Source organism: Phoca vitulina, unplaced genomic scaffold (assembly GCF_004348235.1).
Source record: "Phoca vitulina isolate PV1807 unplaced genomic scaffold, GSC_HSeal_1.0 scaffold13, whole genome shotgun sequence".
Classification (NCBI taxonomy): domain Eukaryota; kingdom Metazoa; phylum Chordata; class Mammalia; order Carnivora; family Phocidae; genus Phoca; species Phoca vitulina.
Genome location: NW_022589716.1, coordinates 34540973 through 34606557, shown reverse-complemented (window position 1 = coordinate 34606557; position 65585 = coordinate 34540973). Strand labels below are relative to the sequence as shown.

At 38.9% G+C, this 65585-nt stretch overlaps 1 long non-coding RNA gene across 1 annotated transcript; it reads left to right on the top strand.

The window, feature by feature from the left end:
- Nucleotides 1-5988: 5988 nt before the first annotated feature.
- LOC116636746 lies at nt 5989-37232 on the top strand. The gene is made up of 3 exons (XR_004300387.1): nt 5989-6064; nt 30461-30631; nt 37099-37232. It is a non-coding gene; the product is annotated as an uncharacterized LOC116636746 (long non-coding RNA).
- The last annotated feature ends 28353 nt before the right edge of the window (nt 37233-65585 follow it).

The following is a 65585-nucleotide window of genomic DNA, read 5'->3' as shown; positions in this document are numbered from 1 at the left end:
AAAAAAAAAAAAGAAAAAAAAGAAAAAGATAAAGATAAAAACAAACAAAAACAGAACAAAACAAAACAAAAAAACCAGAATATGATCAAATATGATCAGGCTGGTATATAGATCAGTGCCACACACTAGATTTTGGGTGTATTTTGGTCTGTTAGAAGAAAGTGCCTCCCAAAATTTTAAAGAAAGAAAAACTTATATATGTACAAAAATAAGGGTTGATATGATGAAGGGATGGAATATGACTGTAAGGATGGAAATTATAAAAAAATTTATAAAAGGAATTGATAAGAAGTTGTTTGAAAAAACAAAGAAGAGGATTTTTAAAAAAAAAGAAAAAGGAGAGAATGTGATCAGGCAGGGGAGTAGAAAAAAACCGTATACTAGAGATTTAGGGTATATTTTGATCTGTTAGAAGAAACTATCTCAAAATTTTAAAGAGAGAACAACTTATATATATATGCCCAAAATACGGGTAACTACTATGAAGGGATAGAATACGACTCTAAAAATGAAAAATAAAAATGTTTTTTGAAAAAGGGATTGATAAGATGTTGTTTGAAAAAGGGAAAAAGAAAAATTAAAAAAAAAAAGACAGTTAAAAAAAAAAAACTTTGAAAGACTAAAGAATCATGGTAAAAAAGCCATGGATTCTATGTGCAGTATTCCCCTAGCACCGGAGTTCTGCTGTTCTCAGTGATCGGTAAACTTGGTCTTGGCTGGCTGTTCTCGCTGATCTTCTGGGGGAGGGGCCTGTTGCCGTGGTTCCCAAATGTCTTTGCCAGAGGTGGAATTGCCCCACCCTTGCAGGGTCTGGGCTAAGTAATCTGCTCGGGTTTGCTCTCGGGAGCTTTTGTTCCCTGCAAGCTTTCCGTACAGCTTTGGAGGCCGAGAGTGAAAATGGCGGCCTCCCAATCTCTGCCTCGGAGGAGGCGAGAACTCGGGGTCCTGCTCCTCAGTGCGCCCCCAGAGAAAAGCAATCAATCACTCCCATCTCCCCGGTCTCCAGCCGCACTCTGTGCTCACCCAGCCTGTGACCGCGCGTTTCTATCTCTGGCACCCGACCCCGTGTGGAGTCTCCAAACCCCGCAGATCCCTGCGGTGCGCTCCCGTGCCGCTCCTCCTAGGGGAGGAAGGGGAGTCTCCCCAGATCTGCCGCTTGTCGGGTCCCTTCTGGAAGAGCAGTGGCCCTCCTGTTCCACAGATCACTGTTTATCACAACCCCGAGCTGAGAGCCCACTTCTCGGCTCCGTCTTTGCAGCTGGCTTCCCCGCTCTGATACCTGGGAGCTCTGCCACACTCAGGCACCCCTGGTCTTTCTGTGACCCCGGGGGTCCTGAGGCCACACTGTCCCAGCGAGGGTTCCATCCCCTGCCTAGCCACTGGAGCAACGTCCCTCAGCGGAGCCGACTTCTAAAAGTTCCAATTTTGTGCTCCACTTTCTATCACTTGCCAGAAGTGGCCGACGGAGGCCCCCTCCCTCCCGCCGTCTATCCTCCCGAATATCGCCTTGGATTCACTTCTCCGCACGTCCTACCTTCCAGAAAGTGGTCGCTTTTCTGTTCAGAGAGTTGTTGCTATTCTTTTCTTCGATCTTCTGTTGAGTTTGTAGGTGTTCAGAATGGTTTGATCCCTATCCAGCTGAATTCCTGAGACCAGACGAAATCCAGGTCTCCTACTCCTCTGCCATCTTGCTCCGTCCCCTGAGTTACATAGGTTTTGGAGCGCTTAGAATCTCTGGCATATTGTTAATGACCATTCATTATTCTTCCTTTGTTCTGTGTTTCAGTTTTTTATCCAATGATTGATTGATTGATTTCTAAAACCCTGGAGTTCAGGTATATAAGGGTTCTGCATTCCAGAGGCATTGGGGAATAGACAAAGAATAAAAGCTCACATTTTAGAGAGTAAGGTAGACTCAAGAACAATGTCCTGTATTTTTCTGTACGATCCAAGTGTTTTCCAGGTAGTTATTACATATTATTTTGATAGACCAAGTAGCTTTCCTTATCTGTGAAGTGACATTCTTCATCCTGTCTTCTAGACAAGCAGTTTTACAAAACGAACTAGACATTCTGAAATATTGCCAATGGGCATGATTTATGGCATAAGTAATTGATTACTAATCACAGTGAAAGTATTAAATTTTAGGAAAAATTACCTTTAATAGAAGATTTAAGGTTACCCCCATGGGAATACCATGTTCAATCTCTTGAATTCCTCAATCCCAGTGCTTTCTTGAGTAGGAACAAAAGGATGGAATTTCAGGAATCAAGGGAGAACTGCACATAGTCTCTTGTTCGTTTTATTAGTGCCAGAGTTTTTAATATCAAGCATGGCTGTGGAACTGTCTGACAGATATGAATGTCATCTGTCACGTGTTAGTGGTTTAGAGTCATTGGTGGACCATGAGCTCCTTGAGAGCATAGTCTGTGACTTAATTATTTCTTTTTCTCTTCACAGAGAAAAAATGCTACAGCCATTTGTTCATTCACTCACTCAACAAGTGTGTTGTGTGGTTTTTCTCTCCTATATATCTGGTTAGCATTAATGTGCTTGTGAGTGTGAAAGCAGGTGAGGAATCTGACTAGGGAGTTTGGAGACTTGGGCTTGTCAAACTCTCTTCAGTAAGGAAAGAGCTATGTGCAGTAAAGACAGAAATAGAGTTCTGTATATCAGCCTCCATCCTAGGTGCTGGGGAATTAACTGTGAGGGAAGCATACAAAACAATACCTGTCTTCATGGAACCTACATTTTTGTTGGGGAGATAGAAAGTAAATAAGATAAATAAATGAAATTTTAAATGTGCTAGGGATAAACATTATAGAGAAAATAAAGGAAGAAGAGAGGAGAGGGATGTAACAGCCACGTGGTAATGGTGGTGATGCTTACAATTTTATATGGATGGCCACTGACAGCCTCACTGAGGTGATATTTACATTAAGACTTGAAGGAAACAAAGGCACATAATTATTGTTTACAAAGCATTTGTTGAGTGAATAAAAATTGTTTCAGTGAGTTGAGTGAATAAAGATTGTTTACCTGGTGGACCAAACAGGGAAAGGCGTTCAGAATATTATTTTTGCTTATTCCCTGAAGTCAAGTGTCAGTCATGGCAGGCTGGCCCTACCTGAACATGGGGAGTAAAAGGAACAGGGTGAAGGAAGGAATGGCCTGGCTGGGGCTTGAGGAAGGAAATGGTGGAAGTAAATCACAGATGTTCAGACAGAATGCTCACCCAATACTAGTTCTGAGGCTACCTGGCACTTCATCTTCTCGTAGGAACCTAACTATGTCTCCCTGCCTTATCAGTCCTATACCTGTCATCATTTTTCTCCCTTAGATTATGCTTCTGTTTAGGAGGGTTTGTATTAGACCTTCTTAGAATCAAATAGGCATGTGCATTTTTTTTCTAATCAATCTCTCTATCATTAATTTCCCTTCAAAAACTTTTTCAGGCTGTTAACAAAAATAAATTATCAGTAATTGCTAGTAACGGCTGATTTGTCTGGGATTATCACTGAAGTATAAAATGCAATTTAGAATCTCATTATGATTATTATTCCATTTCATTCACTAAATATGGTGACCTTCTAATTTAGAAATTTAAGATGCTTATTAGATAAATGTTAAAATGGTACTGGTATAATTGTGATGATCTTTTTCTAGTTTCTTTTCCATTTGCTTTTATAATATTTTGTTTTTTGCCATTGGGGAATGGGGTTGGGAGGTAATGGCCATTTCTTTACTGTCTTCTCTGAAGCCAGACATTAAAGAGACTTGCAAACTGTAAAACACTGCCAATCTTCTCATTATCTTAGTTTTTGGAAAAATAAGAGTTTTCACAAAATAGTTTGTTTATATTTTATTTATGTTAACATGTAATGGGTTTATGATTCTTATTTTTAAATGAGTTCATAAAGTTTAAAATTGTTCTTAATTTTAATTTCTAATATAGTAAATATCAATAGATGTAACTCTGAACAAAAGCTCTTTGGGGCCCTCAATAATTTTTAAGAGTTGGAGAGCTGTTGGTTTAAGGTCAAGAGTGTGGACATTGAAATCAGATGGATCACCTGTTACCAAGCACTAGGTGACCATAAGCATTATATACCCACACAGTGCCAGTTACTTCACCTGTAAAATGAGAAGGATCATACTACCTATATCATAGGACTATTTTGAGGTGTAACTGACAAAAGGTATGGGAAAAGCAGTGCATGGCAAGTATTAAGCATTCAGTAAATGTTAGGTATTATAATTTGCCCAGCTCTGTGTCCTGGAGATCCAGAAGCTAAGGGAGATCAGTCAGATTAAGTGCCTTGTTCAAGGTCCCACAGAGTCTGTATTGGGACCTGTCTTCTGATTCTCACTATCCTATCTTGTATCTTCAATAACTTCATCAGCCATTGGCTCCAAAGTTGCTCAGAGCAATAGAATCATCACATTTTGTTTTCCCTTTTGAAATTAAGAAAAAAAACCACTTTTCTGTTAAATGATTTGGAAGTTAAAATGATCATAATCCTTCTACTTCATTATAATTGTATGACATTTGCAGTTCTCTAACTACTTTCAACCAATTATCTTCAGCTGCATAAGGTAGTCAGAGCAGGTGATTTTTTGTCTCCATTTAATAGATGAGGAATTTTGGGGATCAGGGAAGGTTAAATGACTTGCCTAACTTTTAATGACAGATCAGGCATTGAATAGCAGGCTTTCTAACTTCCCGGTGTTATATTATGCAGCCGTTCAGCATTGTAAATATCATCTAACCTAACTGCTTAATTTTACAGAGGAAAATGAGTCCCAGAGAGGTGAAATGACTTTCCAAGGGAACAAAGTTCCCAAATAAAGTGGAGAAGAAACTAAAATACTAAATGTGGTTTTGGGATTCTGTATTTCTTGTTTTGGGTTTGAGTTTACTAGAACTTAATGATGATAATTCCATTTTCTTCTGATTCTGGGTTATATAAATACTATGGGGCTGTTGTCTTAGTATTTTAAATATTACAGTTTGGGTAATGAATATTTGCCTCATCAGCTAGGTTGTTTAATGGCCCCTGTTCCTGTGTTCTCTGTGTTTAAAATCTCAGATTCATTGTATTGTGGATCTCTTTGGAGGTAATTGGCATTAACTTGCACCAAGGGATACATCCATTGCTTCCCAGGACTGAGCTTTACTTCAGACATTGGCAAATTTCAATTTTGTATACTTTTTTTTTGTGTTTTGGTGGTCTGTGTAGTTGTTGGTTTTCTGGAAGGAGGAGGAGGAAAGGAATTATTGATTCTAATATAAAACCAGACATTTGCAGATTTCAATTTTTATACTTTTTTGTGTTTGGGTGGTCTGTGTATTTGTTGGTTTTCTGGAAGAAGGAGGAAGAAAGGAATTATTGATTCTAATATCAAATCATTGGGGCATTATCTATTTTTGTAGAAAGATGTACAATGTAATAGAAAAAAATAACATATCTGTTCCTTTTGGGCTTTGTATCAAAACAGCTGCATGTCTCATATTTGTAGTTCTTTAGTTAAAAAGAAATTTCAAAGACAAGGGGGAACAAAGAACACTAAGTATCCTTAGCATTATTGTTTTTTCCATATGTTGCCGTGTGATATCAGTCTTGTCTAGGGTGTTTTGGGTAAGTATAAGGAACATGGAAATGATTGAAAGACTAAGAATGAACTTTGTTCATTTAGAGGTGAGTTTGAGCAGTGTATGGGTGGAGAAAGATGAGTACTGGTAGCAGCCTTCAACCTCATCTCTATTTTCTAAGCTGCCTCCCAAATTTATATTTTCCACTCAGCAAAACCAAAGTCCTGAGTTTCTCATATCCACCCTCTTTAGGAGGCAATCATTTTGAGTGTACCTTTGTAGAGTCTCACAGAGCATCCAAAGCAGTCTACTTTATCACCTTGCCTTGTTTCTGGAAAAGCTTTAGTTCTTACCACTCAAGCAATTTAAGCATATATTGTTCTAGGTTTCTGCATCTGGAAGATTTTTGCTGTGCAGCAGAGGTGAATTATTTCCTCTGAGAAGATGTCATTCCATTGGCTGCTATGACCAGTAAGTGGATGATTGCTCACAGGCGTATCAGGACCATCAGTTGGTCCTTGTTAACTGAGGTTTTCTCTTTGGCAAATTACATTTCATGAAAATACCTGCTTCTATGTAGCCTCCTCTATAGTGATTTCTGTTGGACCTGGTGGTTTGGAAAGAGCCTTGCCTTTTATGCCACTTGCATTTTCCTGGACTTCACTGGCAAAGTAATTAGGAGCAAGTAGTAGGGAGTCGTGAATTTGCTGAGGCTCATGGAGGAGGTGCCTCTCTTCCTTTGATTTCTGATTTCCAAAGAAGATAGAGTGGGGAATGGTTACCCAACAAATTCACTATTATTCTCCTAAATTACAGCCATTTAAAAAGTTCCATTTCCTCCATGAAGGCCTTCTCTTTTTGAAATAGCAATATTGTTTTTGTAAAAACTACTCATGCTTTCTATAAAATTTGAAACAAAGTATAAAGTACTAAGAAAATGAAAATCAACTCAAATCCCACCACTCAGAGAAAACAAGTTAACATTATGGTGGACACCCCACAAAGTCCATCCCTAACCTCTTTGTTTTTGGAATGCCTGTGTGCCAAAGATGATGTCATACTTGTTTCTGGTTTGTATGTTTTATCTCTCCTAGATTATATACTCTCTTTTAATAGAAAGATAAAGATGATGTCTCATATATCTTTGTATAGTAACTAACAAAGCATTGTGTATTTGGTAGGCTTTCAAAGAATACTTTGTAAAATATAGAAGTCAGAATTTAAGTTCTACTTTAAGACCCTAATTTTGGATGGTCTGTGCTCTCCTTGGAACAGATTGCAAATGGAAGATAGTGATAGTAGAAGACTGGGGAAAACAGATGAAATCACAAAGCATGTAGATTTTTCTTTGGGTTTTTTTTCGGTGTTTCACTGTCATGCTGGGGTACAGCCTCCAGGTGCCCTGGTGATGAGCTCTGGTCTGCTAATGCATTCTCATAAAGCCTAAATGAAACTCCTTGCTGTGGGTACTGAGCAGTGGCAATCAGCATTTGGGGTTTGATTACTGAACTTTTGGTGCTTTTAGATTCCAGTGATTTTTAGTAATGTGTGTCTTGGCAAAAGGACAGCGTATTAGCTCAAATGTCATGTTTAAAGGGTAGGCGGCCTGTCTGAGGTTCCAGTTGTGTAGCCGCCAAGAAAGTTTGAATTACAATTTTAATAATAAGGCAGCTTGCAATCTCTTAATCAAAGGTGAGGTGTTAGAACAAAGCCGAGTCCCAGCAGATAGCCCAGGATTTCAGCCTTTTCAGTCTGGGTACATTTATCCACAGGGTGCACTTTGATCCAGCAGAAAGGCCTAGACCCAGGAAACTTCTAGGTATTTTCTAAATAATCTTCTTAGCACTCGGCCTCCAAGAGGAACTTTTAAATATATGGACTCCTGCCAGGCAGTGAGCCAGTCTGGTCATTTATCCGCTGGACATTTATTACATAGAAAAAGAGTTTAAATAGACAAAGATTTTATCATCTAAAATAGACTGACTTAGCCTGTTTCATTTGTCAAAAAGGCCCTCCTTTTCCATCTTTCATTTTTCTGTAGTGAAATCATACCCATTCTCCCTCTATTCTACCCAAGCATAATGTAATCTCTCTCTTTCTCCTTTGAAGATGGGGTGCCTGGGTGGCTCAGTCGTTAAGCGTCTGCCTTCAGCTCAGGTCATGATCCCAGGGTCCTGGGATCAAGCCCTGCATCAGGCTCCCTGCTCAGCGGGAAGCCTGCTTCTCCCTCTCCCTCTCCCCCTGCTTGTGTTCCCTCTCTCACTGGCTCTCTCTCTCTGTCAAATAAAGAAATAAAACCTTTAAAAAAAAGTTTATAAAGATAATATTGCACAATTAAAATAGGAGCAATTGAGTTGGTTATTAAATAGTATTAGTAATTTTAAAATAGGCATTTTATAGTTTTCTCTCACTTCATATCAGCAATCCTTATGTCAGACCTTCAGATTCTGACAGAGTAAATCTGTTGGAAATTTTAAAATTTAATTTAAATTAATTCTATTAATTTTCATTATTTAAAATTTTTACCTTTTTATTTTAAAATAATTCCAGACATAAAAAATTGCAAAAATAGTGCAAAGAATTCCCATATATCCTTTACCAGGTTCTCTAAATGTTAATATTTTCCCACATTTGCTTTATTATTATCTACCTATATACAGTTTTTCTACTTAGTTGTTCAAACATTGCAGGCACGATCCCTTTGAGGAGAATTGTAGACAAAGACAAAAATGTATTTTTATAGTCATGTGTTGAAAGCTTTTTCTACATGTTCAATAAATAATAATAAAATAACAAAACATTACTAACACTATTAGCACTTAAAATTGATGGAGTAAGTGCTGTATGCCAGGTATGTGCTTATGTATCAGTCAGAGTCCCACTAGAAAAACAGAGCCAGTAGGATATTTATATATGCCATGTATAAATATATGCGTGTGTGTACGCATACAAGGAATTGTCTTATGTGACTATGGGTCCAAAATCTGTAGGTCAAGCCATTAGGAAGGTTGGAAACTCTCAAGTGGAAAATGACACTGTAGTTCACAGGTGGGATTTCTTCTTCCTCAGGGAACCCTCAGTTCTGCTTTTCCTCCTTTCAAATAACTGGATCAGGTCCACTCATATTATAACAATCTCTTTTACTTAAAGTCAACTGACTATAAATGTGAACCACCTCTACCAAATACCTTTGCAGCAACATCTAGATTAGTATTTGATTAATTAATTGGGTGTTAGAGGCTAGCCAAGTAGACACAAAAAAACTGACCTTCACATATTATCCAATTTATTACTCAAAGCTCTGTGACAGAGGCATTATTATCTCCATTTTATAACTGAAGAAACTGAGGGTAAGTAATTTGCCCACAGTTACATTAAATAGTAAGTAGCAGAAGTATAATTTGAGCGCATACATTCTGGCTTCAGAACCCTTTCTCTTGACTACTACAGTATACTCTCTCCCTAAGAACTAAATAACTGGCCATCAGCTTCTTTGCAACATCTAAAAAGAACTCAGGTGTATAAAGCAAAGAACCAACAAATTTAATTCAACAATGGACATTAATTAATTTTACTATGTGCTGGGAACTATGCCAGGCAAAAAAAATACAATGACACAAACTTCCTCTCAAGAAGCCCATCTAACTAGAACCAGGTGGTGAAGCATTATTGCCGCAAATGAAGCAGAAAGAACACTGATCTGGGGAAAGCAGTCGTCTGAAGTTTAGGAAAATTGGATTCTGGTCCTTGCTGCTACAAAGTAGCTTCCTACCCTGGCCTGATCAATGAAGGCTACTTAAGGCAAGTAACGTAACTCTTTTTTTTTTTTTTTTTTAAGATTTTATTTATTTATTTGACAGAGAGAGACAGTGAGCGAGGGAACACAAGCAGGGGGAGTATGAGAGGGAGAAGCAGGCTTCCCGCGGAGCAGGGAGCCCGATGCGGGGCTCGATCCCAGGACACTGGGATCATGACCTGAGCCGAAGGCAGATGCTTAATGACTGAGCCACCCAGGCGCCCCAACATAACTCTTTTTTGAACTTCAATTTCTTTATGTGCAAAATAAGAGGAAACAAAGAAGTTGATAACTGAGGCATCATTCCAACAGGCTTCAATTCACCATTATCAAAATATGTGCAGTCTTTAGACTAAGCACTTGATGTGTATTACCTCACTGAATCCTCACAACTCTTATGAGGTAGTCATCATCATTCCCATTTTACAGATGAGCCAACTGAGGTAAGACAATTTAATAACTTGCTAAAGGTCGCCAGCTAGAAAGTGGAGGAATCTGGATTTGAACCTAGATAATATGGCTTTGAGTTCAAATTCTTAACATCTGTGTTATACTTCTCTGAAATACACTGGGAAGGTCTTAGCAAAATTTGAATATGTGACCCCTGTTTTACAAAGCCACTGCTTTAATAATCCTTGAGGATAGACAGCTTTTAAAATATGTATACAAAATCATCAAGTACAAACGTGTGTTTTATGATATTTGTGTTTATTCCTATTATAAATATAATGTATATTATGTATGTGTGTGCTTAGTCTTAAATTTATATTTTTTCCTTTTCACACAATTGTTTGGGTGCTTAATTAGAATTTAATGCCTATCGGAAAATTAATAAAAATCTGGACTTTGTCCAGTGTTTTAGATTCTACCTTGAGATTTTTTTTTTTTAAAAGGTTTTATTTATTTATTTGATAGAGAGAGACACAGCGAGAGAGGGAACACAAGCAGGGGGAGTGGGAGAAGGAGAAGCAGGCTTCCTGTGGAGCAGGGAGCCGGATGCGGGGCTTGATCCCAGGACCCTGGGATCATGACCTGAGCCGAAGGCAGACGCTTAATGACTGAGCCACCCAGGCGCCCCTGCCTTGAGATTTTGAAGCAGAGCTTCCACTTGTGCTGGACTCAATTAAAAAAAAAAAAAAAAGTTGGTTAAAGTATTATCACAGCTCCATTTATTTGTCAATTACATCTCAATAAAAAATGTTTTTAAAAGTATAATCATAGGTCTAGGAAGTCTGAATTTGGAGAAAGATAAGCTGGAAAATGCACCTCAACACTGCCTTGGCCAAGACTCAAGAGGAAGTGAAAAGCTGCTGATGTGACCATTGTGGGTCATAGCCTAATAGACTCTTTGAGGTCTGCTGAAAAAATAATTGTGTGATCTTTTGGTGTCCAGCTGTGGCATTCAGTACTAAAATTTTGAATTTTGAGAATAAAGCAGATGGAACATGTATTTTGTGAAAGGAACACCTCAGTGGTTAGTTTACACTGAACCTGTCAAAACTGGAAGGAAAGAGGGGTGCCTGGGTGGCTCAGTCAGTTAAACGTCTACCTTTGGCTCAGGTCATGGTCCTGGGGTCCCAGGATTCCCCCGCATCTGGCTCCCTGCTCAGCAGGGAGTCTGCTTCTCCCTCTCCTTCTGCCCCTCTCCCTTGCTCATGCTTTCTCCCTCTCTCTCTCAAATAAATAAATAAAAATCTTAAAAAAAAAAAAAAAACCTGGAAGGAAAGAATTGCTGTTTGTGACATCCACTGAAGTGTGGGTAAAAGTGGTTCTCACCCCCTGGAAACACGGGACTCTCTGGGAGTGACTGCTCTGTGGAGATCAACTGGATTCTAATTCCTTTATTTTATGAATGAGGAAGCTGAAATCTAGAGAGCAGTGACACAGAGGTTTGCATGCAGGTCATGAGCAGAGTCAGGGCCACAATAGGGTGTTCCTTGAGGGCCTTCCTTCAATTTTGAGGGAGACAATAAATGTGATTTAGGGAATGTCCCCAAATTTCCACAGCTTCAGTTTCTCCATCTGTATGTTTAAAGAGATGGGACTAGGTCAGAAATGTTGTATGCATAAACTACTGGGACTTCATCAAGATAAAAACCTTCTGCATAGAGAAGGAAACAGTCAACAAAATTAAAAGGCAACCTATGGAATGGCAGAAGATATTTGCAAATGACATATCTGATAAAGGGTTAATATCTAAAATATATGAAGAACTTAATCAAACTCAACACCCAAAAAACAAATAATCCAGTTAAAAAATGGGCAGAAGACATGAATAGACATTTTTCCAAAGAAGACATCCAGATGGCTAAAAGACACATGAAAAGATGCTCCACATCACTCATTATCAGGGAAATACAAATCAAAACTACAATGAGATATCACCTCACACCTGTCAGAATGGTTAAAATTAACAACATGGGAAATAACAGGTGTTGGTGGGTGGGAATGCAAACTGGTGCAGCCACACTGGAAAATCCTATTGAGGTTCTTCGAAAAGTCAAAAATAGAACTACCCTAAACCCAGCAATTGCACTACTAGGTATTTATCCAAAAGATACAAAAATACTAATTCAAAAGGATACATGCACCCCAATGTTTATAGCAGCATTATCAACAATAACCAAATTATGGAAAGAGCCTAAATGCCCATAGACTGATGAATGGATAAAGAAGATGTGATATATATAGAGATACATACACACACACAATGGAATATTACTCAGCTGTCAAAAACAATGAAATCTTGCCATTCACAATGCCATGATGGAGCTAGAGTGTATTATGCTAAGCAAAATAAGTCAGTCAGAGAAAGACAAATACCATATGATTTCACTCATATGTGGAATTTAAGAAACAAAACAGATGAACATAGTGGGGAAAAAAAGAGAGAGGCAAACCAGAAAACAGACTCTCAACTATAGAGAACAAACTGAGGGTTAATTGGAGGGGAGAAGGGTGGTGGGATGGGTTAAATGGGTGATTATTAAGGAGGGCACTTGTGTGATAAGCACTGGGTGTTCTATGTAAGTGATGAATCACTAAATTCTACACCTGAACTAATATTACTCAGTAATGTTAACTAACTGGAATTTAAATAAAAACTTGAAAAAAAAAAAAAAGAGAAAGAATTGCTAAATGCATGGCACTATTTCTGTCTCTGTCTCCTTCAGGACTCATACCAGGCACCACGAATAGCTTATGGCCAGTACATAATAATATGCCAAGTACTTAGGGTATGCTAGATGTTCCAGTGAATACATTACATATATTATTCCATTAAACTCTCACACCTTACCTATGAGATAGTTTTATTATCCTCATTTTATAAATTAGAGAACTGATGGTTAGAGAGATTTAGTAACTTGGTCAACGTTGCACCATCAGGGAACAGTGAAGCAAGACTTCAATCCTTGGAAATCTAACCCCAGAGCCCGCATTCTTGAGTACTACATCATATTGCCAGAATAGCATGTCGGTTTCTGCTTCTTCCTCCCTTTACCTATTACTAATTAGACACATACTCTGTCCTAGTGTCCTCAAAATCCTTCTCATCTGATTGCTCCATGCATCAACCACCATTTGATCAGATCAGAGTGGGCATTTAAGATAAACTTTTTTTATTATCCCTGAATTAGACAATCTCTAAGGACTCTTGGTTTTAGATTCCCATAAGTAATTTTAAGGATTGAAGGAAGGCATTATATAATAATATTTACCCAAACTGGAATATAGGGTATTTTGGCTGGCTGAGCTGGTGTCCCAGATGTTTATGTTTTTTGGGCTGAGATTGAACTGCTGTGGTTAGAGTGGGAAGGACTGAAAAGGGTGAAATTGCTCATCAGACACTTTTTGAGGTAGCTCAAGTAGAACTGCTCTAGAGTCCAGATGACAAAGAATGTCACCTGGGAGGAGGCCATTCCCTTTCTGACTGTAAGAAATCCATGCCACCAAGGGCATCCACATGCAATGTCTTTGGCGAAACATTGCCATGTTTGTGATAGACACCTGCAGAGACTCCTTTAGGAAACTGTAGTAGTACAAACTCTAGATCCACACTGCCTGGGTTAAACTGCTGGCTCTGCTATTGATTAGCTGATGGCTGGGGGCTAGTTATTTAATTCTTCTGTGGACTTGTTTCCTCACATATAAAAATGGGATAAGCACAATACCTAAGTCATGGGTTGTTGTGTGGATTGAGTTGATATACACAAATCACTTAAGACAGTGTCTGGGGTACACAATAATCACCAAAAAAGTATTTATCAGTTTATTGTGTTATACATATTTTAAAGGTTTCAAAAAGCTCTAAATTGTGGATCATTTCTGTAACTAATGAAACAAGAACCTCATTACCTCATTCATCAAGCTGACTTTTGTTATGTTGTTTAACACTTGGAGATGGAGTGGTAGGTTAACAGGGAGTTGATAGTTTACAGATAGGTTAGTAAGCTTGACCTATTCATTGCCCTGGTATACACTACCCAGTGTTTTCTTTGCCTGGAATGCCACCCACCTTCTATCTGTGTGGTTTGGTTTTGGGGGAATGTCCATAAATTTAACTTATGTGCCTGCTTAGATTGCCCCTTGGATCACCACTTTGAGAAGGATTCTGGTGTCATATTTGGGCTCAGTGGGAAACAGTGCTATATGCAGTCCGTAATGTCTGCCATAAGTGTAGGAAAGGGGGAAGCTGCATGCTTGCCATCAGGATTGGCTACATAATTTGTGAGAACCAGTGCAAAATGAAAATGTAGGCACCCTTGTCCAAAAGCAGGAAAAAAGGATCATTACATATATGAAAATATAAAGCTTTTTCCTTTCCTCCATGGTCTCTATGTCTTGATTTGTCATGGTATTTTTATTTACTATTTAACATTGTTCTAAATTTTGAAATAAAAATTTGAATTAGTTGCATTAATTTTACCATTCATCTTATATTGTTCAATGCCAGTTTTAAATACAAATATAAAGGCATTTAACTTGTATGCAAAATCACCAAAATTACTCAATTTGTTTTTCATAGCTTGTACATATATATTCTTATCAGAGCAGTGAAAATGTTTCACAGAACTAATTCCACTATTATTGTTTCACTTCTTGGTATGCAAACGTTCTATCAAATCTCTCTACCTTAGGCTACTGATGTAAGAAAGGACTGAAAGAAAAGAAACTATGGTTAACCCTATCTTTCCCTTTTCTTCTGTGTCCTCATTTTCAGCATGAATGGTTGGCTAATACAGGGAAGTAACTAAATAAGGAAGGCTATGATAGGGTTCATTGGTCGTTCATGTTTCTTAGGACACTCCTCTTCTCTTTCTGTGTTCAAAGCAAGTTCTGGTTCAAATGAAAATTGTGGCCTCTTGGGGCTGTTCACTTACTGTAGTCATATCATACTTACCTTGTACTCACTTTGAGTCTTACTGAACTCCCACACGTTGTGGCTCTACTGGAATTCTGTACTCATAGGGTATTGTGTGCATAATATGAAAATGGAGTGGCAAGAAATGGAGGTAGACACTTATATTTCATATTACGTCTATTTCTTCTACTCATGTACATTCTCCATTGTCCCGGCACATTCCACATAAAAAACACAAGTTCAAAGATAAAATTACTAAGGATTTCAAGTCAGCATTAAAGCAAGTATGGGGCCCTTCTGATCACAGGACTCTGTGTGACTGCACAGGTCCCATGTCTATAAAACTGACCCTGCTTGCATTTGTGGTCAGATACTATCTTTTCCTTACAGGATCCTAAGACCCAGCTCCTTCTTGGAAGACTTTCTTGGTTATGATAGCGCAAATTGATCACTGCTGCTGGATCACTACCCTGGATTTCTGTAGATCTCACCTTTATTTGCCTGTTACATGCTATAAACTGCCTTTTGTGCACTCGCATGTGAGTAGGGAATGGGCAGAGGGAGAGAATCTTCAAGCAGGCTTCCCACCGAATGCAGAGCCCGACTCAATCTCATGATCCGTGAGATCACGACCTGAGTTGAAACCAAGAGTTGGATGCTTAACTGGCTGAGCCACCCAGGCATCACTTGTCTTGATTTTACTTATATTTTGTTATAAGAATTAAATGCTATAAGTTTTCTAAGAGTATGGAATGCCTGTCACATGACAAATTTTAGTTATTCTTATTACTATTATTGTTATTATCCATTTTATTCCCAAGAGTGCCATTCTGCTCATTTTCAAGATGAGGAATGTGAGGGACATTGAGAAGACACAGTCAGCCAGTTGAAGACCTTTTTATCTTTAGAATGGTATAATCCAATATGGATTAACGACGTGCAGCTATTGAATACTTGAAATGTGGCTGGTCTGAACTGAGATGTGCTATCAGTATGAAATGCACACTAGATTTTGAAGACTTGGTTTCAAATAAAGAGTATAAAAATCCCATGAATATTTTTATATTGATTACATGTTGAAATAACCTTTTGGACATATTGGGTTAAATAAAGTACATTATTAAAATTAATTTCATCTGTGTTCTTTTTGCTTTTTAATATATGACTATTAGAAAGTTTAAAATTACTAATGTTGCTCCATTATATTCCTATAATATAGGAACTGTGGGGACTGACAATTGGAGGTGAAGCCATCTTTAAGTACATATTCCACTGAGTGAGCTAATAAAGCTCTTTAAATTCCTTGCTCATCATGATCTTTCAGATTTAATTTTAATGACCACAGGAGGGAATTTTAGATTTTACTTATCAATGTAAAAAAAATTTAAAGCTGGTAATTGGTTTGCTTCTCAGACGAACCTAATTCTCCTTGACAGGAATCTGAGAGGCTTTCTGTTCCTCCATGTGGTGTTAATGGCCTAAAGCAGAGTACAAGCTTTAGAATGGAAGATTTGAATATCAGCTTCCTTGTTTAGCTGTGTGACTTCAGGCAAACTGTTTAGCCTTTTGTGTCTCAGTTTCTTTATCTAAAAAAAGGGACAATAATATCTACCGAGTGGGATATATGCCTTCTGGATATAGTCTTTATCATTTTCTAGCTTGTTCTGTATTCTGGGAGGATGACCTATGAACTGTGTCAATCGCCATCCTTGCCCACTGATTTCAGGTTCAGTTTGGACAGTGGGGGTGGGTACTCTATGGGCATCAGAATTCTGGGAGAGAAGTATGTGGATAAACTTCTCTGGAGTGAACACAGATATTTGTATTCCATGTTAAGGCAGAGAGCATCCTCTGTGAATGAGGCTCTAGGTAACCAGGTGGGCAAGATACCCATTCTGTGGATGCCCTAGTACTCGCTCAATGGGATCTTGTACAAATGGCTAAAGGGCAAGGAGAGATTATTATCCATGAGCTCAACAACATAGGCTTCCTCTCAAAAAAACTTGGTGTCCAACCTGCCCACAACAGAGGCTAATGCTAAACTCCTAACTACATGTGACCACTTTTTAAAGGGAACAGATGGCCACTTGGTGACAGATTCATTACATTGGACCTCTTACTTCATGGAGGGGACTTTGATTTCTCTTCAAAGGATAAAGACATATTTCATGTGTATATATGCGTTCCCTGCTCTCTGCTCTTCTGCCATCACAGTAGTATCCCAATATCACTTCTGACCCAGGGTCACATTTCCAACAAAAAATGTGCCATAGTCAGCTCACGTCTATGGAATTCATTGATTTTATCATGTTCCACATCACCTAGAAGCAGCTACTTAACAGAATAGTGGACTGACTTGGTGAAGGCTTAGCTATGAAGCTAGTAGGAAAATGATACTCTGCAAATTTTGGAGTGCTACATTTCATGATATAGTATATATGCCTTAAAACCAATGGATACAGTGTCATCCTTTGTAGCTTGAATGCTGAGGTCTGGAAACTAAGAAAAAAATTATGATTCTTTCTAAAGATGGTAAAGAATACTTTATTTAAGAGAGAATACTACAGGGTGCCTGGGTGGCTCAGTTGGTTAAGCGCCTGACTTCGGCTCAGGTCATGATCCCAGGGCCCTGGGACTGATCCCAGCATCAGGCTCCCTGCTCCGAGGGGAACCTGCTTCTCCGTCTCCTTCTGCCACTCCTCTTGCTTGGGCATTCTCTCTCTCTCTCTCTCAAATAAATAAATATAATCTTTAAAAAGAGAGAAAGAGACTACTACAATGGGGTTTTGTAGTAGGAGAGAGAAATTAGAATACAATAAGGAAAAGTGGGAATTTATAGCCAAGGAGCAGGGTGAGGCGCAGTGGATAGAAAATTACTAAGAGGAAACATCAGGGGAAAGGGGATTCTGGCTAACCCAACCTAAGAAAATACTTAAGGCAGGCTAGGGACATTAGACATCACATGGGGGATGGTTATGAAGATGAGGATCCTGATCAGATATTGAGGATGGGGGATTATGGCTAAACTGATTTAGCAGGGTTCTTGCTAAAATTGGACAGTGCAGAGAGCAACATGAAAGCTCAAATGTCAGGGCCTTGTTGAGAAGAGCACCCAAATGAGCGTGAGTAAAGTTTGGTCAGGGAGACACTCTTGGTCAGAACCAAGGATGAAGGTGGGAGTGGCCTGTTTTACAAATACACCCAATTCAAATACACCCAATAACCCATGGGGAGAACGAAGAGCTTTTCCTCCTCCTCCTATTTAGAGAGAGAGTGGGGGGGGGGCAGAAGGAGAGAGAGTCCTAAGCAGACTCCGTGCTGAGTGCAGAGCAGGACGTGGGGCTTGATCTCACAACCCTGAGATCACAACCTGAGCTGAAACCAAGAGTCGGATGCTCAACCGACTGTGCTACCCAGGCGTCCCCATGGGAAGAACTTCTGCTTCATGTCCCAGAGATCCTAATGCTCAAAGAAAGGATGCATCCAAATGGGATACAGTCATGGTTCCAGTGAATTGGAAGCTGAAACTGCTCCTGGACATTATGTGCTTCTCATGTTGCTGGACCATAAGATAGAAGAGTTCACCATACTCGGTATGGTGAGTGATCCTGATTACCAGGGGAAATGGGTTAGTGCTACACAATTGAGTGAGGAGGACTGTGTCTGGGACTTTAGGGATCCCCTGTGGTACCTCTTGCCCAACAGTCTTGGTCAGTGTGATGATGGCAGGCTAGGTCCGGGGACCCAGAAGGGGTCCTGCAGGACCAGCCAGGAGGCTCCTTGGCTTCGTGAATGATGGAAATCAAAAATGAGCCAGCAGGAAGTGAGAGCAGAGTTTATTGAAGAAATAAAAAAGCAGATACAGAGTGTCTGGGAGAATTGGAAAGGAAAGAAGCATGAGTCTTATCTTCATTTGGGGTCTGAGGGTTTTTATTGAGGACAGTGGTCTCATGTACATGTCCCCTCAGGCATCTAGGAACCAGTTAGAACAAAGATGAGGGCCCAGGTGTTATTCCTTGGAGCTAGAAAGCGGTGTTGAGATGTCTGGCACCAGTGGTCTGGAACATGCATGTGATAACTTCCTCTGGTCATTCTCACCTGGTTCTTCCTTAGATGTTATCTATTCTAAAGAAATCATTAATTCCTTGTCCTTTACAAGGAGGACATCATGAGGCATGTGTAGAGTGGGGAGGGGGTGCAGGTCCTAGCAAGAATAGAAGCAGGAAAAGGAACAAAGGCAGATTTTTATGGAGTCCTTCAGTTTCCCTGTCTCAAGTGGACAACTGCAGCAACCCAATAAAGATAACTCTCCAAGAATTCAGATCCTTCAGGGATAAATGTTTGGGCACTGTATCAGTGAAGAAGATCATCTGGTTGGGTTACAGACTGTGGGTAGGGGGAGCATGTGTAATAGTGGTGGAGGAACGCTTGCTGCTGTGCTTACCAACTTAGGCTTTATGCTCAAATACAGAAGCTACAGGAAGTGGAACAGTTACATTTAATGTTATCTCCCCTCCTTCTTTACTCTGACATCTCTTATGAAGAGCACTGATGGCTCCTCATGTTTTCAATGACTACACTGACATCATCCCATCCTGATTTGCCATCTTTTCAATTGGGTTCAATTTAGAGTGGGTGATGAGGGGGTGAAAAGGGAGTGGATTGTACTGGATAACTTCTGTCCCCCCACCTAGATCTACCTTTTACCCTTTTCTAGCCTCTTCTGTGCTGGGCACTCACATGGGTTCCTCCAGTGGGATCCTTTGCCCTCTGGTTCCAATTGTGTTCATTCAGTGGGGATGGAGGTGTGGAAGGTACTAGCAGGTGTGGATAGTGAGTTTAGAGTTTCTATCCCCTTGGCTATTTCCCTACTGCATCACAAAGGTTGACTGCTTAACTTCCAGGAGAGCCAAGTCTTCTGTTGCCATTTGCAGCCTCTCAGAGTTCCCAAAAGCTGTTGATAGCCTCAGGTTACTGCAGCATTCCTCCTTAGATGACTTGAAATTCTTCTGGGACCCTGACTTGATGTGCCTGCCTTGCTGGGTTGTTTTAAGGATTGGAGATAGTGAATACAAATCATTCAGTACAATGACTAGTGCTTGGTAGGCACTCAAAATGATAATCCAATCCCCCCCATCCTTTTAAATTCTAAATTCAAATGATTGCTTAAAGAATTAGCACTGTTTTAGGAAATAAATGAGATAATGTATGTGAAAGTTCTTTGTAAAGTGTAAATTGCGATATAAGCAAGATATACTTATATTAGACTTCCAGAGTTTTAAAATTATTATTGAAAAAAAAATACAGCCATACCTGTCTTGCCTTAATCAGATGCAATTAGATTTTTCTCAGAAATGGAGTAGGATAGAAACTTTAACTGCAGATTTCCATGCAAATCTCATTGAGTTAAAAACTTTGTTCATTTTCTTCTGGCTCTAGGTCTTTGGTTTTAGATTTCCCATTCCCATTTCCTCTTCTTTCTAGCCCAGTGAAGCATGAGTATCAAGATGAGCAGACGGAGTGGTAATTGCTTTTCTGTTTCATTGTAGAAAAAAGGAGAAAAAGCAATGGAAAAAAGCATTTTGAAATATGGAAGAACCTATTAAGTCTGCACTGTGGTTTTCCACAGTACCTTCTGACACAGGAAGGGAAATGGTGCAGCAAGACATACAGATGTCGATTTTCCTTCTGCTCTAGAACTTTACATACCATAAGTCAGAGTTATTAGGAGGACCTTGAAGGAGAGGGCAGAGAACTGCATCTTGGCCCAAGCCTTACTTTTTCATTTTCGTGTGGCAAGTGACCATTAGGGTATTTATTTCTTTCTCTAAGCTTACATTTGCTATCCTGGTTTAATGAAACCCTTTTGTTGTGTCCCATGCTGTTTTATTGTCCTTCCAGATGAAATAGTTTGTAGAAATGATGTGAGCAAAGAAGTTAGCATTTGTTCATTAAAAATTGTGTGGTGGCACACTCCTTCCCAGGACAGCAGAGATTGTGTAGAGATAAGTGGTGAAGAGCATGCACCCAGAGACACTTAGTCCTGGGTTTGATTCCCGAGTTCCTTCCTTATCAGGCTGTTAGCTCAGCCTCAGTTTCCTTCTCTGTCACATGGGGCTAATAATTGTATCTTGTTGGGGCAATCAAGTGCAACAGTGACTGAACAAGCCCTTATAAAATGTCAAGTGCTGAACTGACTTAAGGGGTTATTATTTCTAAGCTAACAATCTCTCATAAATGCTTTTGACTTTCATCAAACTGTATTCTCCTTGAAATAAAGACCAAGAAACGCTTAGTAACTGAATAAGGCATGTGATGATACTGTCCACAAAAGAAAGTCTTCTGATTAAATAACACATGTACAAGTCTCTAGAATAGTGCCTGGCATATGATAAGCCCTCAATAAATGTTTGTTTCCTTCTTTAGTAAAACATTGAAAATGCAGATTTTAACTTTTCGGAGGAGACTATCCATTACTAGGACATCTTTCCCATGCAGAAAGTACTTTAGTTGTAAGGTAACGGATGGTATTACCAATATGCTATATCCTGTAAGGTAGCTTTTACCTGGATCACCTTGTTTGACCCTCATAGCACCTGTATGAAGAAAGTAGAACAGGTTCTATTCTAATTATCCTAATATTGCACAAAAGAGAACCAAGGTTTGAGCAGTTAAATTTCTGACTCTTCCAAAGTCGTATGGCTAGACTCCTTGATGCTAATTTTGACCCTTTCCCAAATACACTTGAGGGAAGCAGAGTGGGGATAGTTGTTAGCTTCCCTTTTCTAGGCAAGGATTGTGCTTGGCTGAGGAGTTATTTCTTTCTGGTGCTTGATGATTTATATTGATGATTATGGAGCTTAGGTTCATGACTGAACCTGTGGTAATGGTAGTACTATGAGGGTGGGGCAGGGCTGGCTGTCCAGGATGAGAGCTTAGAGGGTGGGGGTGAGATAGTATTGAAGAGATAAATACAAAATGAGGTCTGAGCATAACTGAACTGCCATGGGGAATAGAAGAAGTGGGAGGGCAGGGTATTAAATTGCTATAGCATCATCTGTATCTGGTCAGGAGTGGATTTGGGGTCTACCCCTGCCTTTTCCATAAAGCATTCAAAACAGACATTCCTCAAGACATTTTTGGAGTCTTATGGAACTTGAAAACTAGAAGGACCTCAGAGGTCATCCTTAGTGCTCCTTGTATTTTATGGATAGGAATTCCTAAATTCATGTAGCTAGTATACTGGAGCTTTATTTAATAAATAAATGCCTTTATAGCATTTATTATGTGTTAGGCACTGTGCCAGGTGCTTACAAATAATAATTCATTTATTCCTCACAGTGACTCTAGCAGAAAGTTACTACAGGTCCACAGTCCCTTATTTGCAATTCCGAATTTCAAAAAAAATTTGGAAAAACATAAAAGTTTTTGGAACATTGGTACAAACTCATTGGTGGCAAAACCTGATCTGGACTGATACAAATCTGGCTAATTGTCTTTGTACCATGTAGTTAAATAATCATACATTTTGCTTCAAAACATGTCAGTGGTTTGGTTATGAGGTATTGCCCAAGACTTTGTTGCAAGTGTTAAACAATACTTAGTAAAACCCCATACCTTTCCAAAATCCAAAAAGTTGTGAATTTCAGAAAACATCTGACTCTGAAGATTTTGGGTAAGAGATTGTGGAATCTGTATTATTATTCTCTCACCTACCGAGGCAAATAGATTGCATAACTTGTAAGGGTAAACAGTGGCATTTATGGGAGTCTATGCTAGGAAGTCTGGCTTGAAAGTCTGTTCTTATAGCCAACATAGATGCTCTCTGATCCTCACCACATAGTCTTCTTATGACAAGGCCAACCATATATATTTAGAGACTGCCATTTATTGCTTTGCCCAGGTAGTCTGTATGCATATCATGTGAGTTCAGAAACCCCTTAATTTCATTCCCTATTGTCACCACTTTAGTTCTGCCCTTATTTATTGTCTCCGCCCATTTGTTTACCACAGATCAGTCAGGGTGATCTTTCAAAATGCAAATCTGATTTCTATTATACCTACTCTATCAACCTCTGTTTCCATGTTTTCCCATTGTGTTTATAAGAACCCAAATCTTCCACTTAGCATGGTTTAACTCTGCCTGTCTCTCCAGTCTCAACCCATGCCAGAGCCCCCAGGCATTTTGTGCTACAGACACCCCTACCTTCTTTCAGTTCCTTGACTACATTGTGGTCCCGCTTGGTACAGGGCCTTTTCAGGTGCTGTCTCCTCTTCCAGGAAGACTCTCCTTATCTAGCTCTCCCACCTCTGCCATGCCCTAGTGACCTCCACCTTACTTTTCAGGCCCCAGCTCAAAGTTACTTTTATAGGGATGTTTTTAAGTCATAACAGTTTCCATTTTACACTTACTTGTGTAATTATTTCATGAACGTCTATCTTCACTTATGTAGTGAACCATGAAGGCAAGAATTATTTCCATTTTTGTTCACTATTATGACTTTATCCTCAGTGTCAGTCATCTGGTAAGAGATGAATACAAATTTGTTAAATAAAATGAAAGAATGATGTTTGGGCAGAATGTGAGGTTTATTTTTTTATTTTGTTGAGATAGGTGTAGGGGTTTCAGAGATTTGTGTATTTGTTCATGGACAAAACTATCCCCACCATCTTCTTGGGTGTCATAAGAGTTGGAATTTCAGATGTTCTTTAAAAGTTAATGTCTGGCCTGGAGGACTTAAGCTTTCACTTCCAGAACTGCAATTTCTAAGGGCCTTCCTTTCTTGCTCCTATTGACATAGAAGGGACATTTGAAATGAGAAGCAGAAGAGAGAAAATACACTGTTTTCCTGAAAGTTCAGATAACAAACCAAGTTGTATTAGTTGCTCAGCTGGCTGCAGCCCTCATATTAAGTATTATTAGAGCAGCAAGGGCATTTAGCTGTTATCTACAAGTCTTATGCTGAAGCTGGGGTTGTCTGCAGAGAGTAGTGCTGCCTTTTGATTATTTTAATGTATATATATTTGGGGCACCTGATTGGCTCAGTCGGTTAAGTGTCTGACTTGGTTTTGGTTCAGGTCATGATTGCAGGGTCATGAGATCAACACCTGAGTTGGGCTCCAAGCTCAGTGGAGAGTCTGCTTGAGATTCTCTCCCTCTGCCCCTCCCCCCACTCACACACACATGATCTTTCTTTAAAATAAATAAATAAATCTTTAAAAAATTTTAAGTATATTTGTGGAATTACTATAAAGGTCTCTAGAAATCTGTCACATGAAAATTTAGTAAATATTCGAGTGATCAGTTTTTCTAATATGTTGTCCCAAATTCCCTCTTTTCTCTATAATTCATTCCCTCTAATGAAAAGAAACACATTTTTTATTTACAGATTTGTTGAATGCAGTAATCCATTATTTGGGGGTAATTGCTAGAGTATCTCACCTTGTTGGTTTCCAACAAAGCTTCCCAGATTGACATCTCACAATTTGAAAATTAAATGCAATATGAAAGCTATTAACTAAACCTGATTGGTAAAGGGGCATTGGATTAACAGTTGTTATTGAGTGGTTTTTTTGCTTGTATTTTCTTAAATACGTCTTGAAAACTTTTCTCAGAATGTATTCAAGGAACTATATTGTCTTAGTTTATTTCTAATAATGCTATTTTTTTTTCTTCAGCTTTGATTTTTTTTTTTTGGCATAATTAGAAATACTAGTCAACATATTATCCTGAGGAACTTATCACCTATGTGGCCACCAATTGGCTTCCCTAGCCCCACATTTCTCTTACCTGATTTCCCTCTTACCTTTCCAGACTTCTTTCAACAGAATTTCCTCTCCATCCTAGGAGGATCCAGCCAATTCCCTGGTCCATTAACCTGGGCACCTTCTTGACCATGTCTCCCCTAGGTTTGCCATATCCAGTTGCCCAGAATGTCTGCTGCTTCTTCCTCATTCCTAATCATGACCCTAAACAGTACTGCATTCCAAGGCCTTTTCTAAACTTAATAAATACATAAAGAGCATTTGTTATGTACATGACCCTTTATAATGGGTGTAGGAGTGTGGACAGTGCTTAAGAAGATGGTGGGGTAGTCTGGTAGAATATATGTGCACACCTGCTTGGCAGCAGTGTATCCTGGTCATTACGGATGCAGATTCTGGTGCCATACTACCTGGATTCAAATCTTGGCTTGTACATTTACTATCTGTATAGTCTTATGTGGCATTTAACCTCTTGATTCCTCAATTTCTTCATTTATAAAAATACAAAATGCTTATAACAGTGTCCAGCACAGATAAAACACTCAATTATAATTATTGATTCATATATCCAGGCTTCTGATCCCTGCTCTGTCACTCTCTCAAATCCTTGAATCTCTGGTTTCATAAGACAATGTGAACAGAGAAAAGGGCACAGAGTTTGGAGCTAGAGGGTTGAAACTCCACCATTTATTGCAGATGAGTTAATTAAATTCTTGAAGCTTTGGTTGATCTCTTCAAAAATCATCTATTCTCTGAAGCTACTCAAACATCAGCCTACCTTCCAACTACCTGCAACTTCTACCTTCTCCTGGCTCCTCAGCTACTGTTTTGCTGATAAGTTCCTTCTTGATGAGTTTTTATAGTTTGCAAAGTACTTTTCACAAAAACCATGTAATTAAGTGTGAAACACGTGGGGCATTATTCTCATTTCTATTTTATAGATATGGAAACTCAGGGCCATGGGGATGATAAAACCATCCCAAGTTGGTGTAGCTATAAATCTTGGAAATCAGACTTGAACTTGCTTCTCTGTGGTCTTTCAATTCCACACAAGCCAATGAGTTCAGTTTTTTATTTACCCATATCATTCACTTTTCTTAAACCCCCCCTGTGGTTTTCATCAACTCTGAGCTCCTCATTATGAGTCAACTGCCCTCCTGGGAATCATACTTAATGCAGTGAGTGATGATGAGGAGGCAAGGATGTATAGTAAGTGGCCTCTAGGCCTTGTATATATTCCCTCAACTCCTTTTTTTGCACTATATGAATCTCTTTGGCTTCTGAGTTTTGTTTGATAACAGAAGTTCCAACAGAGAAAATACAGACATTACTTGGTGTAATGGCTTGTGATGGATATGAATCTTTGGGGGTCAAAAGGCCAACCCTGGTAGAGAGAATAATAACTCCCAAAGATAGCTACATCTTAATTCCCAGAACCTGTGGTTGTGTTAGGTTATAGGGCACAGGAGAATTAAGGTTGCTAATCAGCTGACCATAAGTTAGAGTATCTTAGATTATCTAGGTGTGCTCAGTGTAATCACAAGGATCCTTTTTTTTTGCATTTAAAACTCTCCATTATCTGATTATATATTTTTTAAATTTTTTATTATTATGTTAATCACCATACATTACATCATTAGTTTTTGATGTAGTGTTCCATGATTCATTGTTTGTGTATAACACCCAGTGCTCCATTCAATACGTGCCCTCCTTTATACCCATCACTGGGCTAACCCATCCCCCCACCCCCCTCCCCTCTAAAACCCTCAGTTTGTTTCTCAGAGTCCATAGTCTGTCATGGATTGGTCTCTGCCTCCGATTTCCCCCGTTTCATTTTTCCCTTCCTACCATCTTCTTTATTTTTTTTTAAATTTTATTTTATTATGTTATGTTAGTCACCATATGATACATCATTAATTTTTGATGTAGTGATCCACGATTCATTGTTTTTTTTATAACACCCAGTGCTCCATGCATTACGTGCCCTCCTTAATACCCATCACCGGGCTAACCCATTCCCCCACCCCCCTCCCCTCTAAAACCCTCAGTTTGTTTCTCGGAGTCAAAAGTCTCTCATGGCTTGTCTCTCCCTCGATTTCCCCCCCTTCATTTTTCCCTTCCTTCTCCTAATGTCCTCCGTGCTATTCCTTATGTTCCACAAATAAGTGAAACCATGTGATAATTGACTTTTCTCTGCTTGACTTATTTCACTTAGCATAATCTCCTCCAGTCCCATCCATGTTGATGTAAAAGTTGGGTATTCATCCTTTCTGGTGGCTGAGTAATATTCCATTGTATACATGGACCACATCTTTTTTATCCATTCGTCTGTTGAAGGGCATCTCGGCTCTTTCCACAGTTTGGCTATTGCGGACATTGTTGCTATGAACATTGGGATGCATATAGCCCTTCTTTTCACTACATCAGTGTCTTTGGGGTAAATACAGGAGTGCAATTGATGGGGCATAGGGTAGCTCTATTTTTAATTTTTTGAGGCACCTCCACACTGTTTTCCAAAGTGGCTGTACCAACTTGCATTCCCACCAACAGTGTAAGAAGGTTCCCCTTTCTCCACAACCTCTCCAACATTTGTTGTTTCTTGCCTTGTCAATTTTTGCCATTCTAACTGGTGTAAGGTGGTATCTCAATGTGGTTTTGATTGGAATTTCCCTGATGGCTAATGATGATGAACATTTTTCCATGTGTCTGTTAGCCATTTGTATGTCTTCTTTGGAGAAGTGTCTGTTCATGTCTTCTGCCCATTTTTTGACTTGATTATTTGTTTTTTGAGTGTTGAGTTTGAGAAGTTCTTTATAGATCATGGATACCAGCTCTTTATCTGTAGTGTCATCTGCAAATACCTTCTCCCATTCTGTGGGTTGCCTCTCCTACTATCTTCTTCTTTTTTTTTTTTTTTAACATATAATGTATTATTTGTTTCAGAGGTACAGGTCTGTGATTCATCAGTCTTACACAATTCACAGCGCTCACCATAGCACATACCCTCCCCAATGTCTATCTCCCAGCCACCCCATCCCTCCTACCCCCCACCACTCCAGCAATCCTCAGTTTGTTTCCTGAGATTAAGAATTCCTCATATCAATCACAAGGGTCCTTAAGAGTGGAAGGAAAATTGTCCAGAGGAATGGCAGTGTGAGGAAGACATGGCCAGACATTGCTGATTTTAAAGATGGAGGAAGAGGTTCAAGAGCTAAGGGATGTGGGCAGCCTCTAGCAGCTGGAAAGGTCAAAGAAACAGATTCTCCCTTAGAGACTCCAGAAAGGAAGGAAGCCTTGCCAGCACCTTGATTTTAGCTTATTGAGACCTGCTTCAAATTTCTGAACTATAGAACTGTAAGATAATACGTCTCTCTCTCTTTTTTTTTTTAAGATTTGATTTATTTATTTGACACAGAGAGAGAGAGAGAATTCAGAAGCCGGGGGAGCGGCAGGCAGAGGCAGAGGGAGATGCAGACTCCCCGCAGAGCAGGGGGAACCCAATGCAGGACTCGATCCCAGGACTCCGGGATCACGACCCAAGCCGAAGGCAGTCACTCAACCAACTGAGCCACCCAGGCACCCAAGATAATACATTTCTGTTGAAACTAATATAACACTCTATGTTAACTATACTGGAATTAAAAAAAATAAAAATAAACAAGTCAAACCACTTATATCTTAATAAGAAAATAAACTTCTGTTGTTTTAAGCCCCTAAGTTTGTGGAAATTTGCTTCAGCAGCCAAAGAAAACAAATATACTTGATATATGCAAATAAATAGAGCTGTTGTGAGGGGTTAATGAATTAATATAGAAAAGTAATTGAGAAAATCCCTAGACTATAGTAAACAAGAGAGGGTAACATTATTTTTCATATTTGTAATGTTTTAAAATCTGCTTTTTTCCTTTTCACATTTTTCCATTTCATTCTATTTCTGCTATTATATCATTTGTCCCATACACTTTTCAGCCATTCCCTAAGTCTTTTGGTGTGTGCAGTGACTTAGTTCAGTAGGAGAATGTGCACAACATGCTGAATAAAGAAAGGGTGTCTTTACTGCAGTATCTCTTTCACCAGCGCGCACAGAGGAAAGGCGAATTGGGGAAGCCACACAGTGTATTGGTCAAGCACTGTCCATTAAGTGTTGGAGTTGTAAAGACCTTGGTTTATATCAATTGAGTGATCTTGGGGATGTTTCCTAACCTTCCTGAGTCTCTGTTTTCTTCTGTGTGAAATGAGGATCATTATAATGCCTATATTGCACATTTGTTGTGCAGATGAAAAAGATTATGCCTGTGAGCCCTTAGCATAGTACCTGGCACAGAGCTAAAAGCTCAACACTCGTTACAAGGTTTTATTACTGGTGTTGGTGTTTATTGATTGATTTCTCTGGGAGCCAGGGTCAAGAAGTTTGGGTATGGAGATTACAGACCTCCAGCATGTTATCTACAATGAGCACACTGTGAGTGTCTCATAAATATTACATAATATTGGGAACACGCATGTTCTTGATTCTAAAAGATTGTGACAGATAAATGGAGGGTAGAGGATAAAGAAGTCTTTAAAAAACAGGCAAATAAACATACACCTGAATAAAATATTTTAACTGTTTGCTACAGCATTTGGACAGGTTTCAGAGGATGGGATACTGATGCCAGAGAGAATAATATAATTTGACAAGATGGTGTATTATCATGGTATTTTTGCTGCAGTCATCAAGTTTTTCAGTTTCTACTGATCTTATGTTTCCTTTGATGATTTCTGGACTCAGCACTGACATTTCAAAATATTTTATCATTTATATGATAAATTCCTTAAATTGAAGCTGTGTTGTTTCAGGTGATGGTAAGATTGCTTTGAAAGCCATATTAAAGATCTGCATTGAAATTATGTTCATATACTGTTCTTTTTATCACTTTTGGCCTGCACTCATTTATTTAAAAGTTATTTATCATACAAAGTGTCAGCTAAACAAATGGTATTGCTCAAAAGGTCATGCTTGAGTTTTCTCTGATGTGATTAGTTTTATTGGTCTTTATTATTTCTCATTCTTTTTTTAATGTATTGCTATTGATTGTTTTGGAAATGGATTGGTAGAGACTAATTTTGTGGTGTATGGCAGTTTTTAACCCACAGAAAAGGTAATTGTAGGGCTTCCAAATTATTTCAGAGCCAGTGATTATGGTAGATCTTCAGTTTTCATTTGAAGGATTTTATAGGTGTTATATTATTTCACAAGCTTGTGTGTATTTTATATTTCTCTTACACTGGAAAGGTGAAATTATTAACTGACACAGATCACGTTGGGTGCCAGTTATTCCATGTTTTAGTGTACATCTTGGGAATTGTTTGTCCTCCACTCTTCCTTCTGTACTACTTAATAAGATTAATTTCCTTCCAGCTCTGAAATCTTATGACTATTCCTTTCCCCAATTTCAAAGGCATATCATAGTGGATAAAGGAGGGCAATGGGGACTCTGTAGGTTGGGAGATTCTAGGATTGTAGTCCACCTCCTAAATTGTGCTATAAATTTGTACATTCCTCCTAGCCTCTTTGATCTTTATTTTCCCATTTTTCAAATAATAATTGCTCTGCCTCTCTCTTAGAGATACAGTGAGAAGCAGATTATGTGTGCAAAAAGAGTGGACTAAAAATGCAAAGAAAATGATGGATTATTAAGTAGCTGTTTCAAGCTAGTACCTAGGTCAGTAATATTGCATTTGAGAGGAGAGCAGATCTGATCCCCAGGTAGTTATTTGGTATTATAGTAGTGCCACTGGAAAACAGCCACGTGCTGCGAGTTCCCTGGGAAATACATGATGGGAGGGAGAAGCATGTCTGTCCAGAGCTGTGGGCTAACCCTGAGACTAGTCTTGGGTCAGTTCCAGGAAGGGGAGAATATTTATGAAACCCTCAGCTGACCTCCTGCTCTCTTCTATCTAGGATGCTCATCTTCTTCCACCAAGCACGACATTTGGAAAAGATATATTTGAAGACTACAAATCTGCTGAATCAGCAAAGGAGATCACTGAGGTGACCCTCACTAAACCAGATAACCCTGCCACTTCCCATTTGTTACCTTGACATCTGTCACTGCCATGAGACACTGAGGAGGTAATTTCATTTCTTTGAATCAGTTTTCTTATGCATAGAATGAGGAGGTTAGACAATAGACCTAGACATTTCATATAAACTCTTTCAACCTGTTAATAATAATACCTACTGAAAATCTTACCCATAAGGTTGTTTTATGGATTGAATTGTGTCCCTGCCTTAAAAAGGTTATGTTGAAGTTGTAGCCCCAGGACCTCAGAATGTGACCTTATTTGGAAATAAAGTCCATTAAGATGAGGTCATAGTGGAGTAGGGTGGGCGCCAATCCAATATAACTGGTGTCCGCAGAAGAAGATGGCTATGTGAAGATATAGAAAGGAGGAATGCCATGTGACCATGAGGGCTCAGATTGGAGTGATGCAGCTATAAACCAAGAATGCTAAAGCTTTCTAGCAAACCACCACAAGCTACAAAGAGGCAAGGAAGGATTCCGTTACAGGTTTCAGAGGGAACATAACCCTGCTGACACCTCGATTTCAGACTTCTAAACTTCAGAACTGAGAGATAATAAGTTTTCATTATTTTAAGCCATCTAGTTTGTGAGTTCTTTGATGTGGCAGCTCTAGGAAGCTCATATAGATCGCTATACACAGTGAGACAGAAGATGAAAAACAATTTGAAAATTAAAATGCCAGTGGTGGTTACTTGATACTCTCTTGTTTTATGTCACTCACGATTCCAAATGCAGTATTGACCTTACTCTAGGCCAGTTTACCACTTACGCTGCAGGAATAGAAGAGAAGGAAGAAAAATTAACATGCAATAAGGCCAGGTCTCTTCCCATCTGGAAACATGTCCACACCCTATTATTCCATTAGCATGAAAAGAAGAGAAGACAGAAGGGAGCATATAAATGGTGATATTTTATTGCTTAATAGCCCCCCTCCACTTGCAAACATAGCCCAGTGTCCTGGAATCAGGTCTCATCCTTAGGAGTATCACTGAGGGTAGAGGGAGGAAAAAGTGAAGAACTTCCTCTCAGTGCATCTATTAAGAAACAATACAACGTTGACATGTGCTTTTCCCCTCATCCTGAGAACATTTGTATGGAAGTGTGAGTAGGAAAGGGGATATAGTAATATTTATTTTGGGGTATTTGCCTTTTAAAGCTTTTTCAATCATACACTTGGGTGAGTGTGGATAGTAAGAGGATGGAAATGCTGCCCATCATGGGAAATACCACTCTCTTGTTGGTTCTGGTCCTGAGTCTTAGCTATAAGGTGAGAGCTGGGGGATGTGCAACACTGGACCTACATTGAGCTCTGTGCAAGGGAGGAATGTGAAGACAAAAAATAAAGCAGGATAGAGGAATCATGGCAGCTGTATAGCCCACTGGATGGAAGTGGTTTGGTTCTGCCTGGGAAGGACAGGTAGTTTCCAGTTATTTTAATAGTCTTCTTTCACTACCTTCTTCTTTCCAACCTTCTTTTGCCATAGAATATGGTACATTTGGTCCTTCTATAATTATTTGAGTACTGGTATTAGAGGGATATATGGGTGATTGTATGAAGCAAGTCGTTTTAGCAGGTAGACTGCCAATATCAGCCAAATACAATTGTCAAGCTTAAGGGAAAGTAAGTCATTTTATATCTATCTGGGGGAATTAATTTTTCCTATATTTCAAAGACAATACTTGTATTTTCCCTAAAGACCAGTGTTTAGTGCCAGGCCTTTGACAGATGCTTTCATATACATCATTACCATTTACAAAGCAGCTCTGAAATTCTATTTTTATTCCCATGTTGCAGATAAGGACACTGAGGTACAGATGCTCAAGAGCTGATATAAAAATTATCAGTTTCATCATTGTATTAACAATGTATTGCTTTTAGAATAGTGATTGAGATACTTTTTGCTGGATGATATGTCAGGTTCTAACTAAGTTATTTCTTTTTTTTTTTTTTTTTAAGATTTTATTTATTTATTTGACAGAGAGAGACATAGCGAGAGCAGGAACACAAGCAGGGGGAGTGGGAGAGAGAGAAGCAGGCCTCCCGCAGAGCAGGGAGCCTGATGTGGGACTCGATCCCAGGACCCTGGGATCATGACCTGAGCCGAAGGCAGACGCTTAACGACTGAGCCACCCAGGCGCCCTAACTAAGTTATTTCTTAATGTTTCCTCTTAAGCAGTCTGTTATTGTAATCGTGCCATTCACTGAATGTTTTTACTTCTTCATCCCTGCTCTGGGATAGGAGAACACTCCCACACTTCAAAGGTAGCCAATGAAATATGAGTAGAAGTGACACATTGTTACTTCCAAGTAGAAGCTTTAAGAGCTGCTATGTGATTGATTTTGCTCTCATTTTCCCTCTGTCATGGCAACCAGTTTTGTTTTGTTAACTTGGGCCCTGGAGTTAGGAATGTGTGGAACAATGCCCTTAGCCAGCCTGAAACATCTGTATAGTGAGGATGAGGAATAAAACTTTGCTTTAAGCCACTGAGATGGTCAGGTGTTTATCATAGCAGCATAGCTTAACATATCCTGACTCATACAGCTGTGTGACTTGGGTTTCACACTACAGTTATTTTTTTCCTTGGTTTTCAAACCTATACCTGTTAGATTATAGACTTCTCTTGTAAAGGATCTATATGGCCTTTCTACTCTGTGATTTTATTTAGTGCCTGCTTAGGAGTTTTGATGATGTAAAGGTTGAAATAGTACAGACTGATAAGTAAGTTTCATTTTGCAAATGTTTATTGAGTTCCTACTATGTACAAAGCATTATGCAGGATCCAGAGATAAATGATGTAGATAACCTACCTCAGGGAGCTTATAGTCTAGCAGAAATGGGCTAAGCTTATACATGAGATGTATAAAATGAAATGTACACAGTTTATTCATTCAGTTAAACATATTTGTTGAGTGCTGGGGATTTAGTAGAGCAAAAAGAGATATTTTCATTGCCTCATGGACTTAGGGGCTAAAAGGGGAGTTCGAATTAGTCATATAATTATATATAAAATTATAACTATGAAAAATACTACAAACAAGAGGTTCATGACACTTTGAGGGCTTATTAAAGGGAGATTTATTTAATCTACGGGTGTAATGGAGAGTTCAGAGTAACTTTGTGGAAATGCCTTGGGCTCAGACAGATATCAAGCCAACCTGGGATTTAAGTTCTGATTCTGCCAACTTTGAGCCATAAGACCCTGCCCAAGCCATTTCACATTTCAGAACAGATTTAATGCCTATTTTGTAGGAGAGTTGAGAGAGTGAGATAAGCTTTTGTTGTGACAGTGTGTGTAGTATATGCTTAATGAATGTTAGTTACTGATCTTCCTTCCCCTATGTGATTGATTCCATGTGACTAATGCAGGAAAAGGTAAGGTAGAGGGTGGGTGTGTCTGGAGGTCAGATATATCCTCATAGAAGAAGTGCCACTTGAGCTCAGACTTGAAGAATAGAAAAGGCTTTGGTAAAAATAATTGTAATCATATGATGAGATGATAATTGTAAGAAACAGGCAATATTAGTAGTTAAGATCATAGGGTTTAGAATAAGACAGACCCCAATTAAAATCTAGGATCCATCACTTATCAGCTCTGTGATCTTTGGCAAGGGGCTTCTTCTCTTTGTATGAAAGTTTTCCCATCCATAAATTGAGGACAATATAAGTACCTATTCTTTAGGCTTATTGTGAAAATGAAATGATAAAGAAATGTAAAATATTTAATATAGATTCTGGTAAATGCTCAGTATAAATAGCAGCCAGTATTTACTCTTATAAGCAGGGAAGGAATGATCTCTGGGTTCTTTTTGTGCTTTAGTGCTAATGCTTTGTCTGACTGCAAGGGGCTGATGTCATTGAGTCCAGTGTGAGATTTACTGTCTCCTTAGAGTATTAATACCCACCAATTAATAGTGACAGTCACTAAACATTTAGTACCTAATGAGCTGCATCTCCTCAGTATGGGTGGAGTGGCATGGCAAAGGAACTGTATAATTCAGCTCACCAGACTTCCTTCTTGCTGACTTTCTATGACCTCCCCACTGGGCTGCCTGAGGGGGTTGACTTCATTTGAAAAATGCATTTAGAAATGTCAGTGTCTGGAAAGCCCTGAGCTCTAAAGCCTCTTTGGAATTGTGGATGCAAAGAATGTCAGAGCCTTTTTCTAGTGAGTTCCTAATCCCAAATTCTCATCTTAAAAATGGGGAAAATAAAGGTTACAAAAGGGAATGAGATTACCAGGGTCACACTGCTGGGGATATAGTAATGATGAAGTTAGGCAAGGTCCCTGTTTTTATGGAGGTAATGATCCAGTCAAGGAGGTAGAAAAAAATGCAGGAAAACAAATAATTCCAGAAGTGAACAGGGTACAATGATAAAGAATGATGGACTTGGAGGATATTTTATACAAGGTAACCAAGGAGGTCTCACTGAAGAGTTAGCATTTAAGTTGAGATTTGAAATATATAAAAGCACCAGCCATGCAAAGATCTGAGACAGGAGAATTCCAGACAGAAAGAATAACAAGTTCAAAGTCTGTGTAAGACACGGATATACTTTGATGTGTTTGAAGCTGAGTGTGGCAGAAGCCCAATGACCTAGGGTAATACTGGTCAAAGAAGTTGGTAAGGCAAATTTGTAGGTTTTAGGCCATTAAAAGGAGCTCAAATTTCATTGTAAGTACAAAGGGAAGGGAGCCTACAAGAAAGTTTCAAGCAGTGGAATGACAATATTTGATTAATGATTTAAAAAATCATTCTGCTGTTGTGTTGAGAATAGGCTATTGGATGACAAAAAATAAAAGCAGGGAGATCAAGAGGAATTTATTTCAATAGTCTTAGATGAGAGATGGTAATGGAGCAAACTAAGGTAGTAGACTGGAGGAGAGAGAGAGAAATAGACAAACTGAAGATATTTTGGAGATAGAATTGGCAGGATGTTGGGAAAGAGTGAGGTAAAGTGAATGAATAATCAAGATTGACTCTTTGATTTTTGCCTTGAGGAGCTGAATATACAGCAGTGTCACTGAGATGAAGAAAGCTGGGAGAAGACAAGATATGGGTGTATAAGATTAAGAGTGTAGTAATAGATAAAATGAGTATGAGATGCCAGCGTGACATCCAAGTGGTATTGTCTACTCTAACCATCATGATCATTGGCTATAAGCCTATGGCGAAAAGTAAAACTTCATGATGCACTTCCCTACCCAGTGCCTGCAGATAGTTTGCTAATTGATTGCAGCACTCCTTCCTGAGAAGCCTGTATACGGACTTACAGTCCTACTCATCATAGTGCTCCTGGAGCCATACCACTACTCCATTGGTGTTAGTATTCCAAAGACATCTCTTGGCCATTCCTACTATGTTGTATTAGCATCTTTTCTTCATTAACCATCTCAGCTTACTATTGGTTTTACTGTAAAAGTTAGATTCATGATTCATTTTTGACATTTACTAAGAGCCACTATGCATGTCCATTGCTCTACAAGGTGCTGGGTGGGAGAATCAATTAATATATGGCTTGGTCCCTCCCTAAAGAAGTTTACAAGGCATCCATTGGGGGGGGGAATTAAAGGACATTACAGAACAGTGTGTAATTAAATGTCCAGATGAGTGGTCTGAACAGTATATTTAGAGGAGGATGGGATTGCCATGTGTTAAAGCAATTCTAGAAGTGCTCTCACCTCTAGAGAGGTGAGGCTTGATCTGGTGTTGAGAAAGAATAGGATTTGGATGAAAAGAGGAGAGGATGGTGTATTCAGATAGGATAGGCAGTCTGATTAAAGGATTGAAGAGGGGAAATGGGAACTAGGAAAGAGGAATCTGGCCATTATGGGGAAGGAAATTGGGGAAAAAAGTTAAAATAGTGGTCATATTATTATTGTGACTTTAGGACAAGCCTCTGATCTTGGCTTAAGTGCTGGATTGTTCTTCTGAGTAGCATGAGTTCCCATCTCCCATATTCCACTCTCATTTTCCAGGCTGTTGGCTACCTGAGTAAGCCAGTGCTCTATATGTTAAGGTTTTTTTTGCCCCCCCCCCCCTTTTTTTTTTGGCAACAGTGTGCCAAATTCATTAACAATTTTTGTGAGCTGGCTGACCTAGCAGATAAACTCCCAAATTTCAGTGGCTTAACACAGTTCAAGTTCACATTTTGCTAACATAATAATCTAATGCAGCTGTTCTTAGGCAGGTAACTCTTCTGGATGTCTCTCCTTCAAGCAGTGACTCAGGGACCCAGGCTCTTTGAATCTTGTGGCTTTTCTACCTTCACTATGTGGCTCTTATGGCTGTCCTGGGGATTGGCTCCATTTCAGCCAGACGGCAGAGGAAAAGAGCAGGAAGAGTTGTGTATGGGAGGTGTTTATGAGCCCCACCTGGAACTCCACTGTCATCCCACTGGCTAAAACTCAGTCTTAACAGCCAGATCTAACTGCCAGGGAGACTGGGGGGTATAATTTGGCTGTGTGACCTGAAAGAAAAGGAACTGAATTTGATGATTATCTCTCCCACAAGGTGCTACTAGTTATCTGATTCTCAAGTATGAGAACTCCTGATCCTAAGCATCATTTGGAACACCATTTAGATCAGAAGTCCTCTTTTCCCAGCCCATCAACTCACCTGCCCACTGGGGAGCTGAGCCAGCCCAAACTCAGGTAAGACTTGAGTTCTCTAGAGTGGGTGCCACCTACTGATTTCACTTAACTTTTTATCCTTTATCTCTGACTCTGGAATCATTCTTTATCTCAGGCTTGTCTAGGCTTCTGTTTGAACTCTGACCCTACACCTATGCCTTCACCTTTATCTCTGATACCCTTGTTCACAGACTCTTTCTCTGGTTCTTTATTAGTTTCATGTGAAGAGTACCACATCTGGATGCTTGTAGCCTAGGGATGGTTGTCTGTCTTAGTCTTCAGAACTGTAAAGCAGGGTCTGGTAGTGTTAAAAAGCAATAGGAGAATGTAAGAGAATTTGCAATATCTGGAGAACACAGTAGTTTGGTACGGCCTGTTAGGAAAGAGTGTCATTTATATGGAGTTATTAGCTGAATTGGGGTTCCATCAATCAGTAATGCTACAGATATTTCCTTACATTCATTTTGTGATAAAAGAATTTTTATGCATATAATCTCTATATTAAATAGCACTCCTGCAGAATAGCCATTATTATCCCTATGTATTAGTCAGATACAACCAGAAAAACAGAACCGCTAGAATAGAAATAGCTAAGTAGGTAAATAGATTTATTGCAAGGAATTGGATTATACAAGGGGGGTGGCTAGGCTAGTCTGTAATCTGTAGGGCAAGCTCTCAGGAAGGGGAGGTTGGAGTTTCTGGGCATGAGCTGAAAGCACAGATGAAATTTCCTCTTTAAGGAAGCCTCAATTCTGCTCTTAGGGACTTTCAATTGATTGAATCAGCCCATATGGATTGTCTAGGTTCATCTCCTTTACTTAATTCAGCTGACTATGAACTTTAATCACGTCTACAAAATGCCTTCATAGCAACACCTAGCTTAGTGTTTGATTGACTAAATGAGGACAAAGCCTAGCCAAGTTAACGTATACAGCTGATCATCCTGTTCCATTTTACAAATAAGGAAAAGCAGTAAGTTGCAGAGCTGGTTATTTGGGCTTTTTCTTTCACAATTAAATATACTCTTAGGTATTTTTCAAGTCCTTAAGTTTCATATCATGTTTGCAGCAGGATCCAAAGTATCTGGATTGATTTACCAAGCCTGATCTAAATGATACAATACTTAAAACTTAATAGTGAAGAAAGTCATTCACTACTTGGCAGCCAGAAGAGTATGAGAATGACTTACTTTTTCCTTGTCTAAGAGTCTCATCATGAATAATTTCCAGTAGGTATAAGGACTTGATTTTAAGAAAGTCAATAATAGTAGAATTTTCCTCTTTAATTCTTCATTCAGAATTACAAGAGACACAAATCCTTAACATTTATTTCCAGCCCTGAGGCTGAACAAGTTATTGGTTTAATTATAGAAAGCTGAACTTTCATCTTTCTTTAATTGAGCATGGATAATTTGTACCTGTGATGAGTAGCCAAAATGTCATAAAATCACTTATGAAGTCTCATACTCTTGAACTGTAGTAAAAATATCAGTTATTTTGTAGGCTCTACAGTCATAATTTTGGGCATCCATTTCAATTGGTAATTATTGTCAGCCCTTCATGAGTAATGCAGTTTGGAAAGTGTCACAAAAAGTGCTATTTCCCTTTTGGTGACAGCCAGTACATTTATTTATTTATTTATTTATTTTTTTAAAGATTTTATTTATTTATTTGCCAGAGAGAGACACAGCGAGAGAGGGAACACAAGCAGGGGGAGTGGGAGAGGGTGAAGCAGGCTTCCCGCGGAGCAGGGAGCCCGATGCGGGGCTCGATCCCAGGACCCTGGGATCACGACCTGAGCCGAAGACAGACGCTTAACGACTGAGCCACCCAGGTGCCCCGACAGCCAGTACATTTAGAGAAGAGGAGGCCAATGTGGAGACAGATGCTGGCTTCATGGGCCCACAGTTTGAATGACAATTAGAGATCAACAGATCATTATTTTTCTCAGCAAGGAAGGGAGGAGGGGGCTTAGAAATCCTGAATGATCTGTCAGCTTTTGGATGCTTCTGTTGTGCATTCTAACATAAGAAAGCAAGGGCATTTTTATTTATTTTTTTCCCTCTAGCCATACACTAGAAAGACAAAGCTATTATTATAGGTTATGTCTGACCACCACACTCATGGTCTTTAGTGAGAAAGCACCCTAGAGAGCCAAGATGACTATTGTGACTCTTTCTGCCATAAATTTCAATGGTGGAAAAGACGGTTGGGCCACTGATTTATTGCAGCCTTGGAGATAGTTAGCAGCCCATGTGCCTAGTAACAATAGTGATCTAGTCTGAAAGAAGATGAACTTGACTGTGCTGCCAGTGTGGGAATACTCTGTATAACCTTGAGGGCAAAATTGATAGGGTGGTCAATTTTTTTTTTTATCCCTTTAGGCAGAATTATCTTACTTTTTTTTTTTTAGATAGTTTACAAATTTAGAGTTTAAAGAAACACGTAGTGTGTACAGACTATGTTTCCCCTGAGGTATTCTGAGAGGGCTTTAATGCTGTTTCTCAATCCAGAATATACAGCAGACAGATCAAACAGTCCAAGTTCTCCACTGTGGGGAAACAAAGTATGAGACAGTGGGGAAAGAGAAGGTGGGGGAAAAGGAGCTAAGGAGAAGGCTTAGCAGTTTTTAAATTAATAAAGAAATTTAGAAAAGGGCAGTGCAGGCCCATGGTGAGTTACTGCCCGGAGAATGGAGGCGGCCTATGGCTTTCTGTGGAAGAAATCTGAGGAGAGACGGGGAGAAGGCTGAGAGAGAAATTGGAAACAAGATGGTAAAAGTTTCCTTGGCAGCCTGTGAACACATAGTTTGAAAAGGAGTGTTTATCAGTCAAGAACCCAGCAGAAAACCGAAGGCATGCTCAACTGGAATTTTGCAGAGAATTTAAAAAAGGTACTGTTTAGAGATGTGTAGGGCTGTGGCATCCGGGAAAAGATTCTGAGGTGCCAGGGATTAGCAATAAAAAGAAGCTGTTTACTGCATAGGTCTGAAGAGCAAAGAGTGTGGAGACCCAATGTTATTGGAGCTACATGAGACCTATCATTGTGTAAGGAGGCTCTAGACATGGGTTGAAGTTGTGGAGGGATGCAACCATTGCCAGAGCCACAGTGCTGAGGCAGGGAGAGAACAATGGAAGAAGTACCCAGAACTCTCTCTCCTCCAACCTTCTTTCAATTGGCCAGTCCAACCTGAAGTCAGAGGAAACAGGAGCTTGTGTGATGCACAGAAGGGAATCCAGAGAGTGGATATGGGGAAATAGCACAGAAAGAATAACCAGCACAGGTGAGAGCCAGTGGCTAATGGAGCCAGGGAGTACTGGTCTTGGCTTGGTAACCAACTTTCTGAGAGACTTCAGGCAAATAGCTTAATCCTTTTCCTTTTCTTTCCCTACCCCCTATCAGTAAATGGGTATAATAACTTTTGCCCATATCTTGGACTTGTTGTAAAGATTTGATGACATGACAGATGCACTTATTTCATTAATTTAAATTTTATTACACTTTATAATTTCCAAATCTTTTTATGTCTCTTATCCCAATTGCTTCTCAAAACTAGCTTGTAGGGAGCCAAGGTAAGTTTTATCATCTCCATTTTACAGATGAGATGATTGAGGTAGAGAAATAAAGTGGTTTCTTTAAGGTCACAAGGCTAATAGATCTTTTGACTTAAACTTGAAGGTAATTTTCTCTTACCACACTTAAGTGTAACATTTCAGGCAGTTTTGAGGGACTATTACTGTCTTTATAAGGCATACATGTTCCAGATGAGGAGTCTGAGATCATATCTTTCATGTGGTCTAGAAAAACAGCATCCATGACTTAGGCCTTTATTCTTTTTTTTTAATTTTATTTTTTTAAATTTAATTTTATTATGTTATGTTAATCACCATAGATTACATCATTAGTTTTTGATGTAGTGTCCCATGATTCATTGTTAGCATGTAACACCCAGTGCTCCATTCAGTACGTGCCCTCTTTAATACCCATCACCAGGATAACCCATCCCCCCACCCCCTCCCCTCTAGAACCCTCAGTTTATTTCTCAGAGTCCACAGTCTCTCATGGTTCGTCTCCCCCTCCGATATCCCCCCCTTCATTTTTCCCTTCCTACTATACTCTTTTTTTTTTTTTTTAACATATAATGTATTATTTGTTTCAGAGGTACAGGTCTGTGATTCATCAGTCTTACACAATTCACAGCGCTCACCATAGCCCATACCCTCCCCAATGTCTATCACCCAGCCACCCCATCCCTCCCACCCCCCACCACTCCAGCAACCCTCAGTTTGTTTCCTGAGATTAAGAATTCCTCATATCAGTGAGATCATATGATACATGTCTTTCTCTGATTGACTTATTTTGCTTAGCGTAATACCCTCTAGTTCCATCTAGTTCCATCCACGTCGTTGCAAATGGCAAGATTTCTTTTTTTTTTTTGATGGCTGCATAATATTCCAAAATCAATAAAGAACTTATCAAACTCAACACCCAAAGAACAAATAATCCAATCAAGAAATGGGCAAAAGACATGAACAGACATTTTTCCAAAGAAGACAGCCAAATGGCCAACAGACACATGAAAAAGTGCTCAACATCGCTTGGCATCAGGGAAATCCAAATCAAAACCTCAATGAGATACCACCTCACACCAGTCAGAATGGCTAAAATTAACAAGTCAGGAAATGACAGATGTTGGCCAGGATGTGGAGAAAGGGGAACCCTCCTACACTGTTGGTGGGAATGCAACCTGGTGCAGCCACTCTGGAAAACAGTATGGAGGTTCCTCAAAAAGTTAAAAATAGAGCTACCGTATGACCTAGCAATTGGACTACTGGGTATTTACCCCAAAGATACAAATATAGTGACCCGAAGGGGTAGATGCACCACAATGTTTATAGCAGCAGTGTCCACAATAGCCAAACTGTGGAAAGAGCCAAGATGTCCATTGACAGATGAATGGATAAAGAAGATGTGGCATATATATATAATAGGCCTTCATTCTTATCTAAGCCCACTCTTAGAAAGAAAAAAATGGGAGGGAAAAGGCCTTGCTGCTTATTTCCATAACTTTCTCTCTGCAGAAAAGGCAAAAGAAAATGGTGTAAGAAAGTTTGTCCCCTCCCCCTATATTTATACATTGAAACCTAATCCCCAATTTGAGGATATTTGAAGGTGGAACCTTTGGGAGGTGATTGGGTCGTGAGGGTGGAGACCTCATGAATGGGATTAGTGCTCTGATAAAAGAGATCCCAGAGAACTCTCTCTCCCCCAGTACATAGTCAGAAAAACTCAATTAGTTCTTCTAGTGGTTCTATTTTTATCTTTAAATAATATCTATTTTCTAATTATCAACTGCAGGAAATAAATGACCTTTATCAAAGGTAAAAAGGTCTATGTACTCATTATATTTCCCTCTCTATCACCCTTCTGCCATCTCTTATTATATTGGCATGTGTGCAGTTTTATTCCAGTATATTACCCACTTGTGTTTTTTAGGAAGAATGTTAAAATGATAGATGTGAGAAGAATGGGTTAAAATTAGAGATAGACAAGGAGAGCAGTTAGAAATTATTGAAGGAGTTGAGTGAAGGGAGTGGCTGTGTCTGAATGAGAAGGAAGGGACCTGATAAAAGATTGTTTAAAAATCCAGTTTCAAGAAAGGTACTTGGGTTCAACTGAAGTGCGCCAGCCTGCCCCACCCAGAGAAGCACACTTTGTGAGAACCAGTGGAAAGGAGCCCGAACTGCTGGAACCCATTCCCTATGAATTCATGGCATGATAAATGTGAAGAAAATAAAAGACCTCAAGACTGTAAAAAATAAATTAAAAAATCCAGTTTCAACTGCACTTTTGCTCTGGGGCTTTTTTCATTGAAAAGGAATGCGGTCCATCTGTCCCACTTCTTTATTCTGTCTCACTGATGTCCGTAGGTCACTCTCCTCTCAAGGTATTTAACTAGATCTGAATCATTTCTATAGAATGGTTTAGGCATATTTGATTTACTTTTTTTTCCCTTCTGAGATGATGCACCTGTATGATTTGTATCTCCATGAATATTTAAGCTGTGTTTATTTTGGAACCTTGTTATCTTCATATTTTGAAGCCTCCACAGTGCCCGGGACAGAGTCAAGACTTTCTGAATGTCTCCACCATGTTCTCTGTGACTCACCATATGCTTTCGTTTTAGCCTCTTCTTTCTGCCTCACTGATCCCAGCATAAAATAAAAAGGACAAAAGCTGCCCAGTATCTGCTTCACGTGGGCACTCTGACAATTAATTAGCTTTTGATTATTTTAATTTTACTTTAGAGCAAAGTCCCTCCACTCTGTTGAAGCAGAGACAGAACTTCTAGTATCAGAGTAGGTTATCATGTTAGTTTCTGCTCACGGTGGGGCTCTGTGTAGCTTCTCTGGTCCAAGCAGGTATCAGCTGACCAGGTCTGTTTTTCCACATAGATTCATTTATGAGTATCATAACAAAGAAGGAAATGTTAAACGATGGGGTGAGAAAGCTCCTCTGGCCGCAGCCTTCCCTCAGGCCCATGGGAAGAGTTACAGGACTCTACACACAGGTTTTCTTTTCCATAGTGCCTACATTTCCTCTTTGCCCTTTTGTCCTTCAAGCCACCAGAAAATCCTCATTGTACTTAACTTGGTAACAAATATGGTCCAGGGAGCAGGCCTCTCCCTGAGCATCTGGAGGGGCAGTCTTATTGCCCAGGGCAGAGCCACAAAATAATAAGATGACAATTTGTCAGAGACCCAAGTGGATATCACATATAAAAGTGCCTTATTCATGCTGTAAACACTAGGTCTCTGTGTATGAGTGACTGGACTTTCTCGGATGTGGCCCTCTGTCTCATCCTCATAATCATTAAGTAGCAGACTTTTTATGTGCCAGGCATTGGGCTGAGTGTTTTACATACATTACTTTTTTTTTTTTTAAATCCTGACAACTTATTTGTATAGTTAATATTATAAACTCCATTTACAAACTTCAGATTTAAAAAACCCTGAGAGGCTAAGTCACTTTACCCAGGTCACACAGACCATTATAGACCATTCTTTTGTACCCAGGGGATTCATCTCTCAGCCCTGTGTGTGCATTTAACCCCTAAACTATATGGCCACTCTAATAGATCTCACACAGTTTTGGTCCTTTATACTATTAACATAAGCTACGATTAATTGAAAATCCACTATGCACCAGATACTATGCTAGCTATCCAAGGTAAGTATTATTATTCTAATCCTCACAACAACCCTATAAAATATTTATTATCACCATTTTACACACTAACAAGTGTGCCAAATACACAATAGGTCTTCTTTCAAAAACTATTCTATATTATACTATCTTATGGTAGCCTATAGTGGGTCACATGGTGATGCCTGAAAAAGTATGTTCATGTCCTACCCATCGTGAATGTTGACCTGATTTTGGAAAAAGGGTCTTTGCACATGTAATTAAGTATCTCAAGTGAGATCATCCTGGATTATCTGGGTGGGTCCTAAGGGCAATGACAAATGTCCTTATAAGAGACAGAGAAGAGAAGACACAGGGGGAAGACCTTGTGAAGACAGAGGCAGAGATTGGCATGATAGCCAGAAACCAAGAATTGCCTAGAGCCACCAGAAGCTGAAAGAGGCAAGGGAAGATTCTCTTCTATAGCCTTTGGATGGAGCACAGCCCTGCCAACACTTGATTTTGGACTTCTGGCCTCCAGATCTGTGAAAGAATAAGCTTCTGTTGTTTTAAGCCACTTTGTGGTAACTTGTTATGGCAGTGACAAACTAATGCATAGCCTGTTTAATTCTGAAACCATAGACTGACTTATACTGTATCTTTAAAAATTTGAAATGCCCCTTACCCATCATGTTATTATGATCACTGATGCCTAGACTAGTCTAATTAGCTAGACTAATTTTCTGTCTCCTCCACTTATAGCTTTTGAGGACCTCTCTTCCACAATAGTATAGGTCTGTGCACTGTATCCTGGACATGCCTTCATGCCTTGTTCACCCTGGTCCCCTTTACTCCCTATGAAGCTTGTTCTTCTCCCATTCTACCCATAAGCTGCTGATCTCATTCTCAAACTGCCTGAATGATACCTCTTCCAGAAATTATGGAAGGAGAGCCCCAGCAAGAATTAGCTGCTCTGTTTCCATGTTTCCAGAGCTATCTACTGATTCCTCCATGTATCACTTATATCTGTCCTATAGTGTAACTAGTTGCCTATAAAATCCTAGCGTCAGGGTAGGAATAACATTTACTTCAGTATTTCTGGTGCCAGCTGTGGAATGTCTCATTGTTGATGAGGATTGACTTACCTCTAGAAGCCCTTGAGATCTCTACATAAAGGTTTCTCAGACTCTGATTTGCAAGAGGATCACTTAAGGAGCTTGTTACAAATACAGATTTCTGGGCCTCTGTAAATTCACTGCCTCTGGAGTGGGGCCCAGGAATCTATATTTCTATCAGACAGTCCAAATAATATTGATGTAGGTGGTTGGTTGACTACATATTGAGAAACAGTGGTCTAAAGTTTGCTTTAGAAACTTCTGTGGGGTCTACTTATTGAAGGATACTTTTATGCGTTTTTCTTGTGATATATGAGTGACCTAAAATTGTATTCTGCTTGGCAAAAGAAGAATCAAATCATCCCTTTAGACTTCAATCAAAAGAGGCTGCACACTTGATCATATTTCTAAACTCTGTTTTAGTTCATCTGAAATCCATTTCCTATTCCTGAGCTACTGAGTATTGGGGTTCATTTCCTTATTTAAAACTCACATGCTTTGGGCTCTCAGCACGTACATGGTCAGGACTGTCTTATTCAAACAGCACAATTATTTTGTCTCTTAAACAATTGCAAGTTCTAAAGTTTCTGTGCACCTCTCCCTGTTTAACTTGACTTCAAAGAACTCCAGCTGCATCGCTTGAGACATTGATATAAAGGGCTGCGTAAACATCTATGTCCATTAAAGGGATAACCCATTGTGCTGTGTTTCTGTCTTTTGAGACATTAGGAATCCCCCCCACACACTTAGAAATGTCTTATGTCCTTGATAACATCTACATAACACAAATTCCTCAGAGCAGAATTCAGTATGAGATGAATGAACTTTTTCTTCTCTGAACTCCAGTTCCATCTCGTGAAAGGGGGATAATCACATCTACTTCATAGGTTAGTTGTGAAAATTAGATAAAATAATTTGCTACATAGAAAGCATTTAATATGATACTGTACTTATAGGAGGGCCTCCGTAATAGTTAGTCTTATAATCATTTGCAGGTTTAATGTTCGTATTTCAGATGGAACCTAAGTTCATTGTTGTCATCCTCTTCATCAACAACATCATCACCATCATAAAATTGCTGGATTTTAATTAGTGTTTACTTTGTGTACAGCACATTCTAAGTACTTGACATTCTCTATCACTTTTTCTTTACTGCGATAACAAATTACCACAAATTTAGCAGCTTAATACGACACAAATTTTCTATATCAATCTATAGGTCAGAAGTCTAACCTGGGGGTTCATTGGGCTAAAATCAAGGTGTTGGTATGACTTCATTCCTTCCTGGAGGCTTTAGGGGAGAATCTGTTTCCTGCTAATTCAGGTTCTTGGCAGAATTCAGTTTCTTGCTGTTGTAGGACTAAGGTCCTTATTTTCTTGCTGGCTGTCAGATGAGGGCTGTTCCCAACTTCTAGAGGCCGCTTGTATATCTTGGCTTATGGCTTCCTTCCACCTTCTTCAAAGCCAGCAATGATAAACTAAGTTCTTTTCATGCTTTGGAACTCTCCTGCCTTTTCATCTCTCACTGACTTTTCTGCCTTCTTCTTCTGCTTTTAAGGGCCCATGTGATGAGATTGATACTACTCAGATAATCCAAGACAGTTTTCCTATTTTAAGGTCTGCAACCTTAATTCCATGTGCAACATCCTTTTTGCCATGTAACACAGCATATTCACATGTTCTGGGGATTAGGACATGGGCATTGTTTGGGGGAGGGGGTTGAGGGGCATCCTGTCTACCACACATCCGTTGTCTCATTGAATTCTTCTAGTGTCCCTGTGAAGTGGATTTCATTATCCACATTTTACAGATGAGACAAGAGAGGCTTAGCAAGTTTTAAAAACTTGCCTAGGGTTGAATCCATAGCAAGCTGATGAGTCCAGATTGAAATCTAGGCATTTTGCCTCCAAAATCTGTTTAGAGTTATACTGGGTTGAGTTATAAGATGGGCTCTGGTGGGATGCCTAGGTGGCTCAGTCAGTTAAGTGGCTGACTCTTGATTACAGCTCAGGGTTCTGGGATGGAGCCCCACATCGGGCTCTGCACTCAGCAGGGAGTCCAAGGATTCTCTCTCTCCATCTCCCTATGCCCCTCTCCCCACTCACACATACATGCATGCTCTCTCACTTTCTAAAATAAAGAAATAAATCTTGAAAAAAAAATAAGATGGGCTCTGGTTTTAGGGCCAAGAGTCCCTTTTCTGTACTCATGGCCTGGGACCACTAAAAAGAAGAAAAAGACTGGCCTGCATTTGGTAATTTGATTATCCATAGGACGCTGGAGAGCCAAACAAGAGCTCTTAAGCTTGTCTCAAAAGTCTTCTTGACATGGGGCCAACACCCTCTTGTAGCTCTTTTACAGCTTTCTCCCAGTTTCAGACCTTTTCTATTGTAACATCATCACCAAAACTTTCACCTGAGGTTGGAGGAAACATTTTTAGGAACAACATTTTATCTCAGCAAATACGTAGTATCTTTTGTGTGATCATATCTATTACTTATTCAATATTTACTCTATGCTAAGTGCTTTATGTCACTTAGTGACCCTATAAGGTAGATACTGTTAATAGCTGGATATTACAGACAAGGAAATAGACATTGATAAGCAGATCTGCTGAGATTTGAACCTTGGCAGTCAGGCACCAAACCACTCCATTCTGTGACCACTGTAAGCTTTTTTTCTCAGATAGAGATATTTATCTTTCCTTTTCTACTCTTGACAGTTTTCACACTTTATCCTTGACTGAAATATCAGATACCAGGTATGGCATTTGGGCTATCTGTGTCCAGAAAAATGCCATAATGCACAGAGTCTACATACCTCTAGGCCAGGCAAAGGTGAAAACCATTTTAAAACATGGAATTTTTAGATTGTCACCCAGTAGCTCTGTTTCATTTATACATAAGTGCAGAGTAAAGGATTTTGATATTGTTTAACCTAGAGTGGGTAAGATTACAGACTCCTAAAGTTTAAGTGGGGAGCTAGAACTTTCTCTCAATTCCAGCTGAATCCTTATCTATAAGTCTTATGGCCTTAAGTATAGCATTATTTCCTTATGTTTGTATAGCTCTTTATCCTTTACAACATATTTTTACATGTTTTCAATCCTCAAAAAAATCCTGTGACATAAGATAGGAAGAAAAAAAATCAGATGATGATGGTAATGATTGCTTACCATATACCAATGTCAAACATTCTACATATTTTGTCTTGTTTAAGCCTGTCAGTATCCTCTCAGGTAGGTATCACTGTTATTCTCATTTTAGACACAAAGCTAATTGAATTCTTTGAGGTACCCAATTAGTAAGGATGGAACTGGATTTTAAACTCAGCTAATTTGACTCCTGGGACTGTATCCTAAACTGAGGCTCAAAACATTATTTCCATTCTTCAGCCGAACCAGTTAAGACCCAGAGTAAGATTAAGTAAGGTTTGTCTAATGCTACCCAGCTAACACTTCTAGGACTCATACCAAGTTGCCTGCCTTCTATTTGGAGGTAATAATAATATAGCAGAATTATATGGCATCAGACAGAGCTCATCTACATCATGGCTCTGTCAGACACTAAATGTGTGACCTTGGGTAAATCATGGATGCTCTCTAATCTTCAAATCACTCAACTCTACGATGGGGATAATCTACCTACTTCTTAGGTTGTCAGCAGAATGGAGATAATGTATATAAAATGCCTGGTGTGTGGTATTTAATAGCTATTGTTAGTGAATACTTCTTCCAGTACACCAGCTGCCTCTCTAAATGAGAGTCCAGGTCTGGTAGGTTCTGGGCCTGGTGAAATTACAGCTGATTGGGGAAAATTGTCTCAGCCGCCCTCCATCATTTTTTAGTGTGAGCCATAGGCTCTTGGCAAGCACCTTAGCTTAGGGGGAGGTTCAGAGAGGTGTCCTTAATCTGAGAAATACAATGGAGGAGACCAGGATACCCAATATGGTTTGGTTAACTTGGCAGATCGAAAACAATCAGATTTGAGGGTTGGTGGGCTTATTAATAAGCTTCATGTTTTTCCCTTAGCTGTTCCCCTAGTTGAGCTGCTGGTAAACATAATTTCTCATAATCTCTTTTGCTGTTTATAAACTCTGTCTTGCAAGATGAAATTCCAAAGGCAGTTTGGGAAAGCTGAGTGAAATATGGGGGTGTTGAAAACATGGATGAATGCTAAGATTGTCCCGTATGTCAGGCTGTAAGTATTAGAGTAGATCACCAAAATACACATTGTTGGGTCATTTTTAAAGGTGGATCCCCTGAGTCATCATCGATGTGCCCCAGAAATGGAGTTCTGTTCAGAATGATTTATGGTTCATGGTGCTATGGTGTGATCTGAGTTACCTCTGGAAGAAGGAGCAGATATCAAATGAATTTAGAGGATAAAAATAGGCAGATGAGCACAAATGCAGAAATGTCTCAGGTCTCTCAGTTCATTCTAAGGAGATTTTCAGGGGGCATACCCAGGGAAACTTTACTCTCTGATGCCTACTGGCTCTGAAGATTGAATTGTAGAAATTTGTGAGTTGTCTGCTCCCTGCTGAGGTTTGTGTGTGCCTCTTCCTGCCAGCATTTTCCTTGAAAAGGAAGAAAACAAAGTAACAGGAGTAGAAGGAAGCTTAGAAATAAATAGTGATGTCTAATTTGTCTTGGCACCTGCTTCTCAGTGGACTCGAACTAATGCACAACTGTTTAAGATGTTTAGGCATCCCAGGCAGAAGAAATGATCAAGTCAGGCACCCCCAATTGAATTTTTGCATCAAAATGAGCTCCAAAAAAACTATCCTGATGGTAAAGTAGGTAGGTATCTGTCTGAGCTTTGTAATCAAACAGATCTAGCTATTTTCAAATCCCACCTCTGTCACTGAATAGCCAAGGTTCGATATGAGTTACTGTCTCTAAACCTCAGCTTCCACATTTGCAAAACAGCAATAATAGTAGTACCTATTACATTACATAGACTTGTTATAAAGATTAAATTAGAAATCCACATACACTAATGTGTCTAGTCTGTAGTAAGTGCTCAGTCAGTGTTACCTCTTAAGATCATTTTAGCATCTGCTGTCCAAATTCTATGGATCTATTAAAGTTGGCAAGTTATGAGAGAACCACTTTATTCTAGCCTTCTTGTTGCTTGGTGTTTAATAAAAGGTCAGCCTTCACTTTAGAAGGCGCATCTTTAGCTAGACCCAGCCAAGGTAATTCCCAGGACAATATTTTGAGTCAAGGTAAAGAAGAGATAGCCTTAGTTTTTGACAAGACCCTTAGGTATCTCCTGGCTCAGGTGTCGGGGGGAGGAAGCTCAGAAAACACCATACACAACTGTTCTCACTTCCAGCCTGCTACCAGAGCAGACAGAAAACAGAAAGCTCGAGCCAGCCTGCCCACAGGTGCAAAAGCCACTGGAGACAGGAGCCTATTCCAAAGCTACCTGGCACAGCTGTTGAAAGTGAAGGTCAGCCAAATTCATAAGGTGTCACATCTATTGCTCTTGAAGACAAGCAGAAAAAAAAATTGATTTGACAAAAGTTAGTATCTAATTTGGCTGGGTTCACAATGGTCAGCCAGCATGCTTTGGCATTATAAGATTAGACTAAATGTGAATCTAAGCTCTGATTTTATAGAGGGAGACACTCAGAATCAGAGAGGAAAATGAATTGTCCCAGGCTATAGAGCCATCAGTGTAAAGTCAGGCCAGTGGTCTGGATCTCTGTTTCTATTACATAGTACTCTGGCCTCTGCCTCTTGGCAATTTGAAGTTCAAAAGTCACGAAAGAACCTAATATACTGAGTTGCTTAATAGTAATGTTTTGAAAAAATTATATGAAGGTATAGTACATAAGTAAATGCTTCCCACTACAATCTTCTAAATCTCCTTGGTAGGTAGGATTTAACTTGGAACATTTTGTATCTTGAAAATGGTTTTTTTTTTTTTGGAAGCTAATGAGGGAATGGACCCAGTAACTTTTATAAGCTTTTACCTTTGTGTGGCTTTGAAACTTATAACATATACTTTTTAAAAAGCCTATTTTTATTTTTTATTTTTCAAAAGATTTATCTATGTATTTGAGAGAGAGGGAGAGAGAGAGAGAATGGGGAGGGGCAGAGGGAGAGAATCTTCAAGCAGACTCCCCTCTGAGCTCAGAGCCTGACATGGGGCTTGATCCCACAACGCATGAGATCATGACCTCAGCCCAAACCAAGAGTCAGATGCTTAACCAACCGACTGAGCCACCCAGGCACTCCTAAAAAAAACGATTTTTATACAAGGAAGACAATATGCTTTCCTTTAGAATGAAAAAATAGGCACATGTGATGCTTTCCCCCAAAGGATAAAACTGAGCTGCTTGTTGTGGTAGTGATGATGGATTTGAGGAGCACACAGTACCATTATTTACTGGCCCCTATTGTCACCAATAGTGAACATTTGCAAGAAAGCAAGCCCAGGTGGGGAGTGCATCCCTGGTTCACAAAAAGCTAAGTGCGTGTGGATGCAAATTGAACCCTTAACCTTAGACTCATCAGCACTACATTCTAACAGCTGAGCTTTAAGCATTCTCCTCAAATGTCACATTTAAACACCCACATGCCCCATCATGCTATGCTGAATCCCTACAGATCCGTTAAAACAGACAAGCTCCTGCTAGAAACAGTGAAAGCTCAAACTGCCTAAAACAGCCAGGCGAGCAAACACGATGGTTCGCATCCTTTTACACTCAAAGCATGTTGGAGAGCAAGTAAGCCATTTCCAACTTACCTGAACTCGAGGGCATTAAAACATGACATTTATACAGTCTTCTTTTAAACTTACCTAAATGGCTTGATAGAATTTTTAGGACTGAAGATATATACCCTCTAGAGCAGCACAGTCCTGTAGAAATAGAATGCAAGTCACACATGCAAGCTACATTTGTAATTTTACATTTCCAGTAGCCACACTTCAAAAGTATAAACAGATTAAATTAATTTTTAAAGTATAATTCAGTAATGTATTTTAGTTAATCCAGTGTATCCAAGATATTATCATTTTTACATGTAATTAATATTGTTAATGAGATATCTTACATTATTTGATGCTAAGTCTTCAAAATCTGGGGTGTAGTTCACACTTAGTGTGTGTGTGTCAATTGGACCAGCCACATTTGTTTGTGTCCAGTGGCTATGTATAGATTACGGAGACTATGTTGGACCGCAAGGCTCTAGAACCAGTGTGAAGATAAAGTCCTTCTCAGTGGGGATGCCAGGGATTGCTGACATAGTCTAGGACTGACCTCTGGAAACACTTGTTTCCTTTAGTCAATACAGTTAAGAAGAACAACTCAATACCAACCAAGCAATAATCAAAATAGTTGTTTTGCAGTAGATTTTCCTAAACACTCAATGGATTGATCCATTCAGCTATCTGGGAGGTACATAGGAGGGTAACACCTTTTGACAGGTCCACTAGAGGGGTTAGTCGTTTTCTGCTTAAAATCACATTTTCTCTGGCACCCTGCAGTGGTAGCAGACAATTGCATGTGCTAGGTTGGGTGTAAAGGGGCTCTGTATTTCCCTCTTGTCTCTGGCCATCCTTTGAGGACATTTTATTATATAGACACACCCACTTTTGTAAATGCTTGCAATTTAACCAGAGAATTACATGCTTTTTTTCCCTTGTTCCATTATCAAATAATTAGTTATTTCTAAGGATGAAGCTATTCTTTCTATTCACTATTTAAGACCATGCAAGAGAAAGTGATTTTGTCACTCTTGAAATTATCTAATGATGTTTTTGCCTCTAGACCAAGGAAAAAGGCCTGCCTTTTCTCCACAGAAGGCTAGTTTTGTCAGTGTTTATAGTTTTATTGTTGACACTGTACCTCTGTATTAGTGTTTGCGCAAGGCTCATAAACCTTAGCAACTTCATTACTCACCAATTAGTTTCAAATGAATTTTACTGTCTTGAATCTAATGGTGCTCTTCATGGAGTAGGCTCCATGTTCATAAAGGATTTCACATCTGACTGTCTGGAGCGATGGCACAGAATTGGAGTCACCAGTTCTTTAGTTAGAAATTCTGATTTGAGGGAGGTCCCTCAAGGTCTCTTAGGACAAATTGCTTCCGCCCAGTTCCATTGATTGCACCTCACCTTTCCTCAGAGGCTGCATACAAGTATGAGAAATGACCTGGAAGTGGGACCAGAAGACTTAGGTTTCAGTCTGAGCTCTTCTGCATCTTGGTATAGGACCTCAAACAGATTGCTTAAGCTTTCTAAGTATCAGCTTGTTCATCTATGAAATGGAGGTGAAAAGCCTCATATCACACAGAGTTTTTGTGAGAATTAAGTGAGATAATGACATTGAAGTGACTTGTGAACTATGAAGTGTTCTGCAGTCAGGAAGGAATGTTATTGAGCCAAGGAGGAGTGCAGACCTGTGAAGACCATCCTCATCCTGAGACCCATTTTTGAGGTGTAATAAAATTGGGATGTTGTCTTAGATCCTTCTCTTTGGAGAACCTCTATTTGGCAAGGCAGTGACTTGGAGAAAAGGTGAGGCCTATGTGCACCTCAGTTGGGGAGCAATCCCCATGATCACACTGTTCTTTTTTTCCTTTCTACCCAAACTTATGACATCATTTCCCTTGCTGGCTGTCATTAATGGACTTTTCATCCTGGTTTCACCTGCTTAAAAGACTGGGAAAGAACAGCATTATTGTATGTTCCAAGACCAGGGTGAGTAGGATTGGCTTTATATATTCTTAGCCCTTTGTCAGAGAAAACTTTTCTGAGTTTGGTTCATGTTGCAGGCTTTTTCTGATTACCCATAGAAAGGATGTGAATTTAGATGGCTCTCATTATCTTGTATTTCCAGGAAACCTGTCTCAAAGCCAACTAGCCTAGTTCCTTCCCTCCCTCCCTTCTTGCCTTTCTTCTTTCCCTACTTCCCTTTCCTTAATATTAGGATAATAGCATTTGCTATTAGGGTAACTTACTAATTTGGGTACCATTTAATGGCCAGATTTGTTTAAGTAGTGTTAACAACATTAACCTGTAGGACTTTTGTCTGTTGGGACCATATTTTATTCATGTCTTTTGTCTTTTTATTACCCAAAGCCTAGTATAGTGCCTTATAAGTAGTAGATACCTAATAAGTGTCTGTTGAATGAATAGTGAATAGTAATAACACTTTTAAGGGTCTAAAAATGTGTTGGGAACCCTTTGGAGACACTCTAATCTTCTCAGTGGCCTTATAAGGAAAATAATAGTGTCCCTATTTTATAGATGAGAAAGCCAATGGCAGAGTGCTTCAGAAATTTATCCAAGTCATGCAGCGGCAAGATGTATGGATTTGAAATTAGGTTATTATTGCTCCAGTGGCCATGCATTTTTGTGCCATATATCTCTACCTTTAAATGCCTGCCTTCTTGTTTTAATATAAGTAGTTCCTTAGATAATGTAGCTTCCAGAAGAGGGAAAATGGCACTAGAACAGGAGCTATAGAAAAATCTGTATTTAAGAAAGAGAAAGCATCAAAGAAGATAGTAGGAAGGGAAGAATGAAGGGGTGGAAATCGGAGGGGGAGACGAACCATGAGAGACTATGGACTCTGAGAAACAAATTGAGGGTTCTAGAGGGGAGGGGGTGTGGGGGAAGGGGTTAGCCTGGTGATGGGTATTAAGGAGGGCACGTATTGCATGGAGCACTGGGTGTTATACACAAACAATGAATCATGGAACACTACATCAAAAACTAATGATGTAATGTATGGTGACTAACATAATAAAATAAAATTTAAAAAAAGAAAAAGGGTCTGGCATGGAGATGAGATCCTTCTCTTACCTACATCATATTCTACTATTAAATTTCTACTTAACTTTCACAAAAATAATGAAAATTTACCAAATACGTACCAGGCAGTGATTAGTAATTCATATACATTTAATTCTGAATTTCATTAAGCAGATGCTATTATTTTTCCTTTTTTTTTTTTTTTTTTTTTTTTTACATGAAGAAATTATGACACACAGAGAGTAAGCACTTTGTCCACAGGGTAATCACCGAGCAGATCCTGGCTTAGGTGTAAATCTCGGTGTGTATGATTCCAGAGTGGAATCTTTTAACCATTATTATACTTTCACTTTTTCTGCCTTTATAGTGAACCAGCAGCTATATATTCATTTGTTTGTGACTGCTGGTAATCCCTACCAGACTGTGAACTCCTTGAAAGTTGGGCACCTTGTCTTTAACTTCTGTATTGCTCCATACTATTTAGCTAGTGCTCAGTATGAGCTCATTTCATACTTACTGGATAATTCTTAGACTCAGCCAGATGATCAGTCAGTCTCTCTGTAACACCAAGAACTAAGAGAAATGATTGTTCATACTTTATTGTTATCACTGATGACATCACTTGTGTGCTATAGCAGACACTTTGCATCCGGTGCCACATTCCCTTGACCTACCACTAAATTCTGGTGTTGCTGTGCTGGATAGTTCCCATGCAAGATGACTACATTTCAGCCTAAGGGACTTCCACTTCTCTCTATTCTGCCTCAAGGCTTTTTCTGAAGCCTCTGAAGCTCTTTTGTTTTGGGCTACATAGAATTGTGGAGGATTTAATGACCCCAGGGGCAAACCTCACCCAATGAAAAATAGGATAAATACCTCTACCTTTGTTCTTTAGAGAAAAGTCTTAGGTACAGTCTACATGGTCTCTTGAGAGGTATTTCCCAGCTTCATTGAACATCAGTTGCCCACTATGGTTATCAACACCTTGTTTTCTCATACGTCTTTGTCTCCCTCTCTCCATTCCCTAACTGCTGCTTCCTGGGCGTATCTTCCACAATAAATTCCTTGCACCCAACTTCTTGTCCATATAAGCTTTTTTGGGGGGTGGTATTGGATGGGAAAGGGAAAAAACAAATAAGATACATGTCGGTTTGCTAATGGCTTTGAGCCAGAGGCCACATATAATGTCACATAATGTGACTAAGCCATGTGTCTGGATTAATTAGAGAAGTTATCTCAGAGGAGACTGAGCATCAGAGGCCTTGGATAGATGGTTTTAAGGTTAGTGGAGAGACAGCTTAATTTTCAGAATTGCCCTTTCCCCCTTTAAGAGTTCACAATATGTAACCAATTACACTGATAAAAAGGTGCAATGCTTAAAAGGGTTGCAAGAATGAGTCAGTCGATTTGCTGAAAACTAAGATGACCACAAATGCAGTTTACTTCCATTTTTAGCAGCATTATTGATTTTGGTGTAAAAAAGACTAACCTACAGTGCATTCCTAAGTCTGTGGTCCGTAGCACTTGCAGTTGATAGGTTTTATGACTCCTTTTTCCTCTTGAGTCTCTATTAAGGATTTATTTTTAAAAGATGCCAGATATGATATTCATAATCACTGAGCTGTCACGCCACCAAAAAAAGTTGAGAGAAGAGCATGGCAGATGGTGCCATGAAAATTATATTGAAGAATCTCCCTCATCTTGATGAAAGATGCAGCAGTGAAATCCTGGCATGCATATGGGTGGTAGGAAGGATTTATACCCGGTGTGTCTGGGCTCATAATAACTAATGTATCAACTTGTTTGAAAACTTTTTAATTAGGAGGATCAGCAGGATTTGTGGATGAGTCATGAAGAGAAGACCTTTCCCTTTTAGTAAATGAGGACAGACGAACCATCAGTCGCAATAGCTGCATTCATTTCATGCCCAAGTATAAATGGCACTATTCTAATGAAGATAAGGCCAAGGGTCTGATCCCTCTATGAGCCAAGTCAGGCTGCCTGGTTGCTTGGCCCTGACTGCCCTCCTCACTTCTTAGCAGCTATCACACAAATATATACATGGGTCTAATGCAGTATGACATGAACTTCAAATTTAAATCTGACCTTGTCACTTGCCTGTTGAGAATCTTTCACTGGTTTCCCACTGCGTGAGCATAAAACCCAAACACCATATCAGAGGCCTTAAGGCTCTGTACAGTTTGGCCCCTTCCTCTTAGTTCTATTACCCCATTTTGAGGGACTCTCCCCTTTGCTCCCTGATTCATCCTTACTGTGATCCGATAGGTCCAGCTCTTCCCAAGCATTTTCATAATGCTTAATAAGCTGTTATTAATACAGTATAATAAAACAACATAATAAGCTATCATCTTATTTTTATTTTTTATTTTTTATTTATTTTTTTTTTTAAAGATTTTTTATTTATTTATTTGAGAGAGAGAGAATGAGAGAGAGCAAGCACATGAGAGGGGGGAGGGTCAGAGGGAGAAGCAGACTCCCTGCCGAGCAGGGAGCCCAATGCGGGACTCGATCCAGGGACTCCAGGATCATGACCTGAGCCGAAGGCAGTCGCTTAACCAACTGAGCCACCCAGGCGCCCGCTATCATCTTATTTTTAATGAGATAATATTAATGAAAAATTATATCCTATTTGTTAATACTATATAATAATAATCATTATTGATTACAACATTAGCATATCTGGAATCTTAGAAAGCAAGATCTCTTGGAATATTAAACGGGCAAAAAGAATTTCTAAGCAAAGCATTCTTTAACTGGAAATGCTCCTCACAGAATGAGAAATGTTTGTGCCTTCGCTATGGTGGTCTGTATTTGTTGATCTGCCTGAGTATGGTCAGACTGCAAGATCCTAAGAACAATCCAGATTTGGTGAATTGAGAACACTTAAAGTCCTCATTCCTAGGGCCTAACAAGTTGTATTATGTAGCTTATTTATTTGTTTGCTTGCTCAATGCCTATTTCTCTCATGAAGACAGTGTGTATTTCCCCAGAACTAGTATGCCTGACATCTAACAGATACTCAAATAAATACTTGTTGACTGGACAGTACACAAAGTAAAATATCCTCTTTAGGGTTGGTGGACAAAAAATGTCATTTGGTCTAGAATTATTCTTACATGGTACTACATAGTTCATGGTAGGACTTAAAAAATTGCTAAAGTTACAGTAGATTACATATCCTTGTTCCCTTTATTTATGTGATCTGCCACTTTGTCAAAGAAGACAATGTACATTGGTCTGTTCTATGTTAAGTAATGCTGATTGCTACCTAATATGTTGTTCTTACAGATTTCTTGCCATTTAAGTTTTAGATGGTTCTATTTCAGATTTTCTGTAAGCATAAAAGTCCATAGGTCTATGACTTCATATATCTTAGCTTATTCAGAAAGTTTTAACCCACTTTCATGTACAATATCACCTTGACTTTTTCTCTTCCTTTGGGTTTGTGTTTGATCTACGAGCTTGCACTTGCAGAAATGTCAATAGTCAATTTTCTTTTAATTAATATTTTTATCAAAGCTGACATTCTATCACCCTCATTTATAAGTCTGTTAGTAAATTCTTCAGTGGTGTTCTTAAGGAAGAAAAAAAACCCACCAACTTTTTTGAGACTTTCTAAAAAGTTTCATTTAAGTTCAAAATAAAATATCCATTTTGTGGAAGAACTTTTAGTTGTGACAAAGTCAGCTTATAATATCTGTGATTGGAACTTGACCTGGGAGTTCAGGAAGTCAGGTGTCTACATTTTGAATTGTTTCCAAGCATCTACATTCGATCACAACCTGGGTGGCTGGTTCTGGCATTTCATCTGTACTGTATCAAACTGGGTCAGAATCCATTGGTGACTCTGACAAATCCTGTCATTTGTTTTCCTAAAGGCAGGCCCTTCTTTTAAACATGGTGAATCTGTATCTTTTGTTCTTGCTGCTGGAAGATTTTCAACTTGAAAAAAGCCACTGTGGTGGCTGTTATATTTGTTATATTCCTTTCCTGCCTTTTTAAACAGAGTATCCTAGTCATTGAACAATATCAGCTAGTATTTTATTTTATTTTTTAATTTTTAAATTTTCATTCCAATATAATTAGTATACAGTGTTATATTAGTTCAAGTGTACAATAGAGTGATTCAACAATTTTACATGTTAATCAGTGCTCATTATGATAAGTGTACTCTTAATCCCCTTCATCTATTTCACCCATCCCCTCACCCATCTCCCTTCTGGTAACCATAAGTTTGTTCTCTATAGTTAAGAGTGTGTTTTTTTGTTTGTCTCTTTTTTCTTTGTTTGTTTTGTTTCTTAAATTCCATATATGAGTGAAATCATATGGCATTTGTTTTTCTCTGACTGACTTATTTCACTTAGCATTATACCCTCTAGATCTATTCATGTTGTTGCAAATGACAAGATTTCATTCTTTTTTATGACTAATATTGCATTGTGTGTATATATCCATTCATCTATTGATAACACTTGGATTGCTTCCATAAATTGGCTGGTTTTTTAAATTTTTTTTTTAAAAGATTTTATTTATTTATTTGAGAGAGAGAGTGAGAGAGAGAGCATGAGAATGGGGTGAAGGGTAGAGGGAGAAGCAGACTCCCTGCTGAGCAGGGCGCCTGATGCGGGGCTCGATCCTGGGATTCTGGGATCATGACCTGAGCTGAAGGCAGATACTTAGCCAACTGAGCCACCCAGGTGCCCCCATAATTTGGCTATTGTAAATAATGCTGCAATTAACATAGGGGTACATGTATCTTTTCAAATTAGTGTTTTCATATTCTTTGGGTAAATACCCAGTAGTGTGATTACTGGATCATATGGTAATTCTATTTTTAATTTTTTGAGAAACCTCCATAATGTTTTCTACAGTAGCTACACCAGCTTGTATTCCCACCAATAGTGCACAAGGGTGCCTTTTATTCCACATCCTCATCAACACTTGTTTCTTGTGTTTTTTATTTTAGCCATTCTGACAGGTGTGAGGAAATATCTCATTGTAATCTTGATTTGCATTTCCCTGATGGTGAGTGATATTGAACATCTTTTCATGTGTTTGTTGGTCATCTCTATGTCTTCTTTAGACATGTCTGTTCATGTTTTCTGCCTATTTTAATTGGATTATTTGGGGTTTTTTTGGTGTTGAGTTCTATAAGTACTTTATATATTTTGGATACTAACTCTATCAGAAATGCCACTTGCAAATATCTTCTCCCATTCTGTAGGTTGTCTTTTAGTTTTGCTGATTGTTTCCTTTGCTGTGTAGAAGCTTTTTATTTTGATGAAGTCCCAGTAGTTTATTGTTGCTTTTGTTTTCCTTGTTTCAGGAAACATATCTAGAAAAATGTTGCTACAGTGATATCAAAGAAATTACTGCCTGTGTTCTCTTCTGGGATTTTTGTATGGTTTCAGGTCTCACATTTAGGTCTTTTATTCATTTTGAGTTTATTTTTGTGTATGGCATAAGAAAGTGGTCCAATTTTATTCTTTTGTATGTAGCTGTCCAGTTTTCCCAACAGCATTTGTTGAAGAGACTGTATTTTTCCCTACTGCATAGGGAAGACTGCAGATTCTTGCCTCTTTTGTCGAAGATTAATTAACCATGTAATTGTGGGTTTATTTCTGGACTCTCTATTCTGTTCTATGTGTCTATTTTGGTGCCAATACCATACTGGGTTTTCTGTTGTTATTTTTATTTATTTATTTTTAAATAATGGAGTCCAACATGGGGCTTGAACTCATGACCCCAAGATCAAGACTTGAGTTGAGATCAAGAGTCAGATGCCCAACTGACTGAGCCATCCAGGCACCCCAAAGCCATGATATTTTTTTTAAGTAGGTTCCATGCCCAGCATGGAGCCCAACACAGGGCTTGAACGCAGTACCATACTGTTTTGATTACTACAGCTTTGTACTATATTTTGAAATCTATTAGCTGGTATTTTAATAATGCCTTTGAATTATAAGGAGAATTATTTCAAATGATTTGTATGTTTTTATCTTCCTGTTAACACCTAGCATATCTTGTACTTTAATCGTTAAAGCAATAGTCTATGCCCTGTTTCATATAATCTCACAACTACTCTATGACATTCACTCCTATGCTTAAAACTTTTCAGTGGCCATTTTCATTGGCCTCTCAGTTTTTCAAACCAGCTCTGTTTTCTGCTATCCTAGGGTCTTTGAACATGATGCTTCCTCTTCCTGGAATATCCTTCTCTTTCTTCATTCTTCTTTTCACCAAATTAATGACTATTCACCTTTTGAATCCAAGTTGAGGCGTCACTTGCTCAGGAACAGTTGAGGTACTTTTATTTTATGTTCTAAAAAGATCATTATTAGTCTTCCAATTCTCATTTATTTATTTGTATGATTATTTAATGTTTAACTCTCCTTCTAGAACACTCATTCCATGAGAACAAGTACTAACTGGATCTGGTTTGGCCCAGCATTATATCTTCTGTATCTAGTATCATGCCTTGTACATGTAAACACTCAAATATTTGTTGAATGAATGCATGGATGTCTCCTAAATTATACATGTGGAAACCAAGGCACAGAATTCTTAAATAGCTTCATCAAAGTCTTATAGCAACTAAATAGCAGAGGTAGGACTTGAACCTAGGTCTTCTGTTTCCTACTTTTGTGATTTTTCTCTTAAACACAGCTACTCTATGCTTCTAAGTTGACCCTTTTTAATTTACCTTCCATCTTACAGTAGTTGTTTCTTTGGTTTCTTGCAAGTGGCTAGGATAGCTCAGATCACACCTTGAGTGTGATTGCAGCCTCAAGGTAGATGATAGGTGTGTATCAGTGTGCCTGAAAAGGGACATGGTAAAAGGAGATGGAAATCATCTTCTTCAGGAGTCTTTCCCTTGTAATGTTTTACAATTTCAGGGAAATAAATGGAACTATGAGAGGTATTACAAAGAGACTCATCAGGTGAGGGCAATAGGGGAAGTTTGAAGCATTGTTTGGTGCTTATGACAATATATGTTTAGCCTGAAGCTCTAAGTTCTAAAGAATATTACATTCAGTCCAGATATGATTAAATGTTCATAGTCCCAAATCTACTAATTAGTTGTGAGATTTTGTGCAGGTATCTTTACATCTCTGGCCTCAGTTTCATGTCTAAAAAATGGTGAGTGAATGAGTGAGTGAGTCTTGGGGTGGCAATGATCACAGAATTATTGGCAAAAATTCTGACTGCAGGTCTGTAAGAATGACCTGTTCTCTTTTCCCTCATATTTTTGCTAAGTGAAGTAGAATGTGCTGTGACTTGGGGATTTAGGACAGGAATTTATTCCATGATATAATCTAGCTCTTCCAAGAGTATAGAAGGATTGGTCCCACCTATCTTTGGATTGATTATGGCAGTTTTATAGGGCTCACTGTAGGTCATTTATAATAAGGGAGGATTAAATCCTGGTATGTTTATTTCGTTATAATAATTAAATGTTAGTTATTGGACAGGACTTTGGGAATCAGTAAATATAGCTACTTATTTTATTTATGAGGAAATCTAAGGCTTGGAGAGGAAAAATGGAGAGCTCAGACTCAATTGAAGGCTTTGGACTTCATGTCCAGTATTTTTTCCACTATACCACATGGCTTATATTATACTACACTGTTATTTTCAGCACACATAAAAAGATGTTAAAATTGTCTCTGCTATAATAATAATCAAATCTGGAAAACTTAATGAAGGATTGGGATCTTTTTTTCTATCTTTTCTGATGGAAATATCCTTTTTGTAATTATAAAAGTAATATATCCTCATTGTAACAAAACTCAATCCATTCAGAAGTGCACAAACTCGAAAATGAAGGATTCTCCACAATCTAAATCCCCCAAAGATACTTACTGTTTTTTTTTATGCTTAAAAGCATTTTAATTATGAAATAACACAAAAACGAGTCTAAAACATAAATCGTCAGCTTAATGAATAATTACAAAACATATAACAACCACCCAGGACCCCAAGACAGACCTTTCCAGATTGCAACTCCCTAGAGGAAACCATGATCCTACAATTATGATTTCTCTCTTCCCTGCTTTCTTTTTTTTTTTTAAATTTTTTTTATTGTTATGTTAATCCCCATACATTACATCATTAGTTTTAGATATAGTGTTCCATGATTCATTGTTTGTGCATAACACCCAGTGCTCCATGCAGAACGTGCCCTCCTCAATACCCATCACCTCCCATCCTCCCACCCCCCTCCCCTCTAGAACCCTCAGTTTGTTTTTCAGAGTCCATCGTCTCTCATGGTTCTTCTCCCCCTCCGATTTCCCCCCCTTCATTCTTCCCCTCCTGCTACATTCTTCTTCTTTTTTTCTTTCTTAACATATATTGCATTATTTGTTTCAGAGGTACAGATCTGAGATTCAACAGTCTTGCACAATTCACAGCGCTTACCAGAGCACATACCCTCCCCAGTGTCCATCACCCAGTCACCCCATCCCTCCCACCCCACCCCCCACTCCAGCAACCCTCAGTTTGTTTCCTGAGATTAAGAATTCCTCATATCAGTGAGGTCATATGATACATGTCTTTCTCTGTTTGACTTATTTCGCTCAGCATAATACCCTCCAGTTCCATCCACATCGTTGCAAATGGCAGGATCTCATTCCTTTTGATGGCTACATAATATTCCATTGTATATATATACCACATCTTCTTTATCCATTCATCTGTTGATGGACATCTTGGCTCTTTCCACAGTTTGGCTATTGTGGACATTGCTGCTATAAACATCGGGGTGCACATCCAAAGATACTTACTGTTAACATGGTTCACAATTTTTAGGTTTTTCATATATATGTGTATATATGTGTGTGTTATATATATATATAACCTATGAATATATATGTGTTTTTTCATATATATCTATATATCACAGTTTCTACATGGCTATGTAGATAGATATCTTACATATATACCAATATCTTGCATATACATGAATTTATATATATATGTATGTATTTAAAAATTAGATCATATTATACTATTTGCATTCTAGTTCTTTTCCTTGGCAATATTCAAGAGACACATGGACAACAACACATAGACATCTTTTCTTGTTAGTACGTTTCCTCCACTTATGTTGGAATTACATACTGACGAAGCCATCATAAATTGAAAATATATTTTGAAAGTGCACTTAATATATTTAATCTACTGAACAGCATAACTTAGCCTAGCCTACTTTAGATGTGCTCAGAACAGTTACATTAGCCTATGGGTGGGTGAAATCATCTAACACAAAGCTTATTTTATAATAAAATATTGAATGTCTTGTGTAAGTTATGGAATACTGTCCTGAAAGTGAAAAACAGAGTGGTTGTAAATGTATTGGTTGTTTACCTTCAGAATCAGGTGGCTGACTGGGAGCTGCAGTTTGCTGCTGCTGCCCAGGATCATGAAAGAGTCTCATACTGCATATTGTTAGCCTGAGAAAAGATCAAAATTCAAAAGATTCAGAGTTTCTACTGACGTATGGTTTCTATTGAATGTATATTGCTTTTGCCCTTTTTTGTAAGGTTGAAAAATCGTAAGTCAAAGACAGTTTGTGCATCTAATGTATTCTTTTTATTGGGTGAGTGGTAGTTTGTTGTATTACTATATTTCGCTTAAGCATCCCTCTCCTAATGGATATTTATATTGTTTCCAGTCTTTCACTAATTTAGGGATTGCTGGGGGTTCCTGGCTGGCTCAGTCGGAAGAGCTTGAGATTCTTGATCTCATGAGTTTGTGTCCCATATTGGGTGTAGACATTACTTAAATGAATAAATAAATAAAAACTTGAAGAAAAAAAAATGCAGGCAATGCTGCAGTGAACATCCTTCTACATGCATCTTTGCATATTCATGTTTCTTTGTGATAAATTTCTAGAAACCACACTTCAAGTTGATCATAATATTTAGGTGCAACATTGTGTAAGTAGAGCAATACAGTTTGTTAATTCCTATGGTGGCAAAAGAAGGGGATTTCAGACTGAGGTGATTTTAGATACAAGGCCCTGAAACACATGAACATTTCCTTGGTCAAGCTTTGTAGTTTTGTAATCACACTTTTGCAAGGTCAGTTCAATGCAGCAAATTCCAGTTCAGTGGATCCTGCAAGTCCTTTCTAGTTGCTCTGTAAGTAGTTGCTTCACTTGGCTAAAGTTCACTGTAAATGGTTTGAATCAGGCCAAAGATGCCTAGAATTTAGGTTTTTCCTTCCAGCCCACAGTAGTTATTTTCCCTTCAGCTTTTTTATGAGACCATCAAATAT